The following is a 60,475-nucleotide window of genomic DNA, read 5'->3' as shown; positions in this document are numbered from 1 at the left end:
ATTGCCAAATCCTATTGCTAGGTTGCATTTTTTTTTCTGGAATGGTGAATTTTCTTTAGAATTTTATGGTCCCTTATTTGCTTAAGCTAAATCTTGAGAACATTTATTTGTTTGCATATGAACTTTTTGTTGTATATTTTATTAATATTTCAAAAGATTTAAAGTGAATTTAAATTAAAAATATTTATCTATTTATGATTGGCATCCCGTTTATGTTTACAATTAAAATATTGATTACATGGTTAATATGTTACCATTCAATATTTCCCTCTCTGTTCTTATATAAGTTTTCTTTGTGCCAAACGTTACCTTCCCTCTCATAATGTACATGGTAAAAGGTTTTCAATTCCCGTGAAAAACATACCGCCAGTCTACCAGCACCTTTCATAAGTTCTAAACCATATAGTTACATATTCCCTTAAGAGTGTTAATTAATTTTTATCGTATTTTTATTGAATTTTCGGATTTTTATTTAATTCAGGGTTTTATGAGTTTTTATTGTGATTTGCTAGACTTTGGTAGTTTTTATCTATCTTTAATTAGTACCGTTTTAAATTTTAGATTTGATTAAGATTTAAGTTGTTTATTTCTTGATTTTAGCTTGAATCTTTTATTTTATTTTGAGAGTATTAATTAATTTTTATGGTGTCTTTATTGAATTTTAGGTCTTTATTTAATTTATGATTTTATAAGTTTTTATTGTAATTTGCTAGATTTTGAGAGTTTTATATATCTTTAATTAGTACCTTTTTAAATTTTAGATTTGATTAGGATTTAGGTACTTTAATTCTTGATTTTTTCTTAATTTGTCATATTTTTATTTATTGTGAATTCCAGGAAAATGGAGCTGATCTAGTGCTGAGGGACCACAGAGCTACCATGGACACGCAGAGATTTGATGGTTGCTAGGTGAATTTGGCAGAGTTTCTCATTAACTGCGGACTAGAGCTCATAGGTTACTGCATATAAGGTTTGATGTACATTTATGGAGGGTGAAAGGATATTACTCCGGCAAATCAACCATTATTAATGTGAATGCAATCATTATTAATTTTAAAATATTATTTTTAATTATAGAGATTTTTTTATGTATATGTAACGTGAGATTTTGTTTTATATAAAAACTTTCATTGTAAAATCTTCTTTTTAACTTTAGAGATTTCTTTATGTATATGTAACGTGAGATTTTGTAAAACCCCAAGGATTTCTCTATACAATTAACTTCTTTATTTCTCTGATAAATGAGTATCCATTTAGTAAGATGATTTGCATCTAAAGCTACTCTGAAATCTAAAAGTTATTGCTGTTTGTATTTGGGTTTAATTTTCAATTTATATGTTTTAATTTTAAATTACAATAATGCTACCTACGTGAGATTTTGTTTTATATAAAATGTATCATTATATTTTTTTTAAACAATCATTATATTCTAAACTAATTGATTGATATTATGTCAAATTTCAAATAAAATCAAATGAGATACCAACCGAATGCATTCAGTTACTCCCTCCGTCCCCTATTATAAGTCACTTTTACCTAATTCTCTAGGATTAAGAAAAGTGGTTAGAATTAGTTAGTTACAATAAATTTGTATCTTTTTTCCTAAACTGACCACATTTAAAAGTATATCAATTCAATGAATCTCATCTACCTCTCTCTCCATATTAATGTTCCACTATCTTGAAAACCCCCTTCCACCAATAAAAAATAAGTTTTGGAAGTTTTTTGAGTAGATATAAATTAAAGTGACCTCGATAATAAAGAAAAATATTGGAAAGTAGGAAAATTCTTTAAATGCTACAAGGGTAAACATGGAGAGAAAAAATTAATGTTGCATAGATATTGTAAAGTGACTTATATTTTGGGACAAAAAAAAACTCACAAAAAGTGACTTATAATAGGGGACAGAGGGAGTATAAATGACGAGGAGAAATTTCTGTACCTAAAATTCATTTCCAAAACAAATCTATCTTGGCTAATTTGAAAATTTTAAATCTATATTGATTTATGAAATTTATAAGATTTTGTTTCTCTGATAAATGAGAATCCATTGAGTAAGATGATTTGCATCTAAGTCTGCTCTGAAACCTAAAAGCGGTTGTTGTTTGTATTTGCGTATAATTTTCAATTGTATGTTTTAATTTTAAAGTATTATAATGCTATCTACGTGAGATTTTGTTTTATATAAAAAGTATCATTATACTTTTTTTATACAATCATTATATTCTAAACTAATTAATTGATATTATTTTAATAGAATAAATTTAATATAATTAACTTTAGTATTATTTTCAAAATTTAAAGAGTGTATATTTATATAAGTATATAACTATAATAATTTAATAGTAAGAAAAGTACGAGGAATACAAAATATTAATACATATGGACTATAAAATTATGACCTGAATTTATTAGTGCTAACAAATTAGAGTTACGAGATCTCACGGGGAGAAACATTTTACATGAAAATGAAAATTTGTACGAGTTAAAAAAAAAATTCATTTTCTATAACTTAAGTGTATTTTTAATAATTTAAAAAATAATTATATATTTATGTATTGTTATATATCTAAAACACAAAAACATTACCCTTTATGCAACACGAGTATACATCTTCACAAACAAAATTCAGTTATACCTCACATATGCAAAAATTAAAGTTTTTGGTTTATTAACTTCTGTGTTTTTCAAAATTTGTGCTCTTTAAATATCTACATCTTTATTATGATTATTCTTATATTCTTAACATCTTAAATATTTATAATTTAAAATATGAATCGATATATCAAATACAATAGACATATTCCCCGTGCAACGCGCGGGTAAAAAAGCACTAGTTCCACTTATTCTAAGAATGCATGAGAGAGCAGAATGCATGAGGAGCTGACACCTCAGCATTTGGCTATTTGAACCTTTGCTCTTTTAATAGTACTAGTATATGACCCGTGCCTTGCACGGGGGATTTAAAATTATATGTTAGTTTTATTGTGTTTATTAAGAGATTGTGAAAGTTTATTCTGTAATTATTTTGTAAATTTTATGTATTTTATCACACATGTGTTTATTTCGTCTTGGTTGCAGTGAATAATCTTAATATGTTAATTAAAATCTACAAAAATATTGTTTTTAAAAAAAATCAATCTTGACAAAGTTGATGTCGTAAAGTACGATGTTTTAGGGCCAATTTGTCGACGGTGTAATGTTAAGTTCTTTTGTAAACTATAGAATATGTGTTAGGTAGATTGAATAAATGAAGCAAGATGAGTAATTATAGACATTCATTTAAAATAATGAACCCTTCAAAAAGTGCCATGCCATACTAAATTAGTTAATATTCAAAGGCTAGAAAAACCAAAAAATAATTAGATAAAATGTGCAAACAACTTTCTGAATTTTTTTCCAAACGCAAGTTCAAAACTCTATAATGTTCACAACAAAGATAAATAATTATAATGACATGAAATATTTATAAAAAAAATCAATACTGCAACCATTATCTAAACTGCCATGATTTAGCAATAGAAGAATATAATTTAACCTTGGAATTGAACTTTGAAATTAAACTTGGGTCTTTGATAATTTTCAGAACGTTAAATGCTGAACCAAATGCCCTCCCGAATTTGTCATTCCCGTCAACCTTGGACATGATTTTTTTGTGAACTAAATCACATATTTATCTAGGAGGGTGTGTCATGCAGTCGTTCTAGATCAAGTGAAAACAAACGAAAAAAATCAGTATCTAATTAATTTATTGATAAATTGAAATGAAGTTGTATATACATGGATATGTTCACTTTTTTCATTTTTTCCAGTATTTCGTTGATTTTTTGATTGAACAGAGCATAACCATCACGATTAAGATCAGTGATGTAAAAAACATAAATGAAAAACAAATTGAATATAAAACAAATTAATTAAGATACAAAGTTAGTTGAAGTTTATCGGGTGGTAGGATTGATGTGCATGTTACCGTTTGAATAAAAAAAAGAGTGTTCTGTCAGAGTATGCAGCTCTGTGACATTTAGTCATTTACAGTCATGATAGAACCATTCATCAGCACTAACAATTTCCTTAATCGTTTCAAACACAATAAATATAGTACGTTGTAAACAATAAATAGATGGATTAAAACATTTTTAAGTAAAAAATAAAATATTTATTAAAAATGATAATAACATATTGATTTGCACTCCACTAAAATTTTAATGTTTGTGTGTGGTAAAAGTTTGGGAAATTCATCATCTTCAGCAATATTAAGATGATCAATTACCACATTCATTATTTCACAAACAGATAATAAGATATGAGAAAATAGGAGATGCACTGACAGTGTAAACTTGTTTTACACATGCACCCAATTGATTTCCGCCACATCAACAATTTATTAATTTACTAATTAAAATTAAAAAGATTTGTAACTACTTAGTCTTATGTGACATAATGTGATTGGACGTCAGTGTAAAACTATCCATTAATCTCATAAGATATAAATATCTTCTTTTTTCAAATAGATATAAATACATTCTTATTAATTACTCGATTTGAAATATAATTATTTATTTTTAATTACGGTAAATTCATTCTTATTGCATAAATTTTTAGGTAATTTCAAAATTATGAAATAAATTCATATTCTCATACTTCAAAATTAATATTATTTAAAAGTGGCTTCCAGGATGAAAGATAGAGATAGGTTTTTCATATATAAAAGAGTTAAATTACCTGCTATAGCAGGTGGTAGTGACCTGTTGAGAAAAAAAAAAAGGAATGTTACAAAAATGCCCTCCTCCCCTCCGCCCTCTCCTCCCATGCTCGTCTCTCTCAACCCTTGTTCCTCCACCACCTCTCTCTTCCCCCACATGCCTTCCCCTTCCCCCACCTACGCTCCCACTCACCTCCTCTCGTCCTCGATCTTTTTCTCCTCTGCATTTACCTTGCCACGTCCAAATAATGATGTCTTTTAATTTTTGTTACAGGGAAACCAACGAAATGAGAAAGGACTAATCAGTAGAAATAATTTAAACAGAGAAGAATTCAAAATAGTGGCTAAAACCATGATATTATGATGCCACATAACAATTGCACATTTCATTTTTGTAATATTAAGCATTTTATTTATCACTTTCTTTCTACTTAAATACATGATAATTTTTAATTAATTCAAAATTATGATATGAATTTAGAAATTAAGATTTGATAGTTAATTTTATCTAAAAATACATTTTTAAATATATCAAATATTTTAGAAAATATGATGTATATCTAAAAAAGAAAGTTTATGAATAAATTAAGTAAAAAAGAACAAATTAGCTTAATTTTAAATTTGAAAATTATAATGCTTATTTAAGAACCATAATCTAAAATAAAATAAATTAAAACTAATTAAAGAATAGAACAATCAATAATAGAGTTAATTGAAATTTTGAGTTTTTGACTGAATATTAACGTATAATTAAATTTTCATAATTCAATTAAATTTACTTCCTTTTAAAGTTTCTATATTTATTATTTTAAAATATTTCTAAATCTTTGAAATGTTGATTAATTTTGATTAGTAATTTATGTAAATATGTAATGTGTTGACTAATTTTTCAACAAATAGGAACACAATTTCAGTCATAAGTTGATTTTAGAATACGAAATTAAGTGAATGAAATTGATTTCAGTCATAAGTTGATTTTATATATCATATATTTTAAAATTTAATGTTTTTTTAAAATATTTGATATTTTATTTATTTGAAAAAAGATTCAAAATTAAAATAATTTTCAAATTTGAATTCTCATTTAGTAATGTATATCTTTTCCATTTTTATAAAGCCATGATAATCAGGACAAAAACAAACGGAATTTTATGTTTATTTACTTCGTAAATACGGTTCAAAAAAAAAACTTCGTAAATACACATTTTAAAACAAATTTCAAATTGTCGCTGCCATTTAATTCATAAAATATTTAAACCAAAATAATTATAATCAATTTATGCTTTAAATTCATTATACCCTTTAAAATTATTAAAAAAAAATATTAAAAATTTTATTTTCCTACCAATAATTTTATATTAAATCTAAGCGAAAAAAATAATCTAATTTACGAAAAATTTAAAACTTAAAATTAATTATTCTTTCATTTAAGTAAATTACATACATATTGATATTTAAAGATATTGAAATTATCATATAAATATCACCTAATATGCATATTAAAAAAGACATATTTTCCTTCAGGAACGATAATTTCTATTTAATGCATAAAATAGTCAAATAGTATTAATTCCCATCAAATTGTGCATTAAAGTGCATTATGCCGTAATTCATTTTGAAATTATTTAAATTAAAACCAAATGCTAACATTCAAAATTTAATTTAATGATTTGAATAATTTATCATCAATATAATAGTAATTACGGATTTGACTTGGCATCCTATTTTAAATAAGTTGATGGGATAATCATAAATTATTTAAAATTTAAACCAAATCTCAACATTCAAAAAGATTTAGTTTTTAGTTAATAGTATTATGTTTATTTTAAATAAGAGTTTGTTTTTTTTTTTTAAATATTTCGGTTTATGTAAATCTTGCAAATTTTAATAAATTTATTTATTTCTTATTTAAAAAAAATTATTTCTTTCTTTCTTTCTATGCAATCACTTTAATTTTCCTATTAGAATTTTTTTTAGGCCCAAATAAATGATCATCTATTAGTCATTATTGAAATTTCAAATAAACTAAATTTTACTCTTCATCTATCTTATTTTAAATTCAATATACAAAAGGTTCAAATCTAATAATCTTATAAATAATATAAGTTTAAAAATTAGATAACAAATGGTGAGAAATTTGATATAACTAATTTGTATTTGATAATTCAGCTGAAAATAGACAATTGAATTACTAAATTTGCAAAACGATTACAAATCCCATATATTGCTAGACATTTTTTTGTAAACCATAGTCTCCGTTTTGTTTCTCACCTTTCCTCCTGCACCCATAACTAATAATTTGAGTTCATTTCTTAACCTTACACTTGAGAGAGCTACATAAAATTGGCCATGTGTGAAGACCGGACGAAAAAGGTATAAGCCAATACAGGGAAGATGTGAGGAAGGATGTTAGTTTGACATGTGGAATTCCACTTATTCTAAGAATGCATGAGAGAGCAGAATGCATGAGGAGCTGACACCTCAGCATTTGGCTCTTTGAACCTTTGCTCTTTTAATAGTATTATTGATTAAATAATCCTGAAAAATTATATATTTAAAAAAAAACTAGTACAAAAGGAAGTAAAAATTATAATAAAACTATTTCAATAATTACAACATAGAATAATACAAATGATATTTCATTTTGTTATCAATATGTTAAGAACGTTTTCATATTCTATTTTCATAGTTTTCCGATGAATCAAAAAAATATTCTATTTTCATAGCTTGGAGATTTGTTGGTAGTGTGAACTTTGCAATATTGAGCTATCCTCTGATTCACAGTTAGCTTTGGAGTTTTTGATGGATGATCATATGTGTTTCATCGCTATGCTTTAATTATTACTCGGATTAAGAGGTTGATTAGGCGTGATTGAGTTGTGTCTTGCTCTCATTTGCTTCATGAAGGGAATGCGACAACAGACTTTTTGGCCAAACTTGGGGTTGTCTCCTCCTTCTCTTCGTTGGTTTGGTATAGACAGTGTTGTAAAACTCGGCTCGAACCGGCCGGTTCGACCGGTTGAGCCGGGAACCGGACCCTAGGCCGGTTCGAGCCGAGCATCGGATCGGCTAAGCAATCAACCCGTAGCGAACCGGAAAAAACCGGCCGGTTCAGTCAAAAAACCGGTGACTCGGTCCTTACGGTTGGACCGGTTCGCTATTTAAAAAAAAAAAAAAACAGAAAACTCAAAACGTAAAACAGAGCAAACGGTGCGTTGGGGGCAGATCGTGGCTTTGGAGGGAATTTGTGGCCGGTTGGGGGCTTTGGATGGGGTTTGTGGCAGTTGAGAGGATGAAGAAGAAGACACGAGAGGCATAAGAAGGTTAGAGAGATAGGAACGTGACAGAGGAAGAAGAGAGGAAGAAGGGAGAGATGAGACTTAAACCTGGGAATTGAATCACAATTGATCTGGTTGCAGCAAAGAAAGATGAGAAGGTTTAGAAGAGAAAGAGAGTTGGACATGGAGAAAGAGAAAAGAAAAGAAAGGTGCGGCTACTGGCTAGTTCTAAAGTGAAGTGTGGAAAAGTAAATTAGGGTTTAGTAATTTGGACTTTACTATACAGGGCCCAAAAGTAAAACTATCCATTTTTAATGTTTTGAAAATGGGCTTAACATTGACTTTGACTAGCATTGTAAAGTTTCCATGTTTTCTTTCTTTTCTTTTTCATAAATTTCAATTTCTTACTTGACCTTAAAACAATGCAAAGATGTGTAACCAAACTATGTATGTCATGGTAGGATTTTTTAAAAAAAATGTATGTCATGGTAGTGTTTTTAAATTTGGATTATAAAGTAATGAAATAATGATAGTTACTAGTCTAGTATTAATATTATTTTTAATTTTTTTAGTGTAAACCGAGTCAAACGGTTCAACCAGTGACCCAGTGGTTGAACCATTGACTCATTGACCCAGTGCCTCGACCGAGTCGATTACCGGTCCGAGTCTGATAACACTGGGTATAGACATCCGGAGTGTCTTGCTCCTGTGTTGCTACTAGCTGACCGCTTGGGAACTGCTTTCCAAAGGCAGCAATAGTTTTTTAGCCTTTTATTTATTTTAGCTCTTTGTAAAAAAAAAATCTTTTGTGTTTATATATTTTTTTTCAATCTTTATAATCATGAAAGTCCAACTATTGTGTTTGTGGGAGTCGGACATTGGCCAATAAAGCCTGTACGTAATCCGTACCCTGACTACACAGGTTCTTTGTAATTTGTATCACTGTATGGAATAGTGGAATTACCCATTTGCAGATCAGGAATGTGGTGGTGATGGTGATCAGACATTTTTGTTAGTTCCAAGGAACCTTCAAGTTCAACCAACCAGAGGCATTTGCAGAGGCAGATAAAAAATGATGAGTTACCACACAATGTCACAATCTCACTTTTTCACTTGGGAAGAAGAAGAAGAAGAAGAAGAAGCCATTGTTCTCTGACCAGGATTCACTTCCCTCCCCTCTCTCTATCACTGACCCCAAAGTTCTTCTATTCATGTCATCATGGCTCCTAAGTTTCCTCTGGAGAACCCAACAACCCACTTTTTCAAGATCATAACCCTTCATGATCATGAAGGAAAGCTAGTAAGCACACATGCATTTCTTCATTCAGTTCTTTCTTCAAATAACTCTTGTTCATAATAACATTGGTTCTGCATGCTGATGCTGGTTCGTGCCTTCATGTACTATGATAATATTTAACTAGCCTTATTGCTCATGCCATGTTTAGTTGCGTATAGCCGTTTACCTTTCCTTATTAGATCTATGTTTAACTGTATACAATAGATGAATATTGCCTTAATTGATGCAAAATACCATCTTTCTTAGCTCAATTATGCATACATATTTGGTGTTATTGACAGATGATCCCAAGAGCATTTGTGGAGAAATATGGAGAAGGCTTGCCGAAAACTGTATTTGTTAAGCCTCCAAATGGTGCAGAGTGGAAATTAGATTTGGTTAAAAGTGATGGTGAAATATGGTTTCAAAAGGGGTGGAAAGAGTTTGCAGAACATCATTCTCTAGCTCATGGCCATCTTCTGCTTTTCAGATACGGAGGAACTTCCCATTTTCAGCTACGCATCTTTGCTATGAATGCCTTGGAGATAAACTATCCTGTGAAAACAGTAGAATGTAAAAGGGCCTCTGATGCTAAAGGAAAGAAACCGGCAAATAATGAAAATTCAGAAGATTACAAAGAAGGTCGAAAAAGAAAAGCTAACTTGTCATTAGAAGTTCTTCAACCATGTAAAATGGAAACTGGTGGATGTGTTAAAGCTGGAAGTGCCTTCAAATTCCGAAAGACAGCATCGCCCCATACTGACAAAATGTGTAAAGGTGTAACATTTTATCAGTGCCTCATAAACTTATTAGCTTCTGTTCTCCTTAATTTGCTTATTTCATTTTAAATCTTTCCATGGCACGCATCTGAAGTAACCATGTGGAAATGACATACATTAGTAGGTTTCAAATCTTTTAGCAGCCTGAATGATGACCTTGAAATCTGTGGCTTACGATGATCTAATTTTTCAGGAAAACAAGTGATTACTGCTAAGCAAGTTACAGCTCTTGAAAGAGCAAGCTCTTTCAAAATTTGTAATCCGTCCTTCCTGATTTTCATGCATCCCTCATATATCCGTGGTTACATGGTAAGCCGAGAAGAAAAAATTGACTTGTAAAACACAAGATGAACAATAAATTGAAGTGCTTGTTGTTTATCTTGTTAGAGAGATGGTTACATAATTAAGAAATGAATTTTTTTATAAGAGAATTATTATATCTAATATGTTGATTAATTTAAAAGTCGTACTATTTTAACAAAGTTTTTTATTTCTTATTTTTAACCAATATTTTTAGGGGTACTCCTTAACCTTTGTCTTTTCCTTTCTTTGGCAGAATTTACCACCTGAGTTTTGTCTGAGACACTTAGATTTGAGCAAACCGCAGGGAGTTTTCAATCTTCTGTTAAATGGGAGAGTTTGGACTGCAGGATACGTAATATGGAAAACCAAAATTGCACTTTCAAGTAGATGGAGGGCATTTGTAACAGACAATAAGTTGAAAGTTGGTGATGTTTGCACCTTTGAGCTCATTGCTAAGACTAATAACACCTTCCAGGTTCACATCTTTAGAGAGTCAGACAATGCAAGTTGCTCAACATCTCAAGGTAGTACGTGTAATCAAGAAACATTAAAAAGTTACATGTTAATAGTGCCATTCTCTTTCCTGAACATTTAAAAAGTATGAAGCTACTTATAAGTTAATTCTCTTGATATGTTGTAAAACTTATCCACAGACAGAAGAAATATTGTTCCTATGGGTGAGCAAAACCCTGTCACACTAACTCTCTAGCCCAACCACCCTATCACACAATAAAGTGTAGGGAAAAAGTGTGTCTTGTTGATAATCAGACATCTAATTAAGGAGTTGATGTTTTTAAAGTTTCAGATCTCAGAGCAGGGCAGAAGAGAGAAGCTAACTTGTTATCAGAGTCTCTTCGCCCATGTAAAGTGGGAAGGAGTAGATGTGCTAGAGTTGGAAATTCCTTGAAGTTGCAAAAGGGGGCATCGTCCAGTACTGACAAAAAGTGCCTAGGTACTAAATTTTAATGTGTTTTTAGGAATGTTTAGAATTTATTCTAGAATTGATTATGAAGTGGAAATCAAGTCTGCGGAATTTTCTTTGGGAGTAATTTACGAGTTCCAGAGTAGATTCTCATGAAAAAGAAACTGATCCGATCATGTAAGAGCTTCACAAGTTCAACATTATTAGCTTCTGTTCTCCTCAATTTACTAATTTCATTTTAAATCTTTCCATGACATGCATCTGAAGCAACTATGTGGAAATTCTTTTAGCAGCCTGCAAGTTGATGATGAAATGTGTGGCTTACGAAGATCTAATTTTTCAGGAAAAGAAGGGATTACAGCCAAACAAGTTACTGCTCTTGACAGAGCAAGATCTTTCAAAATTTGCAATCCATCAGTCCTGATTTTCATGTATCCGTCATATATTATCCATGGTCAGCTGGTAAGCAGAGAACAAGGATTTGGCTTGCGAAACACAAGTTGAAAAACCAATTAAGTGCTTTTCTTTTGCGCCTTTGTAACAGAGATTGTTATTCCATGATAAAGATAAGAAAATACTTATTCAAAATTTGTTATATCTAATGAACTGATCAAGTTAAAAGTTGTATTTTTAAGATATGTTCTTTTTTCCTATGTTTTAACCATTTTAGGGGTACTCCTTAACATTTGTCTTTTCCTTTCTTTGGCAGAATTTACCATCTAATTTTTGTCTGAGACACTTAGATTTGAGAAAACCAAGGGGATTCATCAATCTTGAAATGTTAAATGGGACAGTTTCGACTGTAAAGTACCTAATCAAGAAAAGCAATACACAAAAGAAAATTGTACTTGGACGTGGATGGAAAGCATTTGTAAAGGACAATAACTTGAAAGTTGGTGATGTTTGCTCCTTTGAGCTCATTGCCAAGACTTGTAACACCTTCCAGGTTCACATCTTTAGAGAGTCAGACAATGCAAATTGTCCAACATCTCAAGGTAGTGCGTGTAACCAAGAAACATGTGAAAACTTAACATGTAAATTGTGCTATTCTCTTTCCTTAACATGTAAAAAGTATGAAGCTACTTATAAGTTAATTCTCTTGATATGCTGTGAAACTTCTTCTATGACAGAAGAAGTATTGTTCCTATGGGTGAACAAAACCCTGTCCCACTAACTCTCTAGCCCATCCACCTATCACACAATAGAGAGTAGGGAAAAAGTGGGTCTTGTTTGATAATCAGACATCTAATTAAGGAGTTGATGTTTATAAAGTTTCAGATATCAGAGGAGGGATAAAGAGAAAAGCTAACTTGTCATCAGAGTCTCTTCAACCATGTAAAGTGGGAAGGAGTAGATGTGCTAAAGTTGGAAATTCCTTGAAATTGAAAAAGGGGGCATCGTTCAGTACAGACAAAAGGTGCCAAGGTACTAAATTTTAATGTGTTTTTCAGTATGTGTAGAATTTTTTATAGAGTTGATTATGAAGTGGAAATCAAGTCTGCGGAATTTTTCTGGGAGTAATTTATGAGTTCCAGTGTTGATTCTCATGAAAAAGAAACTGATCCGAACATGCTAAGAGCTTCACAAGTTCAACATAGCTTCTGTTCACAATTTACTAATTTCATTTTAAATCTTTCCATGACATGCATCTGAAGTAACTTTGTGGAATTGACAGAAGTTAGGGGTTTCAAATTTTTAGCAGCCTGAGAGTTGATAATGATATCAGTGGCTTACGGAGATCTAATTTTGCAGGAAAACAAGTGATTGCTGCCAAACAAGTTACAGCTCTTGACAGAGCAAGCTCTTTCAAAACTTGTAATCCATCCTTCCTGATTTTCATGCGTCCTACATATGTTACCCGTGGTGAGATGGTAAGCTGAGAAGAAAGATTTGGCTTGTAAAACACAAATTGAAGTGCATTTCTTTAGTGCCTTGTTACAAAGATGGTTACATGATCAAGATTTGAAACTGTTCACTAAGAATTTATTATATCTGACATATTGGTTTATTTGAAAGTTGTACTTTTTAATAAATTTTTTATTTATTACAATATTTTTAGGGCTACTCCTTAACCTTTGTCTTTTCCTTCCTTTGGCAGAATTTACCAGCTAGATTTTGTCTGCAACACTTAGATTTGAGCAAACCGAAGGGAGATATCAATCTTGGAGTGGTAAATGGGAGAGTTTGGACTGTAAAGTACCTAATCAGGAAATCCAAAAGAAGAGTGAAAATTGTACTACCCTCAAGGGGATGGAGGGTATTTGTAAAGGACAATAACTTGAAAGTTGGTGATGTTTGCACTTTTGAGCTCATTGTTAGCACTAATAACACGTTCCTAGTTCACATCTTTAGAGAGTCAGACAATGCAAATAGTCCAACATCTCAAGGTAGGTTTAATGCTGAATTTCATTTATTTTCTAACAATTCCTCTCTTGCATCAATATATATATATTTATATGTTCTTCTATCTTGTGCAGAATCTGTTAAAGTAGAGGAGCTTGTTAAGGACTAAGGAAATCACTACCACCAAAGAATTTGTCAAGTGCATGTTTTTGGTTTTGGCACACTAAGTACCCAATGAAAAATTGAACAAACTAGTAAGTGTAACTAAGAAACATGTGATAAGTATAGAGCCCGTTTGTTTTGTGTTATCGTTACATTAACTTGGGTTTTCGATATATGGAGTTATGTTTTCATACCAAGTAACCATGATATTATTTTAACCTTTTCTAATCCTGCTATTTGATTGTGTCAAAGAATGTGTCCACAAAAAGTAATCTCTTGATCTTCATAAATGTTACAACTTAGAACCTACCTGATCCTAGGATTAGGAGACATTCCCTTCTAGTACCATGGCACCTTCGTGTTGTCATACATCTCACACCAATGCCCAGCCAAGCTTCTTGTACCATTTCTGCGTGAATGATAAAGGCAACACTGAAAACAGCACCTACAAGGCCAATCTCAACACCCTCTTGTCATCTCTGGCTTCCAACACACAAATTGATTCTGGCTTCTACAATTTCTCTAAGGGCCAAGACTCTGACAAAGTTGACGCAATTGGGATGTGCAGAGGAGATGTTAAGCCAGAAACATGCCGCAGTTGGCTCAATGATTCCAGAGTCCTTCTCACACAGCGTTTCCCAAACCAGAAAGAAGCTATTGGGGTATGACAATTGCATGCTTCGGTACTCAAACCTTTCGATTTTTCTTTCACCGAACCTCAACCTGCGTACTATTTGCGGACACAGAATTATGCAAGTGATGCGGATCAGTTCAATCTATTAAGTACTTGGGGACTTGGGGGACAGTTTGAGAAGTGAAGCTGCATCTGGTGATTCTCTTAAGAAGTATATGTTGCAGGAAGTGCAGCAGGGCCAAGCTTTCAAACTATATTTGCTCTTCTGCAATGCACTCCTGATTTGTCAGAGCAAGAGTGCAATGATTGCTTGGTGAGGGGCTATCTCAGATATCTCAAGTTGTTGTGCTGGTAAAACAAGTTAATAACTGCAAATTTTGTGTACCAGTGACGTTTGTTAATTGCCGAATTTTTTTTAGTGGCAGTTTTTAAACCGCTGCAATTGCTTTTTTAATAAGCCAACCACTGCAAAATGAATTTTGAGGGAGTAAAGAACATGTTTAACCCAAAATTATATTATAAAGTTTTAAATTATTCTTTAAATAATCAGCTTAAAAAGAGGATAACATTATAATTATGTATCATACCCATTTTAGTTTCCCATACTTTTCCTCTCATTCTCCCATCATGTTTTTCTCTCAACCCAAACAACTTCAAAGTCACATTGTTTTCTTTTTATATTCTTTCCTCTCATTTTTCACTAAATAATATTTTGTGGACATACGATTTTCACCTCCCCCTTGGGTAATGAAGAGAAAAGAAAGAAAAGAGTGATATGATATGTAATGTGATACGAAATGCAAAAAAATAGCTAGAAATAAGAAGAAAAGTGTGTGAAGAAGTCTGAACTGTAAATAAATCATTACTCCATTCTTTCGACCTCCATACCATATCTTTGAACTATTTGAACGACCCTGGATTGATAGATTGGACGCGTCGTGCTTAGCAGCAATTGTTGTTAGTTCCAAGGAGCCTTCAACCAACCAGACGCATTGCAGAGCAGGAAATTAAAATTCAGAGTTTGAAATGATGAGTTACCACACAATCTCAATCTCCATGTTACCAAACAATCTCAAACTCCAAGTTAATAATCTGCTCATTTTCACTTAGGAAGCCATAAACTTGTTGCCATTGTTCTCTGAGAGAACTCACTTTCCTTCCTTCTCCACCAACCTCGTGCCAAGAAGATGCCAACCCACTTTTACAAGATCGTAACACAGTCTTCATGAAGGAAAGCTGGTAAGCACGCATGCATTCATGCATTTTTTATTCAAGCTTTGAAGATGATGCGAGCGTACAAACCTTTAGAGCCAAATTCTGTTCTTTGAATCTTTGTAAACATGGTCCTGTGATCACCATTTCTTTCAGCTTTCTGATTTATTTTCTCTGTTTTTTTAAGAACATTAATGTTGTGTGGATATTTAGCTTGTACCACGAACATTGGACTGCAGGAATGGAGTGTAAATTTGGCATTTTTAGAATGAAGTAAGAGCTATCTAACAGATTTTATTTGTGTCTATGGATTCTCTATTACCATGCCTCCTCAAACAAAAGGGCTAAACCACTTGCATGAACAGATACATAGTCAAAAATAATACCTGAATAATACCTGAGGAGAATGTGTCATTTAAGTGTTGGGGTGAGACTCTTAGTAGTTTTTAATTTCATTTTTTTTCAAGATTTTTTTAGGAGATTAGTGCACACTTTTTCAATCACTTTTCTGCTAAAAGTTTCAACTCTTTAATGTGTGAAGTTGCTTTCATTTTGAGTTCATCATGATTTCTTTGAGAATTGATTTATTAGATTCATTGTGAAAAAGGAGTTACCCATTTGAGATTACCTTGAGAGATTTTGGGCCGAATGCTCGAATGGTTATATCTTGCCATTTCTGATTGATTTGTCGCATGCTTTGAAGTGATAAAGTAATTATTCTCTTGTATTAAGCTACATGCCTAAAAAAAGCTGACCTTGCAATGTTTGATCTTTGTTTTAGCCCCTTGAACATAATATTCTCATTCTATTGTGATTTAGCTGATTACAAAGTCTAATGTGAAAAACCATGATGATATCATACTTTAAGGGATTTAAGAGTTTTGAAATTGTTTCAGGAATGAGATTTCAACAAGTTTGAGGGTGAATTGTCTGAATACATGGTCAAAGTTGTCCTGAAAAGAAAAAAATTACCTTCATTGTGAACTTTGTACATGTTGAGAAAAAAATCAGAAAAAGAAATAAAAAATTCACAAAGTGAAGAAAGAAGGCGATGGTTGTGAAAATGAAATCTTGGGATTGTAGTGTTTAACTTGTGCTTGACTTTGAATTATTCTACATTGCTCTTTTTTTCCTAAGGTTTTAACTCGAAATATCTCTCATGAATCCTTCCTTGACTTTGACCACATTACAACCTTGAAAAGTCAGTTTTATTCAAGTTGATCTATGTTCTTTCACTGTGTGCTTTGAATATATTTTTGGTTCATGATCGATTGAATTCAAAATTATGATCAGTTTTACATTTTTTTTCGAAAGGAAAAAGATATATATATATATATATATATATATATATATATATATATATATCCGCGGGAATGAGACCAAAGTCATGCCACAATAGTGGGGAAATGATGATTAGTACATCAAAAAGTTAACCATCGCACAATGCTAAACAACCCCAAAACCAAAAGAACAAAAGTTAGAAAAGCCCCACTCAAGCGTCTAAATATATCAAAAACACCATATAAAAAGAAATACCCAAGACAAGCCAAAACACCAAACAATTAACACTACCACATCTCAAGAGACCTAATACTAGCGGCTATGCCTTGGAGGGCCACATCTTCATAACAATCATACACCATACCAAACCGAAGCCTTGTGGCCAGAGCCGCTCTCACTTTCGTCATAACTTCTGGAGGACCCTTAGATCCCTATGCATAAAAAACCACCAAAGAAGTATCTCGAGAGCCCAAAACTGCCTCCCCAGAGCTAGAAGAAGGTAGGATCTCAAGTCCCGCTTCCAAAGCCAAACCCTCCCCTTTCTTGGGACCGCCACGAGGAAGAGGAATTTTCGCTATAGGGCAGCGACCTGTAAAAATCCCCTCCCCATGATCAATGGTAGAGTCACGTATAGAATCCCCATCAAGGATCTTTTTTGGTTGTCCTCGTCGTCTAGGAAGCCCAAGGGGTTCTTCCAAAGCACAACAAGGGACCTGATCGATCACAACACAAGGCACCGACTCAGGAAACCTTACACCAACGACATAGGAGGAAGAACCTAGGCCAGCATAAGAAGAAGAATCGGGGAGAATCCATGCCACCGAAAGATTGGCACTTTCACATACTAAGTCCCACAAAGAGGGGACCTCCAACTTCCAAGAAACGTCAAGACCACCACAGAGGATATCAACCTTGGTGAGACACCACTGATCGGAGCTCACCATGACAACACACAAACTCACTTGAAGTGAGATCAACATGAACCAGTGGTTGACAACATCGCTTCACTCTGATATTAGCCAAATCAGCACCAATATAAGTTGTATCTAAACTTGGCTTCCTAAACCAAAACACAGGGAACATAGCCTCATTTGGAAGCCTAACGATCTCCAACCCAACACTCTTCGCCTCTAAGAAACGCCAATCGAAGGCAAGCTCACAGAACAACATCGAATCCAGAAACCTAACAACCTCCTCACAACACCTCCAAGACTCTGGGAACAAGAAATCTTCAGCAGGGGATCGAACAAGCTCACACCACACTTCGACCTTACCCTTAACGATATCCCGCCACAAGCAAATTTTACATGTTTATCTAAGCGAGCTGAGATCATTAAGATGATTTTTTATAGGATTGATGAGAAGATGAAGCGATTGTGGTTTTGTATTCCATAGAACAAAATCTCTAACACCAATTGATTGTTATCTTTGAGGATTTGGGGAAGAAGATTGGTCTTGTACTTCAAATGAGCGATTTATCTTTCCTAACTTGGAAAAATCAAGTTTTAAACTATTTTCTAGTAGAGAACCTGATCTTCCAACTCACGAATCAAATACTTTAATAGAAAGTAAATTATTCTTTTGTAACCAAGGATGGTTTGCTTTACTTGAATGATTAACACGAATGATTAACACATGAGGTTTGAAGTTTTCTTATCTTATTAATAAATTTATTTATTATTCTGCTTATTATTTTGGAAACAAACAATAAACCAAGGGACTGCCTGATTGAGGATGAGGAGCGCCACACCCCTCCCCTTTATGGTTTATGTGCTTCTTTATTTTAATTGATTATCCACTAGGTCTTTATGATAATGATCACCATGCCTTGAAACCTTGTACGACACTCAATTGCAAATTTACGTTGATATGCACCCGCAAGAGTGTGTTCGTCAATCTGAGATATTTATTGTTTGCTCTATCGTAGAGGGGAGAAAGTTCACCATGGGAGATGATGGATCTAAAGCATAAATGTTGATAGGGATGATTTTATAACTTGTTATATGAAACACCATAATTAATTAGTGTATGAGTGTCATTCTTAGTATATGTTGTGGATACTGGTTTTTGTTCGGACTCGATATAAGTAAAAAAGAAGAAAATACAAAAAGTAATTCAATTTCTAATTAAATACAAAAAATTACAAAAATATGAAAAATGTACAACATTGAAAGTTCAAATGTTTTGATTAGTTTTTTTTTTTTAATTTGGCTAATTTTATTTTATTTTGTGTGGATTAAACTTTGGTGGATTACCCATTATGTAAGTGATGAACGGAAGATGAGCCCAAACCCAAAGGAAAAGAGAAGCTAATCCAGCCAAAAAAAAGAATTAAAAATAATAAAAAAAAGATTAGGGTTTGGGAGGTCCTATAAGTAGCCAAGCATTGATGATAAATGAAGGTGCGAAAAACACTAGAAATGGGGGGTTTGAATAGAGTTTTTGAATAAATGATATACTTTTGTATCTTTTCGAAAACTCAAAGATAAGAACTAGGTGCTGAAGGATAAGAAGTAAAGCACGCAAGTATTTTATCCTGGTTCACTTGAGATAAAAGCTCAAGCTAATCCAGTCCACCTGTGAAGGTAATTTCTTCCTTCTTCTGATGAAGGCAATTCACTAAAATCAATGAGTGTTACAACTGCACTTTGCTACATGCTAAGTGACTAACAATACACTGATTTTCTCACTAGTATCCTCTTAAGAAGCTGATCTACCGATCCTCTTAAGACTAGCTAAACACTGAATCAACCTTGATTCAGTCCTCTTAAGATCCGACCAACCTTGGTCTCTTAATGAACTTTACAATGTAGTGTAAAAGGTTTCGGGTTTACAATAAGTGCTTCTAAAAAGCTAATAGTAAACTCAGATGTTTAAGAACAGTGAAGAAATAATGCTAAGAGATTGGTTCGTATGAGTTGAATAATTTCAGCAAGGTTTCTTAGCCTCTTTCTTCTTTCTTCAGCCTTTATATACTCCAAGACTTGTGATGTAGCCGTTGCTAGGGTTTTATCCGTTGGAGTGGCAATCTTGTAAAATCAGACTGCAAGGCTGCACGAGGTAGGTGGTGGACAGACTGAGACTTGTACGATGTTGTACTATGATAGTGACCTGTCCTTTCACCAGTTGACTTGAGATCTGAAGGCTTCAGATGAACATTGGTGAAGCTTCTGATCCTCGTCAGATTGAAGCTTGGATTCTTCTGACCTTGCAACTTCTGCTTCTGAACAAGTTCCTCAGAACTTCTGAACGTTAGAGCTAGAATAGCTTGGGTCTTCAGAACCAACTTCTTGCAGGTCTTCAGAACTTGAGTCTTCTGCTTCTGGACCGTTCCACTGGAACATCTGGTCTTCAGAACTTCTGACTCTGGTTCTTCAGAACCTCTTGAGAGCTTGTATCTTCAGAACTTCTGAAGGATTTGCCACTGTTCTGAACGAACATGGTACGCTTTAGAGCTCTCTTTTTAGTATCCCTTGGTTCTTCTTCTTCTGAATAAGTAGGCTTGGATCAGATTCAGAACCTGTTTGTCACAACTAAAAAAGACAAACGTTAGGGTACCACAATTGTTCATCATCACAAACCTTAATTGTAATCATCAAAATATAGAGATGCAACCACTGATCAAAACTTGATCTTACAATAAAGTTAGAGGCAGTCAATGAGGAGCCAACCCTAATTCACAAAAGCTCAACCTTCTCTCCCTCTCCAGCTGAAACCTTATTCTCCCATCAACACAAAACCTAGTCGCCTCCCTCTTTCTTTATCGTCCTGAATAACGACATCGCCATCTTCTCTTTGTCGATCTGAAGCCTCCAACCACCAAATCGAAGCTTCATTTCCCTCACTCTCCTAACCTTTCATTCGGCCACAACACTAAACTGAAAACAAACGATGGTGATGCGATGATTGATGCTCAAAGCCTCGGTGGTGCGGTGGTGATTTGGGGGTACAATGGTTGTGTAGATGAGGGTGAAGATGTTCGATTCCAGAACTGAGACAATCCAAAAATCAGATATCAATTGTAAGTTCATCACCATGGTTCTTTCTCTTTTCCTGCATTTTGTTGTGTTATGATCCTCATGCATCTTTCTTTGTCTCACCTGGGAATGTTTCTAGTTATTGATGTATCTGTTAAATGTTGATGTTATCTTATGATTATGATCTTGGATATATGAAACTTTCTATTTGGAACTTCACATGGTGAAGATTGTGTGGTATATGTGATTTGCGTCAATCTTTGTTTTTTAGTGTTTTTGGGACCATTTTTTTCCAGTGGTGTTGTTTCATTGAATCTTATTTCGTCTGCACGTTTGATGTCACTGAATAAGGGAGGTTTTGCTGCCATGTTTCTCTCAAACACGTTATTTTTATTGGTTTTGCTTTCATTATTGTTGTTTTCATTGATAGAAATTATCTAGTTTAAATTTGGTACAAATTAATTTAATTTTCTATGAATATTATTTGGATGACATCTTTAACAAAAATAAAAAACACATGTCGATTGTTTGCAGGGTAATTTTGTTTTCTTCCCCCAACAATGAAAAATCCCCGTGATGATCAAATTCTCCCTTTGGAACTCCTTATAGAAATCTTTTCATGGCTACCCGTGAAGACCCTCATGCAATTCGCGTGCGTTTCCAAGTCATTGAAATCACTGATTTTTGATGATCCATCATTCGCGAAACTGCACCTTAATAGATCTCCCAAAAGCACGCACATTCTCCTCAACACAGAAGATGACCCCTACAAATTTGAAAATGAGGACAGTTGGGTTGTTCCATGCTCTGTGCGTTGCTTGATGGAGGATCCGTCGTCCGTGATCGATGTTGAAGGGTGCTACCATTTGAAGGGAAATCATTTGGTAATTGACTCATGTAATGGGTTGGTTTGTTTGGGCAACTTTTATGATGTTGGCCCAATTGAAGATTTTTGGGTTCAACTTTGGAACCCGGCCACACACCTTATGTCTAAGAAGTCACCAACCTTTCATCTAAGCATGCGAACTTCTGTGGATGCTCCGCAGGGTAAGGTGAATTTGGGGTTCGGCTATGATAGTTCACATGATACTTACAAGGTGAGTAATTTTTTTAATTCCTACCATTTTCAAGATAATTACTTGAGAATTCATAATAGTATATGATATCTTAATTTGAAATTAACTTGTTTCTTTAGAGATATCTGAAATACAATCAATGTTTTAAATTGTTGTGGCTAAATTGATATTTCATATTATGAAAAATTGATGATATAAATGATCATATCTACAGTAATTACACTGATGATGACCTTTAAATGGTCAAGGTCTTATGTTCGAAAATAGTGTCCATGGTTGAATTCCATGATGGGACGAAAAATGAGACATCATTTGAAAACTTAAGATTTAGCTAGAAAATACGACTTTGATTAACTTACTCAAGCAATCAGATTTACTATCCCTAACATCAAGGAGAATTTTACAAATTAAGTTAGTCTTTATTGTGAAAATCATGTATTTTTTGGGTCAAGTCAATCCCTTCTTTAAATTACCTTAAAGTCTAATTAGATCATGAACAATGGAGATCAATTTAAAGAACAAATTATTCAATTTAATTTGACTAATCTAACGAAAAATGAAAGACTGCATAATTTTCGTAATTCATCTCAAAAGTATGATCCCTTTGGGTTAATTTTAGTTTTCACTCTTTGCTAGGTAGTGGTGGTGCATTGGGATTGTACAGAGCAGAAAATGATGACAAGGGTTTCTTGCATGAAAAATATTTGCTGCAAAAATATTTTGTGTGACCCTTGTTCCCCTCTTATGCTATACCCAATCATGGGACAATTTGTGGGTGGTTGTGTTAACTGGATAGCTCTTAAAAATATGAATGGTCCCGAATATGAATGGGACAATGTTACTCGCGAGCAGCTGGCTATTGTTTCTTTTGACATGAGTAAGGAGAAATATACATATCGGCCACTTCCTGAGGGTGTTACTAAGGTGCCTCACTTTGAGCCAAGTCTCGAGGTTCTAGAAAATCACATGTATCTTTCTCATGATCATAATATGACTCATTTTGTTATGTGGAAAATGAGAGAGTATGGAGTTCAAGAGTCTTGGACTCGGTGGTTGAGTATCAGGTATGAGCATATTCGATGTGATAATTTGTTTTTTAAGCCCGTGCCAATGTTCTTGTCTGAAGATGGTGACATCCTTTTGCTCGTAAAAACTGAGGATTTGGAGTTTATCAAGTATAACATAAGAGATAATAATGCAGAGTATATTCCAAATCTCAATCATGAATTTTGGTTACAGGCTTTTGGTTATGTTCAGAGTATGGTTTCTCCTTGTCAAGACAAAGAAGATGGATAAGAATGAGGGAGAAAAAGAGCTCTTGGATGCCAATTCCAAAATCCCCTAGATTTTCTTTCAATTTTTATTCGTACCTTATTGACATTATAAAGTCTCTTAAATTTTATGAACCTTTAAAGTATCTTGTTTGCTGCAATGGTGTGAATGTTATATTTGTGTTGAAATAGATGTTGTCGTAATACTTAGAAATTATAATATTTCAATTCGTAGTTTTAAATGTTTTTGCGTGGACTGAAGTAGATAGTGTAGTTGTTGAGGTAGAACTGAATAAGAAGTTATTGCAAATAAGCTACTTCTAATTATTCAAAAAGTTGTTGTAACTAGGATCTTAGATGCATATAATTTTAATTGTATGAATTCGTCTTTAATAGAGGAACCTTTTTCTGAAACCGTTTCTTAAACCTCCAGACCTAGATTTTCATGTTGGGTATACTAATGAGTTAATAACTCAGGTTTCCCATATGTTTCCAAAGACAATTCATCCAAGCAACCAAATTTCCTTGTTTTGATAAGAGAATTGGTTTTTGTTTTCTAAAATTCCTTTGCTAAGAAAGATATTCAACCAAAGCCACTAGGTTTCTAGACTATCAATGTTATTCCTCAAAAAATATTATAAGTTATCCCTTAATTGTAGACCTCCATCAGAACAAGATATAGAGGTTTTAGAGATCATTTTGAGGCTACAAGCCTATTCTAAAAACCTTCTGGTGTTTCCTTTTTCTTTCTCTTATATCTCACATTTTCATTTTAATTTTGTGCGTGCTTCACATTGAGGATAATGTGTGATTTAAGTGTGCATAAAGAATTTTAATTTAGAAAGATAAAATGCATTACTTTTAGGATCTTTTTCATGCTTTTTAGGTGAATTGTTCACACTTTTTCATTGAGTATTAGCAATCATAAGTTTTGATTAGAATTAAACCTTTAAGCTAAATAATTTATTGGATGTAGTTCTTGCTTTTTGAGGTTATCAAGGTTTCTTTGAGAATTGATTCATTAGATTACTTGTGGTATATGCATACCTTGTTAATTTTTGGTCCTTATGCTTGAATGAATATATCTTGTCATTCTCTTTCTTCTTTTATGATTTCACTCATGCTTATATGTTATGAAGAACCTGACTTGATTTTGTTCGAAATGTTTTGTTTATTCTCATGCATTGATATGATAAAAGCATTATTTTCTTTTCGTAAGCTACTAGTATAAATTGCTAACCTTACACCACTTGAATTTTGTTTTAACCCGTTTAAGTCTATTATTTCAATCCAATTTTCATAGATCACATTACAAGCTTAAAAACCAAAACCATGATATTACCCTACCTTATGGAATATAAGAGCTTTAGAATTATCTTACGTTTGAGCTTTTAACAAGTGTTCTGATGTATGGTATGATTGCATTGTTTGTGTTGTATGTTTTGATGAATTCTTTCTTTTGTGATATAAAGTCTAATATTTTGGTATAAGTGGAAACTAAAAAAAAGGCTTAAATATGTTCTGGGTCTCTAACATATAGAGTCAAATCCAAACATAGCTCTAGAAAAAAGTTTCATCATGTATTGCCTTTCACAAAAAAAATTAAATTCAAATAGAGACATGTGACGTCATGGTGCGTACTTGGTTAGTCTATATGGACTTTTCACATCATTTTTAGTCCTTATAAAATTTATTTACATACTGTTTGGTTCAAAGGAGGGGAGGGGAGGGGAGGGGAGGGGAGGGATTTTAATGGAGGGGAGGGGAGGGGAGGGGAAGGGAGGGGAGGGATTTTAATACTTATTACGTTTGGTTCATAGGAGGGGAGGGGAGGGAAAATAACTTATTTTTATTTGGTTCATTAGGGGAGTGGAGTGATTTTATAATTAAAATTACTTTTATACCCTTTTATATATTTACTTGAATTAAACAACACAATATAACAACCTTCTTCATCAACAATTATTCTGCATAATTTTAAACCTTCACCACAACAAAATATTCTGCATAATTTTTCAGGATCTGCACTTCCAACAAAATATTCAAGTCGGAGCAAAAGCAAAATACAAATAAGAAAGAAAACTGGAAAAATCCCTGAAACAGTGCCTCAAAAATTAATACACAAGTTATAAAGACTAGAGAACACTTCCAGGGAAAGAGCAAAATAGTCAAGACCACTAGTAACATTCAAGACCCTTCTCCAGTAGCACTATAAACAAAATCCTTCATGCCACCCACCCACAACAGAAGCCTCGAAACAAGCAAGGATTGAATTAGCTGGCAAAAGCAAACCAATCCTGTACTGCAATATATATGCACAACATATAGTAGCACTAATGGCAGCTTTTCTGGAAGTGGCTGAATAAATTTGGTTTAGACCAGCTTTGTTGCCGTTAGTGAGAAAATGGAGTATGAGTTCATGAGAAAGATTAGTCAAGTACAAGTTCATTCAGTTTTTGTTTTGTCTTATTAAATTAAGTATAGAGATTTGGCACTGATTGATCTAAGCTGCTTCATTTTCCAAAGTCAATTACTTTGTTAGCTGCATAACATTTTGATGCATTCTGCAATTCCACTAAGACACGGTTTCTTTCTTTCTACTTCCCAAATCTTATGGTGCCTAATTAGTATGTATTATTTGGGGCAAGAACATTTGGGGCAATTGGAAATGGAATTGCAGATGATACAGTGTCGTACAAACAATGACAGCATGAATAAACATCACCATGATGAACCAAACAATATATACATGTTGAACCAAACAATATAACATTGATAGCATGAATAAACATAACAGAAAGAGGGCTACTAACACATACCTGATTGATTCAATTGGTGACAAAGAAAGGGCTGCAGTTGGGGTGCGAATGCAGGGGCCGGCGCAGCCGAGAAGAGGCGGCGGCGGAGTGGGGGGCACCGGCGGAGAGAGACCAGAGAAGGGGCCAGAGGTGGTTGGTATGAAGAAGCTGACCTATACGTGAAATGAAGAAGGGGATATACACATGAAACCCTATAGGATAAATTGGAATTTTTTAATTTGTGCAGGGTTATTTTTGTCTGAAATTTATTTCCCCTCCAAATTCCCCCACTTTTGGGGGGAACAAAAAGTTGAGGTTGGAGGGAATTTGCTCCCCCCCATTTCCCTCCCCTCCCCTCCTAAAATTTGAACCAAACAAAATCAGATTTTTAAAATCCCTCCCCTCCCCTCCATTATCCTCCAACCAAACATTCTGTTAATCACTTTTGTCCTTCCGCTCCCCTTCTTTCTCCTCCTTCCCATCTAACCTCCACAACCACCATTAAGCCTCCACAACCACCACCCAACCCCTACCTCTCCTTTCCTCAAGACCCATTTCCACAATCTTCCCTACCACTGTCAAACCTCTCCTCCCCACCTTCGCCCTTCAATCACCATCTCCATTTTTTCCAAACAACCACGCCACCGAAGCTTCCAACAAGAAAAACCCCTAAAATAAAAGGATCTTCCCCTCCCACATATCTCCTTTTTTGGTGCCCTATTTCACCAACATACACATCACGGTTCTGTGTTTACTCCTAAAATTAAGATATGTGTGCTCCTTGATTCTTCTCTTTCCCAAAATTTTGAAGGGAATCATACGGCTGATTACCGGTAGTAGAATAATAATTCCTCATATAAGATGGACTTGCGAAACCATGTTTCAAAGTTCATACAAGCAAACACCCAAGAGGGAATAAGAATTACCTCTTGAAGAGGTGAGAAACAAAGCAATAGTAGATTTGTCTCTATAGAAGTCCATGCGCTCAACGTGCTAGCGGAGGCAAGAATCTAAGAGAAAAGTGTCTTATTAGAGTTTGAACATGTCATGCTCTATTTGTAAGCCCTCAACGGATGCGTTCCCAAGGTGGCTAACCCTAATTCTCTTAATGTCTAATCGGCTCATCCAGTGAATATGGTCTGGTTCATCTCTTAAAAACCAACAATCTCCCACTTTCACATGAGCTTGAACCTTTGAGTTGGAACAGTCTAGCCTAAAATTACTATATAAGATTCGGAACTGGGCTCTGTATTAAGAAGCTAAATTTAAGATCTGATTTTATTATATTAGTCTATTATTATTTAAATAATATTAAGTATTATTTTTTGTGAATTATTTGTGATATGTACTACAATTATCGCTACAGACACCTTAGTGAGGTAAAGTGTTTGACGCAGGTGACGGGTGACGTTAGACCTTAGTAATATCTAAGCGACGACATACGCCGTATTTTGAGCGTTTTGACAGTAATATTGATAGTATAATGTTGCAGTGATTTTTAGGTTTTTCACCAATGTGACAAGCCACCCGTTGGTTCGAGTCTTATAAATCAAAAAATTCTACGTAAAAGTTATCCCATCATGATGTAGATGTTACCAACTAGAAATATGTTTTATACATTGGTTCAACATTCACAAATTTGAAAGTGGGGCGTGGCAGGTGTGCACTTTCAGTTTGTACACTCGGCATAAACAGACAACAGAAGTAGAAGCACCGAACTGAAAGAGGTTATGGCAATCGCCAGCCATCGCCACCAAATAGCCACCATCACTCGGCGCTTGTGTTGCTCCTACTCCTCCACCTCCTCCGCCGCTAAACCCCCTCTCCTCTACACCACAGACACACCCGACACCGAAACCACAACCATCCAGCTCCTCTCATGGGGCAAGGGCGCCTCAGGTCAACTCGGCGGCGGCGTCGAAGAAGTTCGCCTCTACCCTTCTCCGGTGGCCAACCTGGTCATCCCCAAGTCCTCGTTCGCCCTCTCCCGAACCCCAGGGAGGCTCCACCATGAGAGTACCAACAAGGAGGTGGTGGAATTGGGCATCTCGTGTGGGCTTTTCCACTCTTCCCTGGTCGTCGATGGTGCCCTTTGGGTTTGGGGCAAAGGCGACGGCGGAAGATTGGGATTGGGCCATGAGCATCCATTGTTCGTTCCTACCTTGAACCCTCACCTGGACGACGTTCGCTCTGTTGCCCTCGGTGGCCTCCATTCCGTTGCGCTTGTTTCCCCCGGCGAGGTTTTCACTTGGTCAGAATCACTTCAACTCTCTTCCTCTAATTCAAGCAAATTTTGATTCGATTTTGACATGCAATTGTGGGGTGGAAATGATCTGCATTTGTGTATTCATGCTTTCTCTGCTCTGAATAACATTGATTTTTATGGATGAACATGAAGTTTGCAGGGGTTATGGTGGTTTCGGCGCGCTTGGACACGCTGTATATCATAGAGAGCTGTTGCCTAGGTTGGTAGAAGGCTGCTGGGAGGGAACTATAAAACACATTGCTACAAGTGGAACACATACTGCTGCACTCACAGAGTCAGGTTCTTTTGATGTTCAGAACTTCGTTTCATTCTTGTTTTATTTATACAAGTTTGGATTGATTAGTTGTAAGATAATAGGTTTTAGAATTTGAAACCTTTGTCATCACTTCCGTTGTGTTATGTCATATGTCAAATTTTTGTTTTTTTTGTTTTTGGAAAAATGTATTTATTGATAATTGTTAGCATCTGAAATAGACATAAGAGCGAGTGATACTTTGTACAAGGATGAAGAAGAAAAGTAGAAAACTGCTTGAAGAGTTTATGTTCATTGTCAACACAGTTGAGTTAGGGTTAGTTGGGAGTTAATGATGTTAGTCAGGAGTTGGTTATGTTAATTTTCAAGACAATTAGGGTTAATTAGGAAATGGAGTTCGAAGTAGGAGTCCTTATGGTTGGTTAATCCTAGTACTCTATTTTGTTGGTTAATCCTATTATCCTATCAAGACGAGGAAGCAGAAATTGATTTACAACCGGTGATATCCCAGATGCAAAGAAAAGATTCTGGAGTAAGGAAACCAGAAATTGATTTATACCTTTTAGATTCTACTTGAATTAATTATGCATATCTCCTTATGCTTTTGTTAGAAAGGTTTTGTGTCCTAAAGATATTGGCATGCGTTGAAAGAAACTTGTGGTCCCAACTCCCAGTTATAAGGTAGCTTGGGAGAATGTTTAATCCTCAAGGATATACATTCATTTTTCTAGACTAGTGTACAAGCTTTTATGACGAATTTGAGTTTCTGCATCATAATGTTCTGTATTATTTAATATGAACTATATGTCGTGTGAAAGGGTACACACTTTGAAACTGATGGCAGGTTTCTGTTGGATGTAGGCGAGCTCTATATCTGGGGTCGAGATGAAGGAGATGGTCGATTGGGCCTTGGTCCGGGTCGAGGCCCAGATCATGCAGGTGGACTTAGTATCCCTTGCAAAGTAAAAGAATTACCTTGTCCTATTGCTGCTGTTTCCTGTGGGGGATTTTTCACAATGGCATTAACAGAGGATGGACAACTGTGGAACTGGGGAGGTAATTGTCTTATTCTTTATATGATCTTTTTCTCACTAAATTTTCTCAAGAAGCCTAGTCCAGTCCATATATCCACTGCTTTTAGTTTTGGAAAATTGACTAAATTGTCATTTTCTCAGCAAATTCTAACTATGAACTTGGGAGAGGTGATAAGATAGGTGGTTGGAAACCAAGACCAGTACCCAGCCTTGAGAATGTTCGAATAATTCAAATAGCAAGTGGAGGATATCACTCCCTTGCATTAACCGGTAAATTTATGTGGCATTAAGCTAGCAGTTCATTTCATTTTTATTGCTGATGGATTATATCATTTTAACTATTTTAATCTTGACTTATATTAGATAATGGAAAAGTGCTTTCATGGGGCCACGGTGGACAAGGTCAGTTGGGTCATGGATCTATCCAGAATCAGAAGATACCAATGGTGATCGAGGCTTTAGCTACTGAGCATATTATATATATTTCTTGCGGGGGCTCCTTTTCAGCAGCTGTGACAGGTTTGATTCACCTCACCTGGCATATCCTACTATATACAGAATTTGGACTTCAAATACATAAATGACTTTTATCCTTACGAGTCTTCGGGAATCTATCCTACTGGAGCATATTCATATGATGCTCCAAAATTGCATGTCATTTTAGGCAACAGGTTGTTCCCAGGTTCAATTATTTTAGGTGTCACTGTTGTTGGACGAAAGAAATCATAAGCAAGAGAAATAGAGAGAAGTTTCTGAATTTTATTTCTGATTTGTTAACTGTACAATTGAGCTTACAATAGTATTTATAGAATGCTCTAGCTTCTCATAGAAGCTGATATGTACCTAGTCAACAGCTGGCAACAGTTACTAAACAGAAAACTGTTAAGAACAAACTAACAAACCAAGCCTGACTATCACTAACATTCCCCCATTAAACTGTGAGTAGTTGAGACTTGTAAACTACTCGAAGTTTATCTCTTAGCTCTGAGAATCTCTGCTTGGAAAGAGCTTTAATAAGTATGTCAGCTACTTGCTCATGACTTGGAACATGGGAGACAGCAAGAGTCTTAGCCTAGACCTTCTCCCGAACAAAAAATATATCCAAATTCCATTTGTTTAGATATCTCAACACTCCCCCTCAAGCTAAAGGAAGTAAATCCTCTTTTTGCCAATAACTCTATATCACTAACACTGGATAATGTTTGAATTTGTCTACTTTAAAAGTCTTGCTAGTTTCTAGTCAATATAGTTGTATGTCCAGCGACAATTATGCTGAATAGGTAATTTCTGCTGCAATTGCTCATCCAGAGTGTGGAACAGAGCCTACTAGTTGCCTAAGGCCAGTGGCATAACATTCTAATTTTTACCTCCTCATGAAGCACCACAGTAGCCACTTCTACATTTTTTGCCCAAAGTTGGTCTGGCAGTTGCACTGATGCAGAACTTCTTGTTTCTGTCTCCCCTAAATTAAAGAACCCACTGTCGATCTGGCCAGAACCCAAAGTTATGTTGCCAGTTTCGATAGATAACTGGTAGGTTTCTTCTGTGTGTGAGCAGTCAACTTTTACTTTGTGTTGTTTTCCTGTCTTCTAGCTTCTTCTGTTCACTTTTGCTTGTCTTTCTTCTATCCATCTCTGCCCAAAGTTCGTCTCAACCTTATCATGATCCGGTGATATCACCTGGCACGGGTTAGGAACTTCATTAAGATTTTGAAGCCAGATTGGTTGTGTTTATTAAGTTCAGCTTCATCCTGTAATGCTGCTAGTCTGGAACGTGAAATTAATTTCAAAATTTGGATTTATTATTTTCATTGATTTGAGATGGATCTCAAAATGAGAATGGGTCTGAGTCTGATAAAATGTCAACCTGAGATTATGATTTTTACTTCTCTGGTAAATTTTGGACAGAAAGTTTTCTCAGTATTTAGATAGTTATTTATTTTTTCAAATTGGTGTTGAGCAAATTTATAAAAGCTTTTTTTGTTGCTCTGAACAGATAAAGGAAAGTTGTACATGTGGGGAAATGCCAGTGATTCTCAATTAGGAGTTCCTGGGCTACCAGCGATACAATCATCCCCTATTGAAGTCAACTTTTTAATGGAAGATGATGGATTGGGACCTCACAAGGTTTTATCAGTTGCAACTGGTGCGTCACATGCCATGTGTTTAGCTTTGAGGGAAAGTTGTTGATTATTTCAGATGACATGGAGTTTTGTTCCTTGACATCACTTGGATATTTGATGTTGAACAAGGTAAATTTCTTAGTTGAAATTTGAAATGCAGAAACTTTTGTTGTCTATAATTTAATGTGGAATAGAATGTCACGTAATGAATATATGGTGATTACAGATGATTGTTTCAATGGATTCAGATATCATTATCAGTGCTGCTGGCAGTTTCTTTCTTCTCCTGAGTCTGAAGTCTGAACTTTTGAAGCATTGAAAAGGTTTATGATAGCATCATCTTTCCCCACACATTGTGCTCAATTGCCAACGTTCTAGTTTGAAGATTATTGTCATCAGGAAACTATCTCAGCTCAATTTGGTTGACAATTTAATATTTTTAGGATTTGACTTAAAGTGAGAGAATCACTCTGGAAGATAAAGTAAGTCATCACAAGTTCACAGCCATTAATTGTCATTCAACTTGTCTTCAAAGCCAACCCCAACCCATCCTTTTTTTTGTTTTTGTTTTCTTCCTTTTCTTTTTTTGAAATCAAGCTGAACTTCAATTAAGAAATAACAGAAACACGTCGGAAGAAAGGGTCCCTTCAATACTCGAGGGAGCTTCCTCAATCTAGACAAAACTCAAACCAGAAAGAGCATACTTAGCCATAAAATCTGCAGCTAAGTTGTCATCGAACAAACATCAAACAAAACAAAAGAGTCAAAAACGGAAGATAGGGTAGTAAAATCATGTAAAACAGACGCTAAGTACGGTAAATGACCGTGATGGCTTTTCCACGTGTTGTAGACGAGCAAGCTATCCGTCTCGAAAATAACCTCCTGAAAACCCAGCTGTAAAGCAAGATGGATAGCTGAAGGTAAAGTCGTCCCCTTCGCCAACGCTACACACATAGAACCGGGCACATTATCTATGACAAGAGAACTCTAATCCGCAGCTGAAACATGCAGTTCTAAGACAACAACCTAGACTGGCGCAGGAAGCCTCAACGTTTGGTCGATGGACAACATACCCATATATTATGCCTGATCCATAAGGCCTAAAGCATAAATAGTACTTGATCAATAACCCAAACATCCTTTAACGAAAAAAAAAAAGGATCCCAACTAACCTTGCAAAGACAAACCATCGGCCATAACAATGACAATCATAGAAAGTTGGGATGTAAACCAAATATTCTTCACCTGAGAACAAGACAGAAGCGTATGCACAATTGTTTTATTCTCCTCACCACATAGCACGCATAGTTGATCTATATCGATCTATATATATAAAACACATTGGCATGATCTCCACGCCACTTCTTAGAGTACCACAAATTCTTCCAAAAACCAGCTACTACAACATACCCCGAAGAGGATGGAGTAGCCACACCAACCTTATTTTTATTTTCTTTATACAATATGATATTTTTGGAATCTTGAATCCTAAGGGATGCAATTATAACCTAAGATATATCTTCTCACATGCAACTTTACAAAATTCTTAATTTTTCTTTAGTAGTAATTGTTAAGTTAGCATCACCATGGCACATTACTTCTCTTTAGCTCTTAGTAGTAACTATTAAATGTGATTGAGTTAAAAAAAAAAAAACTATTAAATGTGATTTATTTTATTTTTATTTTAAAAATAAAAATAGGAATTGGAAGTTGGAACGCGTAGTATCGAGCCCCAAGCTCCATCGTTCTGATCGATCCCCGCCGTCGCCGTCGCAGTCGTACCATTGACCTCCCTCCGGCGTCGCACTTTACCCAAACGGCGGTGCACCACCCAACTTACCGGTTACCCACTTCATAGTTCCTGGGTAGCTGGGTGAGCAATGGCGATGGAGATGGCTGGAAGAAGATCACTTGCCTTCGCTCGTTCCACTTCAACCCCATTCCTCAATCTCAAACAAAATCCAAACCTGCTCCACATTCTCGCTTCTCCTCGCCATTTCTCCCTATCTTCTCCTTCTTCTTCATCAGGTGAAGTGAATTACATCATGATCATTCCACACATTTCTTGATGCAATGCTCATTTCATGTTTTTTTTTCAAGATCAGAGGATGATTGTGGCCATTTCCATGGAAAATTTCACAAATGGCATAATGGGGGTGGTGCTTTCCATGAATCAGCTTGCATTGACTCCTCAGCTTTTGTAGATGTTGGTGCTGTAGTTCATTCAGAATCTGTTGTTGGTCCAGATGTTCGCATTGGCTCTGGTACTGTTGTTGGGCCTTCTGTGAATATTGGTCACTCAACAAGGATAGGGTACTGTTTCTTTTTTTCACTGCAAAACTTTTTGTTCCTTCATTATCAGTGCTTGAAAAGGGTATGCCATTTTGTTTGTAAATTCTCTGCTTAGATGCTTCTCTTAGCCATTAATTATTAGTAGCAGATTTTGATGCATTTTTAGCTATTACTTGATTGAAGACATGTTATTTTAGAAGATAGAAGGTCACTGTAAAAATACCAATATGATGCTTTTATAGGTATGTAGTATAAACTACTTTCATTATTGTGAGACTGGTATATGTTATTTTATTTTTAAATTATAATTCAAATTGGAGGTATGCTCTATCTCTTTATTACTTGTACATAAGTCCAGGGTTTAAAATTTGTGGTTGCGTGATTGCGGACAAATGCCGGTTGATTTGGCTGCAATTGTGGTAGCGATGCAATTGCAATTGCGGACCGCAACTTGAAATCCTAACAGAACATATGCGTGTTTATGTCTAAGGACTCATGTATATGGATTTTTATGTTAGACTTATTTTGGATGCAATAGAATTTGTAATTGTGCTGATGTGGTTTTGATGCTTCTATACTTTTGCAGGTTCAATGTCTCACTTAGTAATTGCTGTATAGGTGATTCATGTGTAATTCACAACGGAGTTTCCATTGGTCAAGATGGTAAGTCTGAATTTCTAAGCTTGCTTGTTTTTTATAATCAAGTACACTAAGAGTTCTGGTATGGACCTTGCTATGTAGCCTGAAACAATTATAATAATATCTGTGTTTGAGACATGGTTAACCTTTTGCAGTACACTGAATAGCTGATATGTCTAGTGTCTACATCTAAATAAACTAATTTGACACCAGAAATGTATTTTTATGATCAATTCTTTGTGATAATATTAAATGTATTTGACATGCAGGATTTGGATTTTATGTGGATAGTGATGGTAATATGATAAAGAAGCCTCAGGTTGGTAATGTTTAATTTTAATTTGATTTTAAACTCTTTATGTTGACAAGTGTTTTTTTTTTGTTAAACTATATCATTCCATATTTACCTATCACTTTACTAAGTTCTTACTAATAATAATATGTACTTCGTTCTTAAATCTGTCAGCTGTTGAATGTAGTAATACGAAACCATGTGGAAATTGGTGCAAATACATGCATTGATAGGGGCAGGTTAGTGATTTGATGACTTTTATCTTTTTTCTCTTTAGCTTAATCCCATGTTAAAGTGTGTTCTACTTTGATTTCTACTTAGATTGTTAACTTAATTACTATTTTTACTTGGCTATGCAGTTGGAGAGATACAGTTATTGGGGACAATTCAAAGATAGATAATTTAGTTCAGGTTAACATTTAGCATTTTCTTGATAAAATCAAAAAAGGCTTTGTCTTTTGTTCTGATTGGTTCTGCAGATTGGTCATAATGTAGTCATTGGGAACAATTGCATGCTTTGTGGGCAAGTTGGGATCGCAGGTTCTGCAACGTATGTTACCTTCATTCATTTTGCTCATGTAGTGAATTTTAGGGTGACGTCTGGTCAAACCCTTATTTAAACTGAATTTCTTGTTGAGAGGCCTTTGAATTTCTCAAGAGTTATAAGTTATAACTTTGTCTGGTGTGTTCAGCATAGGGGATTATGTGACTATGGGAGGAAGGGTAGCTGTCCGAGATCATGTATCCATTGTATCAAAGGTATGTATTTGTTTCCCTCATTGCCTTGGTGCATTTAGAAAGACTAGTAAATAGTGAATGTTTAAGCAGACTTTCAGTTTATGTTGTGAGACAAATAATACTCTCAGCTAGAATATTTTGGGCTTTGGGGGAAGTTGTGCAAAGTTAAGGATTTGAGAAACAATTTGAAGGCATACATGCTGGTGAATCTGAAGTTTTAGATCCCTTAATGTATGCTGTTCTCTTATCGGAGTAGTAGTCTGCAAATAATTTGCAGCTTCATGATGTCAGTATAATAGAGTTTGAGAAGAGAGAAGAATGAAGTGAATTTGAAAAACTGAAATTCTGAGTTTTACTAATTTGTTATGCGTAAACTACATTTACAGTTTAAGATCCTCTTAAACTTTGGGCTATGCCTCATTCTACCTCAGAAAACCAACTTAGAATACTTCGCTACCCTTTATAATGTTTTATTTGGTCATATTTGTAGTCAATGTGGGATCAACAGATCTTAACATCTACCTGATTCTTTTCAACAAAATCAGTTTATTTCAGCCGTACTCTAGTAGTAGCTTTAACAGATTTATTGCTACTACTAAAACTTAACAAATAGCAGCCAACTATAATACCCCAATGCAACATGGAAATGCAACATGGAAATCCTGGCTGGCTGGACTAAATATTGATCAATCAAACATAAATTTGGTTTCTGTTATACTGTTTTTACTTTTCTAGAATTTTGGAGTCTGGGAATGAGAAGATATCTGATGGCAAAGCATTTGCAGGTTCGGCTTGCTGCAGCAAGTTGTGTAACCAAGGACATCAAAGAACCTGGGGAATATGGTGGCTTTCCAGCTGTGATGATCTAGCCCTTATGCTTTATTCATTTTAGTGCATGTTTGGACACACAGTAGTAAACCACAGTGAAGTCAAAATCATGGTGGATAGAAGCAAAAGCTAAGCAGTGTGATTTTGGCTCACCGTGGTTTTCTACCGTGATCAAAACATGCCCTTAATGCATTTGCATAGGAGTTTGACATACATATTTACACTCTTAAACTACCTCCTTTTCTGGTTTGCAGGCTTCAATTTACAAATGGCGCAGAGAAGTTGCCAGCAGAAGAAGGAATATTTAAAGGTTGTGTTTGGATGAAGGATTTCATAATCCTAAGGAAATTAAATTGCATCAAAATTCAATTTTATAATTTTCTAAACTTACTTGTTTTGTTTTATTTTTAGAATTAAAATCTGAAATTGTCCATGCTTCCATTGTTACGAATTATGTGATAAGTCATTTTTTCATACAGTTGGTGAGATCGTGAACTTACTGCAAGTTCCAAATAAGCTTTCAGTAATTCAACTATTCCCAAATCCATAATCATGATGTAAGATGTAACTTTGGTCAGACATTTCGCCAAACACTTATGAGACGCAAGGAAATTATCACAACCCAAGCGAATCTTGATGATAAAACCCTACCTCATCAAGATGGTTTGGTCAAGTTCATCTCTGGTTGGCATAGAGAGAGGGGAAAGGGTGAGTAGTTTAAAGAGATTTATCTAAAATGGATACTGGATATCTAATCTAATACAGATACTAGACAATTGGCTGTGTTTTTATTTCCAGTGCTATTGCACGGGACTTAAACAAATTCATTTTAAAACTTTAATTAAAATGAGGGTTAAAATGTTTTTAGTCCAATAAAATACGGGTGAACTTTTATTGTCCTTCCAAAATAAAATTCTTGGCTTTTAGTCTCCAACACCAATGAAATATGTGAAGTTAGTCCTTGCCAAAGTCACAAAGCATCACTCTAATCAAAATCATTTCAATAAATCCCATGAGTGGTAGATCATCATGTTAATTACTCGAAAGAGAATCACCAGGTGGTTGAGATACTTGAAAATTGCAGGTTGATGTGAACGATAAAACCTTGAACTAAACACGACCCAAATTTCACAATGAAGAGAAGACTCGGTGAGAGCTTTACATCGTGCTATTTGTTCGGATTGGTGGTGTTTGTTGTGGCACCGAAAGTTGACAAAGCTAAGTATTATGGAGGAGATGAGGCTTTGGGTTCCCACTCTCACAAACGTGTGGAGGAGGTCGTGGAGAAGATGAGGTCGTGGGATGAGAATTTTATGGAGGAAATGAGGCTTAGGGTTCCCAATCTCACGAATTCAAACGGAGGAAGACGTCAAGCAACTAAGGGCCAACGATTTCAGGGACGCGTTCAACGACGAAGAGAACGAAGATAGCGACACGTGGCTTTCGAGTAGAAGATGATATTGGAAGGACACGTGGAAAAAATTCTTGGATAAAGCACACAAGGAGACACGACAACACACAAACTCACTTGAATTAGCCACTTATTAGAGGAAGAAAAGCCCCTAAAAAGGAGAAGTGAGGTTGACACGAACCAGTGGTTGACAACACCGCTTCACTCTGATATTAGCCAAATCAGCACCAATATGAGCTGAATCCAAACTTGGCTTCCCAAACCAAAAATCAGGGAACAAAGCCTCATTTGGAAGCCTAACGATCTCCAACCCAACACTCTCCGCCTCTAAGAAACGCCAATTGGAGGCAAGCTCACAGAACAACATCGAATACGAAATCCTAACAACCTCCAGGACTCTGGGAACAATAAATCTTCAGCAGGGGATCGAACAAGCTCACACCGCTCTCCAACCTTACCCCTAACGATATCCCGCCACGAGCAGTTTTACATGTTTATCTAAGCGAGTTGAAATCATTAAAATGATTCTTTATAGGATTGATGAGAAGATGAAGCGATTGTGGGTTTTGTATTCCATTGAACAAAAATCTCTAACACCGATTGATTGTTATCTTTGAGGATTTGGGGAAGAAGATTGGTCTTGTACTTCAAACGAGCGATTTCTCTTACCTAACTAGGAAAAATCAAGTTTTAAACATTTGTTTAGTAGAGAACCTGATCTTCCAAATCATAAGTCAAAGACTTTAATAGAAAGTAAATTATTCTTTTGTAACCAAGGATTGTTTGCTTCACTTGAATGATTAACACTTGAGGATTGAAGTTTTCTTATCTTATTAATAAATCTCTTTATTATTCGGCTTATTATTTTGGAAACAAACAATAAACCCCACACCCCTCCCCTTTATGGCGTATGTGCTTCTATATTTTAATTGATAATACACCAGGTCCTTATGAGAATGATCATCATGTATTGAAACCTTGTACGACACTCAATTGCAAATTTACTTTGACATGCACCTGCAAGAGTGTGCTCGTCAATATGAGATATTTATTGTTTGCTCTATCGTAGAGTGGAAAAAGTTCACCATGGGAGATGGTGGATCTAAAGCATAAATGTTGATAGGGATGATTTTATAACTTGTTATATGAAACATCATAGTTAATTAGTGTATGAGTGTCATTCTTAGTATATATTGTGGATACTGGTTTTTGTTCGGACTCGATCACTTATATAAGTAAAAAAAAGAAGAAAATACAAAAAGTCATTCACTTTCTAATTAAATCCAAAAAATTACAAAAATATGAAAATTGTAACATTGAAAATTCAAATGTCTTGATTAGTTTTTTTTTTTTTAATTTCGCCGATTTTATTTTCTTTTTTGCGGATTAAACTTTGGTGGATTACTCATTATGTAAGTGATGAAGGGAAGATAGGCCCAAACCCAAAGGAAAATAGAAGCTAATCCAGCCACAAAAAAGAATTAAAAATAATAAAAAGAAAATAAAAAAAAGATTAGGGTTTGGGAGGTCCTTTAAGTAGCCAAGCATTGATGATAAAGTTAGAGGCAACCAATGAGGAGCCAACCCTAATTCACAAAAGCTCAACCTTTTCTCCTTCTCAACCTGAAACCTTATTCTCCAATCAACACAAAACCTAGCCGCCACCCTCTTTCTTTCTCGTCCTGAATAACGCCACCGCCATCTTCTCTTTGCCGATCTGAAGCCTCCAACCACCAAATTGAATATTCCTTTCCCTCACTCTTCTAACCTTTCATTCGACCACAACACTAAACTGGAAAATAAATGATGGTGATGCGATGATCGATGCTCAAAGCCTCAGTGGTGCGGTGGTGATTTGGGGCTACAATGGTTGTGTAGATGATGGTGAGGATGTTCGATTCCAGAACTGAGATAATCCCAAAATCAGATATCAATTGTAATTTCATTACCATGGTTCTTTCTCTTTTCCTACATTTTGTTGTGCTTTGATCCTCATGCATCTTTCTTTGTCTCACCTGGGAATGTCTCTAGTTATTGATGTATCTGTTAAATGTTGATGTTGTCTTATGATTATGATCTTGGATATATGCAATATTCTATTTGGAACTTCACATGGTGAAGATTGTGTGGTATATGTGATTTGAGTCAATCTTTGCTTTTTAGTGTTTTTGGGACCATTTTTTTTCCAGTGGGATTGTTTCATTGAATCTTATTTAGTTTGCACGTTTGAAGAAGGAAAATAATGAAGAATCTTGATATCTAAATCAAATAGGAAGACAAACTGATGTCATTGAATAAGGGAGGTTTTGCTGCCTTGTTTCTCTCAAACACGTTATTTTTATTGGTTTTGCTTTCATTATTGATGCCTTCATTGATTGAAATTATCTAGTTGAAATTTGGTACAAATTAATTTAATTTTCTATGAATATTACTTGGATGATATCTTTAACAAAAATACAAAAACACATGTCGATTGTTTGCAGGTTAATTTTGTTTTCTTCCCCTAACGATGAAAAACCCTCGTGATGATCAAATTCTCCCTTTGGATCTCCTTATGGAAATCTTGTCATGGCTACCCGTGAAGACCCTCATGCAATATGCGTGCGTTTCGAAGTCATTGAAATCACTGATCATCGATGATCCATCATTCGCGAAACTGCACCTTAATAGATCTCCCAAAAACACGCACATTCTCCTCAACACAGAATATGACCCCTACGAATTGGAAAATGAGGACAGTTGGGTTGTTCCATGCTCTGTGCGTTGCTTGATGGAGGATCCGTCGTCCGTGATCGATGTTGAAGGGTGCTACCATTTGAAGGGAAATCATTTGGTTATTGGCTACTGTAATGGGTTGGTTTGTTTGGGCAACTTTTGTGATGTTGGCCCAATTGAAGATTTTTGGGTTCAACTTTGGAACCCGGCCACACACCTTATGTCTAAGAAGTTACCAACCTTTCATCTAAGCATGCGAACTTCTGTGGATGCTCCGCGGGGTAAGGTGAATTTGGGGTTCGGCTATGATAGTTCACATGATACTTACAAGGTGAGTAATTTTTTTTTAATTCCTACCCTTTCAACATAATTACTTGAGAATTCATAATAGTATATGATATCTTAATTTGAAATTAACTTGTTTTTGTAGAGATATCTGAAATACAATCAATGTTTTAAATTGTTGTGGCTAAATCGATATTTCATATTCTGAAAAATTGATGATATATATGACCATATCTACAATAATTACACTGATGATGACCTTTAAATGGTCATGGTCTTATGTTCTAAAATAGTGTCCATGGTTGAATTTCATGATGAGACGAAAAATGAGACATCATTTGAAAACTTAAGATTTAGCCAGAAAACCTCCACATTGTAGACCAAAATTTAAAATGAAAATGCGATTTTAATTAACTTACTCAAGCAATCAGATTTACTATCCCTAACATCAAGGAGAATTTTACAAGTTAAGTTAGTCTTTATTGTGAAAATGATGTATTTTTTGGGTCAAGTCAATCCCTACTTTAAATTACCTTAAAGTCTAATTAGATCATGAACCATGGAGATCAATTTAAAGAACAAGTTATTCAATTTAATTTGACTAATCTAACGAAAAATAAAAGACTGCATAATTTTCATAATTCATCTCAAAAGTATGATCCTTTTGGGTTAATTTTATTTTTTACTCTTTGCTAGGTAGTGGTGGTGCATTGGGATTGTACAGAGCAGAAAATGATGACAAGGGTTTATTGCATGAAAAATATTTGCTGCAAAAATATTTTGTGTGACCCTTGTTCCCCTCTTATGCTCTACCCAATCATGGGAAAATTTGTGGGTGGTTGTGTTAACTGGATAGCTCTTAAAAATATGAATGGTCCCGAATATGAATGGGGCAATGTTACTCGCGAGCAGCTGGCTATTGTTTCTTTTGACATGAGTAAGGAAAAGTATACATATCGGCCACTTCCTGAGGGTGTTACTAAGGTGCCTTACTTTGAGCCAAGTCTCGAGGTTCTAGAAAATCACATGTATCTTTCTCATGATCATAATCTGACTCATTTTGTTATGTGGAAAATGAGAGAGTATGGAGTTCAAGAGTCTTGAACTCGGTGGCTGAGTGTCAGTTATGAGCATCTTCGATGTGATAGTTTGCTTACCTTGCCAATGTTCTTGTCTGAAGATGGTGACATCCTTTTGCTCGCAAATACTGAGGATTTGGAGTTTATCAAGTATAACATAAAAGATGATAATGTAGAGTATATTCCAAATGCCAATTATGAATTTTGGTTACAGGCTTTTGGTTATGTTCAGAGTCTGGTTTCTCCTTGTTAAGACAAAGAAGATTGATAAGAACGACGGAGAAAAAGAGCTCTTGGATGCCAATTCCAAAATTCCCTAGATTTTCTTTCAATATTTGATTCGTACCTTATTGATATTATAAATTCTCTTAAATTTTATGAATCTTTAAAGTATCTTGCATGTTGCAATGTTAGTGAATGTTATATTTGTGTTGAAATAGATGTTGTCATAATACTTTAGAAATTATAATATTTCAATTCGTAGTTTTAATTTTTTTTTTTGCGTGGAATGAAGTAGATAATGTAGCTGTTAGGGTAGAACTGAATAAGAAGTTATTGCAAATAAGATATTTTTAATTATTCAGAAAGTTGTTGTAACTAGGATCTTAGATGCATATAATTTTTATTGCATAAATTCGTCCTTAATAGAGGAACCTTTTGGTGAAACCATTTCTTAAGCCTCTGACCTAGATTTCCACGTTGGGTATACTAATGAGTTAATAACTCTTATGGTTTTAGGTTTCCCATATGTTTTCAAAGACAATTCATCCAAGCAACCAAATTTCGTTGTTTTGATAAGACATTTGGTTTTTGTTTTGTCATTCCTTTATTAAGAAAGATATTCAACCGAAGCCACTAGGCTTCTAGACTATCAATGTTTTTACTCAATACTATAAGTTATCGTTTAATTGTAGACCTCCATCAGAACAGGATATAGAGGTTTTCGAGATCATTTAGAGGCTACAAGCCTATTCTAAAAACCTTGTAGTGTTTCCTTTCTGTTTCTCTTATATCTCACATTTTCATTTTATTTTTGTGTGTGCTTGTGTTGAGTAATTCGCAAGTGTACCAAATTTGTCCGGTTTTAATTATGGAACCACAGGGATTGTGAGTGAATAAATCCAGTTTATGTCTTGATTTTGAAGGTTTGATTTATTGTGCCAAACATATATCGAAGTAGTAATAAGGGAAAATGAAAATACAATTTAGAAATGAAAGATGCTTTGGGTTCTTGCTCAACCAGTCAATTTAAGTACACCATGCTATGCACATGAACTGAGTTTATTCGACTCATAATTCTTTTAATGTCTAATCGACTCATTTGCTACCATTGTTACGAATTATGTGATAAGGAATTGTTTCGTACAGTTGGTGAGATCGTGAACTTTCTTCAAGTTCCAAATAAGCTTTCAATAATTCAACTATTCCCAAATCCATAATCATGATTGAAGATGTAACTTTGGTCAGACATTTCGTCAAACACTTATGAGACACAAGGAAATTATCACAACCCAAGCGAATCTTGATGATAAAATCCTACCTCATCAAGATGGTTTGGTCAAGCTCATCTCTGGTTGGCAGGGTGAGTAGTTTAAAGAGATTTATCTAAAATGGATACTGGATATCTAATCTAATACTATTGCACGGGACTTAAACAAATTCATTTTAAAACTTTAATTAAAATGAGGGTTAAAATGTTTTTAGTCCAATAAAATACGGGTGAACTTTTACTGTCCTTCCAAAATAAAATTCATGGTTTTTAGTCTCCAACACCAATGAAATATGTGAAGTTAGTCCTTACCATTTCTTTTATGGGGGTTGGGGGTTATGTATTACCGGTAGCGGTGGCAAAGCAAACATAAGCAATTGAAATTTAATAGATGAGGACTATGGAGTTCGGCGAGGAAAAGTCACAAAACATCACTCCAATCAAAATCATTTCAATAAATCCCATGAGTAGTAGATCATCATGTTAATTAATCGAAACAGAATCACCAGGTGGTTGGGATACTTGAAACTGCATGTTTGATGTGAACGATAAAACCCTAAACCAAACACGACCCACATTTCACAATGAAGAGAAGACTTAGTGAGAGCTTTACCTTGTGTGATTTGTTCGGATTGGTGGTTTTTGTTGTGGCACACATTTTGATGAAACCCAAAACGGGACGAGAGAGAGAGAGAGAGAGAGAGAGAGAGAGAGAGAGAGAGAGAGAGAGAGAGAGAGAGAGAGAGAGAGAGAGAGAGAGAGAGAGTCACAAACCTGATTATCATGGAGGAGATAGGCTTAGGATTCCCAATCTCACGAATTTAAATGGAGGAAGATGAAACAACTAAGGGCCAACGATTTCAGGGACGCGTTCAACAGCGAAGAGAAAGGAGGGATTGAGGGTTAGCTCAAGTGGTAAGAGCTAGGGACATAAGGGTTGGGTGGCATGAAGGGTGAAGGGTTAGGGGTTTGAACCTTGAGGTATGACTAATTTACTAACATTACTAACAACTAACATTTGTCTTTAAAAAAAACATGGTTTTCGAGGAGGAGTTGATATTGGAAGGACACGTGAAAAAAATGCTTGAAGAATCAAATCTGGTAGCAAAATGCAGCTAGAATTGACACATCAGTAAGTGACTCTTATAGCCCTTGTTATTTAATATTGATTAAAATCCTCTTCATGAGGCAATACTAGATTTATGTGGCAATCCTCTTCATGAGGCCTGATAGTATAAGGCTTGATTGTATTAGGCGTGATAGGATAAGACCTGATAATATTTTAATATTATACATCGTTTGGTCATACACTGTATAATTTGGTGGCAACTAGGGGTGTACAAGGGACGGGTTGGGACGAGTTTTGGTTAACCCTAACCCGGCCCTAAATATTGATCGGGCCAATTCATAGACCCTAATCCGTCCCTAGACCCGAAGCAACCCGACATTATGCGGGTCCAATTTAGAACGAGTCTATGAAGGACGGGACCGGGTTGGCCCGAGGGACAATAAGTTTAAGACTATTTGACACTAATGTTAAAATTTAAAGATAATAACATACTAAAAGAGTTATAAGTTGGGACTATTTTTTGGAAGAAATAACTTGAAAGGATCAAATTCTTTCATAATCTATTGCACTTGAGGTTTACATTTTGTTTGATCATTTCTTCACCTGTCTCACATATGCATAATACACACATATGATTTTCTCTTGTTAGAACATGAAAGTGTGTATAGTTTGACAAAAGTTTATTTAATTCACAAGGTAGATGTTAGACATTTTAATCTCATCTACATGGTAAGATAAATTTGAGCACCATGTATCACATTTTAATCATTATAACAAATTAAAATTTTATAAAATATATATGTGGGACGGGCCGAGTAACCCGAGTGTCAACTCGAACCCGACCCTACCCGAAGTCGGGTAACTCAAAGATCAACCCGAACCCGGTCTCTTTTAATGATCGGGCCGGGTTCATCCCGGCGAACCCGGCCCTAAAGGCTTGGGCCGGGACGGGTTGGCGGGTAGGGCCGGGTCTTGTACACCCCTAGTGGCAACACAGGTGGTGTGATAGATGGTGGCAGTGGTGGTGGGTGGGGGTGGCAGCGGTAGTGGTGGAGGGTGGTGGTGGTGGTGGTGGAGGGTGGTTGTTGTGGCAGCAACAATGGTGGTGGTGGCGGTGGTGGTGGCGGCAGTGACGGTGGTGGTGTTGGTAGTGGTGGAGGCGGTGGTGGTGGATGGTGGTTGTGGTGGTGGTTGATTAAATATATTGAAGTAGTTTATACATTGGACTCTTATCATGCATTTTCCATCCTCTATAGAAAGTAGATTAAATAATTCATCATTTTGATGTATGAGAGGAGATTGATGTACAATACAATGTGAGCACCAAACAATGGATAAACTCATAATGTATTGAATAAGCTTATACTATCATGTCTAAACGAGCCCTTAGAATTCTTAAATTTTAAAAATAGTAAACACTTAGGAAAAAAACTAAAAATAACAAAAATTGAGGAACTGAGAATGAGATTAATATTAATAAAGGGGTTTAGCAGTTTAGGTCCTCCCTGTCAGCAAAACAGTGTCTCTGTGGACAGGAGTGTTGAAGATTTCGAGTTCCATTTCCATGTCTCACTCTCACTCTCACTCTCACGTTGGCTACTTGGTTCCACTGAACCACAATTTAGACGAAGAACCCTCGCTTCCCAAGCTACCCATCTCAGGCGGCGCTAACCTCATCGGACGGAACAACATTGCCGTCTCGGACAAGAGGCTCAGCCGCAACCACCTCACTCTAACCGCTTCTCCCGGCGGCGGCGCCGCTAGTTTACTTGTCGAGGGGACCAATCCGATCGTCGTCAATTCCGGGAACAAGAGAAGGAAGCTCAACTCTCTTGAATCAGCCACCGTTTCTGATGGCGATGTCATCGAGCTCATTCCTGGTCACCATCTTTTCAAATACCAAGTGTTGCCTCGTCGTGGTGGTGGTGGTCGCAACAACAATCAACCTCATCATGTGCGTGATTGATTGATATTTGATTGTTACTGTGTTTATCTATGTTTGCGTGAATTGAATTGCTTTTTTTTGTGATTTGTGTGAAATGTGCAGGATGATGAGGTTGAGAGAGGAAGAAATGCAGTAGTGGCACAAAATGCGGGGCGTTCTCGGTTGTGTGAAGAAGAGGCGATTCGTGATTTTCGCGTTCCTGAGGACGAATTGCCTTGTACCTTTCGACTTTTGCGTGTGAAAGGGTTACCAGCTTGGGCAAATACTTGTTCTGTTTCAATAGGTGATGTTATTCAGGTAGGAAATGCTAGTTATATGATATGGAATGTTGCATTTTCATGGATTGAATTTGAATGTTTAAGCATGATGCAGTGCTTCAAGAGAATGCTTGACTGTTTTAATTATTGGCTAAAAGATACTTGTTGATTGATGTATTTCAATGCTTATTACTGGTAGGGGGATATTCAAATTGCTATCCTTTCAAACTACATGGTTGACATTGACTGGTTAATTCCTGGTGAGTATTTTGCATTTTTTTTGGTTCCAGGTTTCACATGTAACTTTTATTAGAGGAGTTAGATTGTACACTTTCTGTTAATGACATTTACTGGGTAGTTAGTTTGTTACATAATTGTAATTAGTAGGTAAAGTTAGTTACATAGTACTGAGTAGTGTGTGTATATATGTATTTTTTTTTTGATAGGCAAATGTTAGTTGTTAGTAATGTTAGTAAATTAGTTGGTTTGAACCCTGGCCTCTTCACCCTAAATTCCCCCAACTCTTTTGTCCCCTAGCTCTTACCGCTTGAGCTAACCCTCGAGGACTACTGAGTAGTATATAACTCTACCATTTACTGTAATACATGTTGTACAATTCACTTTTCTGAATAGAATATTTATTTCAAGTTTATTACCTTTCTCTTCATTTTTTTATACCCTAAGTTTCATAGCTTGCATTCTGACATTTGTTTTGTCATTGACACTGCTCTGAGATGCTACACAAAATATTCAGAAGTTACTGTTTCTTTGTTCTATATTGGAATTTTTTGAGAAAGTTGGGTTGTTAATTCTTTTCTCAGCCCTCCTACTGGTATATAATGTATAACACAATAGAAACAGCCAGTTCCACGTCTCTCCAGGTCACGAATGTTGTACCAGTATAGCACATGCTTTGTCTTATCACTTATGCTTTTTATAGGGAAAATTATACTATTGTACTGTACATATTTTAACATATCCAAAAGGGGATAGTGATCAATCTATCCACGATGCATTACTACTGGCAGGTCTAGTGCTATAAATCTGTGAATTTTGATTGAAGTTCTTTCATTTCTTATCACCTTCAACTGAGTTTTTCTCCTATTTTTTCTTGGTGTAGCATGTCCTGCACTTTCAAAAGTTCCCCATGTGCTTGTTATTCATGGAGAGAGTGATGAGAGGGTGAATTACTTGAAGGTTTGTCCTAGATCTACTTTATTTGGCTAGCTTCTTTGCTTGATTAAAGTTGTAAGACAGGTTAAATGAATATTAACTCGCTACTTCTATGACTGGTAGAGAAGCAAACCTGCAAACTGGACTCTGCACAAACCGCCACTGCCGATTTCATTTGGAACACACCATTCAAAGGCCATGCTTCTTGTATATCCTCGAGGAGTAAGAATCATTGTGCATACAGCAAACTTAATTCATGTAGATTGGAACAACAAAAGCCAAGGTCTGTGGATGCAAGATTTTCCATGGAAAGATCAAAATAGTCTAAGCAAGGGATCTGGATTTGAAAATGATCTGGTTGAATATCTCAGCATGTTGAAGGTATATACATTGTCCTTTTATATGTCAACAACTAAACAAAAATCTTAAGAAAAAAATGGGGCTTCAACCACATCGATGTGACAAACAATTGGACTAAATATATTTTATTTGAGTCAAACCCATTTGGAAAGAATCTGCTGTCATTTCTAGTTTTACTTTTGAAAAAGCTTTTACTTCGATTAAATCAATTGTGGTATTTCTTCCTTGTAGGCACTTGTTAAAACCTTTCAACTTAGTTTAGGTGAACGTGTTTCCTGAGTACTTACATTACATGGCTTGTGAAAATTAATTAATTGACCACAGAATTTGACTTTAATCTTGTTGATTGATGAGTGTTTTCATTAGTTTTTCTATTATGACTACCCATACTATGCCCATCGTGATTTTTTTGGTGGTTCAGTGGCCAGAATTCTCGGTTAAGCTTCCATCTCATGGAAACTTCAGTATATGTCCATCTTTTTTCAAGAAGTTTGATTATAGTGATGCAATGGTATGTTTTCCATTCCCTGCTCTTATATTACTTCCTTTGTTATCAAAAGGCTATTACTTATTAGTTAAATGTTATGTTGCAAAATTTGTTATATTTTTAGCTACTTAGAATATATGATTCTGTTTGCATTATATTCAGGTTAGATTAATTGCATCTGTACCTGGATATCATTCTGGTACTGGTTTGAAAAAGTGGGGACATATGAAGTTGCGTTCACTGCTCCAAGATTGTACATTTGATGAAGAGTTTAAGAAATCACCCCTTGTTTATCAGGTGCTTATATATATATATATATATATATATATATATATATTCATTACATTATCTTCCTACTTATGGTAGTAAAGTTCTGACTAAAATGTATCTTAAGTGTCAGATTTTTAGAAGGTGCAATATTAATATTCAGTTTGTTGATATCCTAAACCTGTAACTGCTGCAGTTCTCCTCCCTTGGTTCTTTAGATGAAAAATGGATGACTGAGCTGGGATCATCATTGTCAGCTGGTCTCTCTGAAGATAAAACACCCCTTGGTATGGGGGAGCCTCAAATAATATGGCCTAGAGTAGAAGATGTCAGATGCTCATTAGAGGTAAAGTATATAGGTTTTGTGGACTATTGTTTTATTTTGTGAGAAAAAAACAATTAAGTAAAGGTTTGCATTTCATGGTCAATTTAAAAGAAAATTACTTTGTTGACTATAGTCAATTATTTATTGACTTATTATATGCCTATTTTATTGCATCTGGTTAAAAACCTATTGAATTTTGTGATGCACTCTTAATAATTTTCTCTAGTATTAATGAAAATAAATCTAAATCATGTATGTCAGATTCACTAATGAGCTTCGGCAGCATACCTAAGTATCCAGATCTAGGCTGCACTGTAATATATTGAATCCCCAGATTTTACCCACTTAATTTCCAAAGAGCTAGGCATGGACCCATTTACCTTGTTCCTATTTATATAAGTCAAACTTTGGAATTTTTTAATTATAAGTTTGGTTTTCTAGTTGCAAAAAATAAAGAGTAGAAAGCTCAACATTTATAATAATTGGAAGCTACATTACAATATAGGAAATTAGCAATATTTTGTAAATGTTTATTATATAAAATCGGTAAAAATATATGTGTATAATGTGGGACAGGTAGCATAAGACCTAGACCCGCTAAACTATACCCATAGCTGGGCCCTGGTTGGTAATAGTCATCAGGTACCTATTGCATCTGGGTTCAATGTTCATCCTTATTTCACTTCATCAAGGGCTTTTGGTGCTAACTTGATAAATGATACCAACGTTTCTTGCCTGTAAAAACAATTGAATGGTTTGAACGATTATTTGAAGTTTTTTTCCAGTTACCATATCCTTGATTTCTGTCTTACATAAATATAGATGTGGATCTTTCTGAGACAAAGTTTATGCCTTTTGTTTGTTTTGTAGGGCTATGCAGCTGGAAGTGCAATTCCAAGTCCTTTGAAGAATGTGGAGAAAGCATTTTTGAGGAAGTATTGGGCGAAATGGAAAGCAGAGCACACTGGTCGTGAGTATGTTTTATCACTCAATTGAAATTATAATAGGACTTATTAATATTGCTTTTTACATGAATGCTTGATGGGTCATTGACCAATGTTTATGGAAGGAGAGGAAAGAAACATAAAGATAGCTAACAGCATAAAAAGCTCACTATGGTATGAGGGGAAGGATCTGCGGGAGAGGGTTATTGCTTAATTAGAGGAAGAATAGGAGGCCATTGACTTGGGAAACAGGTTAGAAGTGTTTTGGTGTCACTTTCATGAAAGGACTAAACTTACCAAAGTTGATTGTCATTTCATTAGAGAAAAAATCGCCAGATATCATTAAAACTTCTTTTATGAGCCCTAAGGATCAACTAGCTGATATGCTTACCAAATCTTTATGGGATCCTATAATTGCATTCGTATGATGGATGCGTATGATGGATGCTCCAACTAATAATCATTAGGCTTAATCCAGTTTTTGGTCCCCAACCTTTGTCATAAATATGGCTTTAGTCCCTCGTCGGAGTAAAGGTGGGGATTGGTCCCCAGTTTTTTGCAAAATCATTGGTTTTGGTCCTTCCGGCCGATTGGGTCAACGCCGGAGCTCCGGCAGCTGATGTGCCCTTGCCACGTCAATTAGTGAGGTCCAGATGGCTTTTTTTTTCTTTTTCATTTTAAAAAAAACCTAATGAATTTAAAAAAAATAAAATTGAAAAAAATAAAAAATCTTAAACAGAAACCCAATTTTATCTTCATCTTCAACATTTCTCAGATCAAGAAGCCCCACCCCAGATCATTCTCAGATCATTCTTCATCTGCAACTGAAACTCAACCTTCACCCCCACCCCCAAACCGCAACTCCACCCCAACCCCTCACCTGCAACCAAAACCCCAACCCCCCACTCCTCATCTCCACCCTCTGTGGCAGATCAAGAAGCTGATCTTCGAACCTTCGATATGGTGGCTTGGTGATGCAAGCTTTGATCGAAGGAGAGATGAAGGTCGTGGTGGCTTGGTGCGGTGAGGGTTTGTCAAACGCGCACCACCGCCACGTTTGTGCTCTGAAATCGCGCCGCCACCATCATCTTCATGGAGGCCAGCCACCGTAGTGTCCAGATCTGGGTTGGGGCTTTAGGGATGGGGTTTCGATTGGATCTGGGTTGGGGCTTTGAGGATGCCATAGCCATGGTCTTTTGATAGTGAATAAAAGGTTGGATTTGTGGGAATGGGTTGTTAAAAGTTGCGATTTTGAGGAAGAATCAGTGGCTGTTGCTACTGGTCTTGTGGAATTTGATCACATTTACTCTTGGAGACATGCTTACATCTACGCACATCACTGTCTCTTCTTCTTCCTTCCTTCTAAAGTTCTCATCTTTTTTGAGTTTCATTATTTGGGTCTTCATCAATTTGCATAATCGTAGCAGTTTCTGGGATTCTTTTTCATTTTCATTTTTTTTAAAATCATGGGTATTCAGGTTTGGTTCATTAACTTTGAGGCCAAGTGCGTATTGGTAAATCATTTTGTTGTTGTATTGGAAAATCTTCACGTGGTTAGATTTATTCAGTGTAGTCCAACTGCTGTAATTTGCATCCAACTTCTTCAGTGTGCTGAAGCAACACAATTATTATTGAATCAACCTTCTGCATAGAAAAACAATTGCTTTTCTTTTTTATGTTGACCTAATTTCTAAATCAATTTAAAAAATGTATTAGTAAAATATTTATATTTAAAAAAATTAATGTTTTAATTTTTTTAAATGAAAATGAAAAAGAAAATCCAGCGAGGCTCATTAATTGACGTGGCAAGGGCCACATCAGTTGGCGGAGCTCCGGCATTGACCCAATCGGCCGGAAGGACCAAAACCAATCATTTTGCCAAAAATTGGGGATCAATCCCCACCTTTACTCCGGCGAGGGACTAAAGCTATATTTATGACAAAGGTTGGGGACCAAAAACTGGATTAAGCCTAATCATTATATTAGAAAAACAGCTGTCATTTTCAATTTGGGTGGGATTTGTTTAGAGGTAGTGAAGTAGTCATGAAAAAGTGTGTGGGGACATTTTTGGGATGCGGAATTAATTGAGAGGAGGGAGAGACACCTGGAGATTAAGGAGAAGATAACATATGTTGTATATCCCTCATCTCTGCCTCAGTAGTCAGTATCCATTTGCTCATCTCTGCCTCAGTAAAGATAGGTTTTCCACATTTTCTCCGATCTAGTTCTGTTGCACATCTACTTGGAAACATTGAATATGTCTCACAAGATCTTATGTTTTGGAGATTATTCCAAACTTGTCTAACCAATTTTACTTTCTGTGCTGTTTCAGCCGTGCAATGCCCCACATAAAAACTTTCACTCGCTACAACGGTCAGAATCTTGCGTAAGAGCTTCGTTAGACCTTTTCTTCTATGATCTTCAATTTCCGATTTTGTTGATTTTTTTGGTTATTCAATGTACCAAGTCATACTATAGATAGTTAACAATGAAAACACCATCTTCCGAAATAGTTGGTTCTTGTTAACTTCAGCAAATCTGAGCAAAGCTGCCTGGGGAGCTCTTCAGAAGAATAATACTCAGTTAATGGTTCGGTCATATGAGGTACATTATGCTTGTCAGACTTGTTATTATTGGCAGTTCAGACTCAAGAATTGATCATCTTCATTGTTTTTATAGTTTGTCTACTGAGATACAAGAATTTGAAGATGCGAAAAAAGAGCGATTTCTCTAGTTATTGTTCCTTATACTTAGGGTATTGCAGTCAAATGCATATTATTCTGTTTTCACTTTTCAGAGGTTGCACTAAACAACATTTTCTGCATATTTCCTTGCAGTTGGGAGTGCTCTTTCTACCATCATTATTGAAACGACGCGGAACTGGATTTTCTTGTACTAGTAATGTTACACTATCCGAGGTAGCTGATATCCATGCTCTTCGGTGTGATTTATGCTTGACATGGTTAAAATTGAATTGGTTAGGGGGAAGGGATCTTCTGGTCACCTCCCTGACCATGAGAAATGGAAAAGGAGAAAGACACCCATGCTAACAAAACTAAGTATTACAGGATAAATGTCCAGCACACGAAACTTCTGAAATGAAGAAAACAAAACTGGTAACCTTAACTGGGTTGACAATGGAGACTACACCTTCATCATCTGAAGTTATCATCCCATTGCCAGTGCCCTACGAGCTCCCTCCCAAGCCTTACTCTTCCGAAGGTCATTTCGTGCTACTCGCCTATTTTAAGTGTGCTGTTACGTTTTGAGTCTGTTTGGGTACAGGCTTATTGGATTTTATTGGAGTATATCTACTAAAAAAAGCACTGAATAAACTCCAATATGTGCTCCTTTATTTGCATCCAAGCAGGTTCCTTACATGTCTTCTAATTATCATTTCCCTCTGCAGATGTGCCTTGGTCTTGGGACAGGCGGTATACCAAGAAAGATGTCTATGGTCAAGTTTGGCCTCGGATGTAATCATATCAAGATAGATGACATTCTTAGTGTACATATTGATTGGTCCTCTCCCCTTGTACTAATTCAATTTTAGAACATGAATTGACTTTAAGAACATTGCACCGATTTTTCGACCCAGAGATTCCAAGTGCATGTTTGTGTTTTACATGAGACGAACGAATTTCATTTTTCATTCCACACATTTTTTTTGGCCAAAAATCATGGTAAATGATCTATTTTGCCGCCCATTTTTCATTCCACATGTTGCCAATGTGCTCCAAAAATGGCAAACCTTTTAAGCATGTTTGGTGAGCACACACCACCTCATGCTCTATGAAGACGCCCATTCCCAAGAGTACCGTGCTCTCTATGGAAGCAATGCTTACTTTAGGGAGATATGCTTGTAGTAGATTTGTAAGTTTTTAAGCAGGTACTCGGTCTAAGCTTTGGAAATGGGTATTGATTCATTTACATCCATTTTCTTTTACCATCTCATTTCTACTTACTTTGGGCCACCGTTTTTTAAAACTGTTCTGATTTTAAAAATTGAAAATTTAAAAACCTGTTTGTTTTCAAAAACAGTTCTTAATATCAGTTTTTTTAAAAACTAAAAGTGCAAACTGAGGTAAATGTGTGGGACCAAAACTGTAATTTATAAAGTTTAGGGACCATTTTCACACAAAGAGTATAAGTGGGGGATCAAAAGTGCAGTTAAGTCTTTATTATATCTCTTATTTCTCTCTTTTATTGATATCTCTGAGCGTTGGTGTAATAAAGGTTTGAATAAACTTTTTTCTTTATCACCTTGCTATTGAGTCTTCAAGTATAACTAGTCTTACATTTCCTGTATTTGGGTTGTCTTGGAGCTGTGAATAGAGCTTACTCTTTCAGCCAGACTTTTCAACCTGGTTAATAAACACAATCTTCATAAATGCATAAGCCAATGAGAGCTCTCCAATGAGAACATCGCAACAACTCGAAACTCATGCCCACTCCGATCATGCATGTGAAGGCTTGCTGCTGGTGTTTTAACCCAAAACCTCTAATACCCTTATCAAATTATATCAGATCAAAATCTCGGTGAATTTTTTGTTTGATATCACTTTTCTAAACACAATCCTTATAAGATGACATTTCACGTCTATATGCTTTCATCTAGAATGATGAGGTTTCCAGAAAAGATATACAGTACCAAAATAAACATCATTTCATATTACTCAAACTTTGTACATCTGTATAAAAATTACACGGACATCTTATGTTACCTTCCCCAGCCTTCACTAGTCACTTTAGCTGTGGTCGCTATCATTCTGTATTCATTGTTAGGGGTATTGAAGAACTCTTTTTGTGTTACTTGCCTTGATTCATCAAGCAGAATACTCAAGGTTACCTCTGCCCTTGTAACATGTTTAAGTTAAACCGAAAATCCCTCAAGGCCCAAAAAAAATGCTACATTGAACCTCTTGCTTCTGCCTAGAGGGGAGGTTCACCTAGCAAAATACAGTTACACCATATTCATTCATACACTCAAGTTAAGAACCGTGACTTTCTGTTCTAGGAATATTTATGCTTTCTGACTCAGCTCTCCTAACATTTTCAACAATGAGCTGAATTTTTGTGGACAGTTCCTCTGTTTGGTCCTCAACTTTGTTTATGAAGCTGAGTAGCTTTTCTCGGTAGGCAGCACACAGTTGATCTTGGCGCTCTAACTCCATAGAAAGTTCTGCAATTTTCTCATCTTTATCACCCTACAAGTAGAGGAGAAATTATCTTCAGAATCGGTAGAGATCCATAGATCTAGCAGAATTGGAATAGAAATTGAAAACTAAATATTAAAAAAAAATTGTGAAAGTCATGAATGATTCCTCCTCACAAGTAATAGTTCTACAGAGACCAAGAACAAATATACTCCCTCCGTTCCTATTTATCTGTCCAGGAAGAGAAGGTTCACACAAATTAAGGAAAACAATTAATTGTGTTGATTTTTATAAAAATACTATTTGTTTTCCTATATCACCCTTTAGAATGTATTTTATCTTTCTTCATTTATTGTTTATGTAAGGGCATTTCTTGGAAAAACATCAATTAATGCTCTCTTGAAACTCTAAGTGGACAGATATATAGGAACACAATTTTTTCTTCAAAGTGGACAGTTAATCAGGAACGGAGGGAGTAAAACACTAACTGCATGTAGAAAAAATGATCTTTCAACTCAATAAAAACTAAAGGAACAAAGATCATTATAAAACTATCTAAACTTCCATATGCTACTTCCAGTTTAATTTAATTAGTTTAAATTTAATTGAGAACAGCCAATGGAACAACCATTTATCTCTCAGAACCAGATTCTAGGCAAAGTCGTAACTACTCATTTCTTACGTGCCAAATGAACAACAAAAACTAACTTGGAACACCTGAAAACTAGCACAAAAAGTGAAGAGGAAGTAAGCATGCAAATATATGCATCAACACATCATTATTCAAGTCATCCAAGGTATGTACCAGAAAAAAAAACCCGAAGAATGCAAAAGATATCAGAACGTCAGCTACAAAGAATCATGTGCCTAGGTAGTATTAATGTTCAATCCTAATCAAAAGTTGTACGTCCATATTCCACCGACCCACCACCAAGTATCCTGGGTAATGATACTTAAGATGAATGAAGCTGCACTCAACAACCTGAATCATGAACAGGAAGAAAAGCCAGAATGGCAGAACCAATACAAAAGCATGTCATCTAAAAAATACTTTACTCCAGCAAGTAATAACAAATTGGTGACAGCATACAAACTCGAATAGCAGAAATGTGAATGCGAGAATGCCAACCTCATTGCTCATGTAGATTTCACATAAATAAACAGCTAACAGTCAAGAACAAATGCAACCTAAATCAAACACCTAATCAGCAGTGTAGTCAAATAGCGGATATCACAGCGCTATAGCGCAGTGCTCTCCCTCGCTCACCGCTATCTGCTATTTTCCGATGAGGGTTTGACATAGGGGATTGTTGGCTTTCTGCTATTATCAGTGATCTGTGATTAACAACACTGCTAATCAGTTGGTCAAAGAGGCCGAGTCAAGCATCAATCCAAATTAAAAGCTTAAACCATTATGTCAAAGCACATCATTCCTAAGATTAATACATTTCACCACCCATAAGTGGAAGCACATAAAGGGAGGGGGGGGGGGGACTTACGACCTAACTAAAGCTTTACGACGGGAGTATTTGAATGTCCACCACAAATGTTTGTGTACAAAATATGAGGGTGCACCACAGGGTTTAAGGTGGGGAAACTAAGTGTAATTTTCTCCTTTTCTAGTAAATTTTCTACAGCCACCAAAATACAAAATTCAATCGTATGTTACTACTTACTAGAGCCAGAGCCATTGGCACCCTTAAAAATAGAACATGGGTCAATCTGTTACTCTTTAACTGACATTCAAGCTTGATTTCAACTGAAAGCCCTCAGAAAGAAACATGGCAACTTAAATTTGAAATAAAAAGAAAATTTTGGTCATTAGAAAAATAACAATGGTTATTGAAATAAAATTTCCCTTCCAATGGCATAAACTACATCAACTTTTGGAAGAGCAAGCTACCATAATGCAATTCCCTAAAGTTGAACATTAATAGAAAATTTCACAAAACGCCACGCCAATTATTTAAATATAAAATCAGCAGCATTTCTGAGCAAAAGAAATTAGGTAAAAAGAACTCCCAATAGCTGTTTTTCTTCTTTGTCTAATTTACTAGTTTCAGATGCACATTAATATTTCTAGACATCCAAAAACATTTTCCAAGACTTGAGTTACACAAAATCCAAATAAACAGAATCATACAATCTAGCAAAAGCATAATGTGATGTCGCAGGTTATGGAAGATATTAACAAAACATATCAAAATGATGATATCCAGCAATTTAAGTTCACCACAGTTAAATCACCGGTCGTATGCATACAGATACATTCACAGACACTTGCAAAGCAGGTGCATGAAAAGAATCACCGCCTACAGAGAGGATGCAACAAGTTTATACCTAGGAGGCAATGTAGATCTACTTAAACAAGTGGAAAGTTATAATAAACACGTCACAATTATTTAAACAAATAAAAAACTCACCACTGTACTAAACCCATTGGTTGTAGGAATTAGAGGATGGTTGTGATCCTTTACAAATCTTGTAACAACCCATTTTCCAGATTTTTCTAACTTCACCAAAACTGTTGCCTTGCAACCTTGACGGGCACTAGGTCTTGGCTTTTTCTCTGGCCCCAATGTTCCCTTGTTGTGTGATGAGAATCCTTGTTTGTTACATCCAAGTCGACGGGCAAGAGTTTTCCCATCAACTCCAGAACGCCGACGTTGCATAATGCGTACAACAAATCCTACCCGTTTGGCGTATTCAACATAAAATTTCCTGGCATCTTCTTCACAATCAAATTCCATGCCAACATATGGCTCTTGAACGTCAACTCCAACACTTGTACTCTCTTCAAGACAGCTATGTTCTGCTTCATTTCCCCTGTCCAGATCCACTACCATAAATCCATTACAATCTGCCCATTTTTGTCATTAAGATAAACACTTGCAAATAGTCATAGTCATTGATACATAAAAATTCAGTGTTTTTAAATTTGCATATCCCTATGCAATCCACGGAACACATCCAACAAGTTCAGAGAAGAAAAGAAAATAGTCTGCAGTGTTATTGAGTTCGGAAAACCTAAAACTGAAGTATGTCCATTCTCCAGGCCATTGAGAAATATATTATCAGCTGGAGTATAGAAACAGAACCTTGATTCATAGCTTGCTTTTAAAGACCAACAAGAAAAAAGGACGAAGGGAGATACAGTAAAATGAATTATTTCAAAGCAATTGAGTAAAATTCATATATGATACTATTACTAGTATATTGTGCAGATAATAAAAGTAATAGATAAATGGTTCATCCAAACCCAACTAAAGACAATGGAACTTTTTATAAACAACTAAAGAGTTGCACACCCTAAATCATACTATAACCAAACCCAACTTAATCATTGAAATTGCTTGGATAGGCAAACACTCATCCTTCAAAATCTGTCATATTGCACCTTGTAAACTAATCTTACCACAAATTTCTAAATCCCCAAATCCCATAGTCATTATGTTCAAGTGTGGGCCTCAACATCTGAAGCCAGCCACAAATCTCTCATACATCATCATTATTCATATTCTTAGATTATAAGACATACATACAGCATACCTTATGTTTTTAACAAATATAATCAGGAAGACAATAGGAAACAGTAATCTTTTTGAACAAAACTCACACTTATATGGATTGATCTGAGTAATTTGTTGTTTTGCGTTTTGCAGAAAGAAACAAGAAAAGGAAAACTTACTGTTCTGTAGCGGGTGTGTGTCGTCACGTTTTTGTCGATAGTTAGAAGTTGAAGGAGTCCAAGTATCGTGTAAGAATGAAATGAGATTTTGGGTATTCTTCAGTTTTACTGTTCCGGTGGGGGCAAACCCTTGTCACCTTGTCATAAGAATAACCAACTAGTGTGGATCAATGTTTGGTATGAAAATGATGTGAGTAGAAAATTAGATGATTTTTTATTTATTTGGTTGAAAAGAAAATTAAGGGAAAAGAAAAAATTAGCTTTGTTAGTCATGCAATTTTGACATCATTTCCCCTTCCTGCCAAACCGCCTTCTATCATAAAAAAAATAAATTAAATACATTAAACTATTTTAATATTTATTTTTAATTCTATTTATTTTCTTTATCCAGTTTTTAATTTAAAAAAAATTAAACCATAATTTTATTTATTAATGAACTTAAAAGAGAAGTAGTATGTACACATTACACAAGCCGCCAAAAGGCAAACCAGAGCGGCCAAAAACCCATAAAACCCACCCTAACGAAACACCCAACCAAGGAAACCAAAAAATCACTATTAAATATCACCACCCCTAAAAAATCATAAAACCCACCATTTAATTTGAACGAAATTCTCGAAAATGTTTGCTACCCTGAAAATTTCTTGGCTTTCCTGAATGATAAGGAAAAAAAGAAAATCGGGTCAAAAGAAAGTGTCATTTTGAGTTTTATCGACAATTTGCTTGTGTGGGCGGAGATCCAGTATTTTCTAAATCCTTATGTAGGGAATTACAAAAAAAAAATTCAACAAATGGGTGACAAAACTCTCCCTATTAAATATTTAACACCAAATTCACAAAGACTCAAAATCCGAAACATTTCTTAAGTTAGAACAATCCTGTATTAATTAATCTATGCCCTTTAATGCAATTGCTTGTCAATATTGCAATTAAGACTTGAATGTTGCAATTGAGACATGAATGCGTAAGATTAAGTGTTGTTGGATGAGTAGCGTGTTCATATAAGTCGTGAGCAAAACTCATGCGATTGTGTCTTGTTTATGCGTATGTATTTTAAAGGGTATTTATTAGCAACGAAATTAGGTTGTGTCAAGTTGTAATTCATTCTCAATCCAGCTGTAACGGCTGCTGAGATCCTCACATAAAATCTGACTTGTCATAAACTCCAAAATTATAGAAGCCTTACTGCTGCAAATAACAAAATAATTAATATAGAAAAACTTGCCTGCCTCAATTTTCTTTAAAAAATGCTTCTGCATTAAAACTTCAATTTTGTCTTGAATCTACTAGTGCATGTTTGTTTACATGGTAGAAAATTATGGTTAGCCAAAATCATAACGAATTGAA

The 60,475-nt window shown here is 35.4% G+C and overlaps 7 protein-coding genes and 1 pseudogene across 19 annotated transcripts; 7 read left to right on the top strand and 1 right to left on the bottom strand.

The window, feature by feature from the left end:
* Positions 1 to 8,856: 8,856 nt before the first annotated feature.
* On the top strand, positions 8,857 to 13,966 carry LOC130729444 (B3 domain-containing protein Os03g0619800-like). Of its 3 annotated transcripts, none has more exons than XM_057581219.1 (11): positions 8,857 to 9,280; positions 9,559 to 10,033; positions 10,229 to 10,344; positions 10,592 to 10,862; positions 11,144 to 11,290; positions 11,604 to 11,722; positions 11,970 to 12,255; positions 12,533 to 12,685; positions 13,013 to 13,131; positions 13,359 to 13,647; positions 13,738 to 13,966. In XM_057581219.1, exons 1-11 carry the CDS (start codon positions 9,200 to 9,202, stop codon positions 13,770 to 13,772), a joined length of 2,091 nt encoding a protein of 696 aa, XP_057437202.1. In that variant the 5' UTR covers positions 8,857 to 9,199; the 3' UTR covers positions 13,773 to 13,966. The 3 variants fall into 3 exon arrangements, with proteins under 3 accessions (XP_057437202.1, XP_057437201.1, XP_057437200.1); XM_057581218.1 differs by having other exon boundaries at positions 11,138 to 11,290; positions 12,539 to 12,685; XM_057581217.1 differs by having other exon boundaries at positions 11,138 to 11,290; positions 13,738 to 13,965.
* A 127-nt stretch (positions 13,967 to 14,093) lies between these two features.
* On the top strand, positions 14,094 to 14,765 carry LOC130729445 (cysteine-rich receptor-like protein kinase 26; annotated as a pseudogene).
* A 6,664-nt stretch (positions 14,766 to 21,429) lies between these two features.
* LOC130719874 (F-box/kelch-repeat protein At3g23880-like) lies at positions 21,430 to 23,241 on the top strand. Its single transcript, XM_057570474.1, has 2 exons — positions 21,430 to 21,966; positions 22,582 to 23,241. The coding sequence occupies exons 1-2, from the start codon at positions 21,430 to 21,432 to the stop codon at positions 23,239 to 23,241; spliced, it is 1,197 nt and encodes a 398-aa protein (XP_057426457.1).
* A 4,408-nt stretch (positions 23,242 to 27,649) lies between these two features.
* LOC130729441 (RCC1 domain-containing protein RUG3, mitochondrial) lies at positions 27,650 to 32,223 on the top strand. Of its 4 annotated transcripts, none has more exons than XM_057581213.1 (7): positions 27,650 to 28,265; positions 28,420 to 28,554; positions 29,378 to 29,589; positions 29,709 to 29,837; positions 29,931 to 30,086; positions 31,563 to 31,818; positions 31,938 to 32,223. In XM_057581213.1, exons 1-6 carry the CDS (start codon positions 27,745 to 27,747, stop codon positions 31,754 to 31,756), a joined length of 1,347 nt encoding a protein of 448 aa, XP_057437196.1. In that variant the 5' UTR covers positions 27,650 to 27,744; the 3' UTR covers positions 31,757 to 31,818; positions 31,938 to 32,223. The 4 variants fall into 4 exon arrangements, with proteins under 4 accessions (XP_057437196.1, XP_057437195.1, XP_057437197.1 ...); XM_057581212.1 differs by having other exon boundaries at positions 31,916 to 32,223; XM_057581215.1 differs by having other exon boundaries at positions 27,651 to 28,265; positions 28,420 to 28,559; positions 29,395 to 29,589; positions 31,916 to 32,223.
* A 1,024-nt stretch (positions 32,224 to 33,247) lies between these two features.
* On the top strand, positions 33,248 to 36,952 carry LOC130729443 (probable UDP-3-O-acylglucosamine N-acyltransferase 2, mitochondrial). The gene is made up of 10 exons (XM_057581216.1): positions 33,248 to 33,717; positions 33,795 to 34,002; positions 34,568 to 34,644; positions 34,890 to 34,939; positions 35,087 to 35,151; positions 35,272 to 35,323; positions 35,392 to 35,462; positions 35,605 to 35,671; positions 36,436 to 36,507; positions 36,733 to 36,952. Exons 1-10 carry the CDS (start codon positions 33,570 to 33,572, stop codon positions 36,784 to 36,786), a joined length of 864 nt encoding a protein of 287 aa, XP_057437199.1. The 5' UTR covers positions 33,248 to 33,569; the 3' UTR covers positions 36,787 to 36,952.
* Positions 36,953 to 40,398: 3,446 nt separating this feature from the next.
* On the top strand, positions 40,399 to 41,993 carry LOC130719868 (F-box/kelch-repeat protein At3g23880-like). Its single transcript, XM_057570469.1, has 2 exons — positions 40,399 to 40,935; positions 41,586 to 41,993. Exons 1-2 carry the CDS (start codon positions 40,399 to 40,401, stop codon positions 41,991 to 41,993), a joined length of 945 nt encoding a protein of 314 aa, XP_057426452.1.
* Positions 41,994 to 46,021: 4,028 nt separating this feature from the next.
* LOC130729440 (tyrosyl-DNA phosphodiesterase 1) lies at positions 46,022 to 53,941 on the top strand. Its single transcript, XM_057581211.1, has 14 exons — positions 46,022 to 46,480; positions 46,574 to 46,768; positions 46,928 to 46,988; positions 47,849 to 47,925; positions 48,025 to 48,282; positions 48,683 to 48,772; positions 48,911 to 49,045; positions 49,212 to 49,361; positions 50,211 to 50,314; positions 52,617 to 52,670; positions 52,798 to 52,888; positions 53,122 to 53,202; positions 53,353 to 53,506; positions 53,694 to 53,941. Exons 1-14 carry the CDS (start codon positions 46,091 to 46,093, stop codon positions 53,762 to 53,764), a joined length of 1,911 nt encoding a protein of 636 aa, XP_057437194.1. The 5' UTR covers positions 46,022 to 46,090; the 3' UTR covers positions 53,765 to 53,941.
* A 986-nt stretch (positions 53,942 to 54,927) lies between these two features.
* Positions 54,928 to 59,296, bottom strand: LOC130729438 (protein FAR1-RELATED SEQUENCE 5-like). 8 transcript variants are annotated; one of them, XR_009015982.1, is made up of 4 exons: positions 58,856 to 59,122; positions 57,864 to 58,266; positions 56,246 to 56,422; positions 55,355 to 55,491 (listed from the first exon to the last, which is right to left on the bottom strand). XR_009015982.1 is itself a non-coding variant. In XM_057581204.1 (3 exons), coding segments are annotated over exons 1-3 (633 nt in total). In that variant the 5' UTR covers positions 59,130 to 59,296; the 3' UTR covers positions 54,928 to 55,275. The 8 variants fall into 8 exon arrangements, 7 of the variants coding, with proteins under 7 accessions (XP_057437187.1, XP_057437188.1, XP_057437186.1 ...); XM_057581204.1 differs by lacking the exons at positions 56,246 to 56,422; positions 58,856 to 59,122 and adding an exon at positions 59,129 to 59,296 and having other exon boundaries at positions 54,928 to 55,491; positions 57,864 to 58,279; XM_057581205.1 differs by lacking the exons at positions 56,246 to 56,422; positions 58,856 to 59,122 and adding an exon at positions 59,129 to 59,291 and having other exon boundaries at positions 54,928 to 55,491.
* Positions 59,297 to 60,475: the final 1,179 nt, after the last annotated feature.

This window comes from Lotus japonicus, chromosome 1, assembly GCF_012489685.1.
Source record: "Lotus japonicus ecotype B-129 chromosome 1, LjGifu_v1.2".
NCBI lineage: Eukaryota > Viridiplantae > Streptophyta > Magnoliopsida > Fabales > Fabaceae > Lotus > Lotus japonicus.
This window is presented reverse-complemented; position numbering and strand designations above follow the sequence as displayed.

Coding starts and splice junctions, on each gene's coding strand:
- LOC130729444 (XM_057581217.1), top strand. CDS start 9,200: ATGGCTCCTAAGTTTCCTCTGGAGAACCCAACAACCCACTTTTTCAAG. Junction 11,291..11,603: donor TACTGACAAAAAGTGCCTAG/GTACTAAATTTT, acceptor CTAATTTTTCAG/GAAAAGAAGGGATTACAGCC. Junction 11,723..11,969: donor ATATTATCCATGGTCAGCTG/GTAAGCAGAGAA, acceptor TTTCTTTGGCAG/AATTTACCATCTAATTTTTG.
- LOC130719874 (XM_057570474.1), top strand. CDS start 21,430: ATGAAAAATCCCCGTGATGATCAAATTCTCCCTTTGGAACTCCTTATA. Junction 21,967..22,581: donor GTTCACATGATACTTACAAG/GTGAGTAATTTT, acceptor ACTCTTTGCTAG/GTAGTGGTGGTGCATTGGGA.
- LOC130729441 (XM_057581213.1), top strand. CDS start 27,745: ATGGCAATCGCCAGCCATCGCCACCAAATAGCCACCATCACTCGGCGC. Junction 28,266..28,419: donor CCCGGCGAGGTTTTCACTTG/GTCAGAATCACT, acceptor TGAAGTTTGCAG/GGGTTATGGTGGTTTCGGCG. Junction 28,555..29,377: donor CATACTGCTGCACTCACAGA/GTCAGGTTCTTT, acceptor AACTGATGGCAG/GTTTCTGTTGGATGTAGGCG.
- LOC130729443 (XM_057581216.1), top strand. CDS start 33,570: ATGGCGATGGAGATGGCTGGAAGAAGATCACTTGCCTTCGCTCGTTCC. Junction 35,463..35,604: donor GGGATCGCAGGTTCTGCAAC/GTATGTTACCTT, acceptor TGGTGTGTTCAG/CATAGGGGATTATGTGACTA. Junction 35,672..36,435: donor ATGTATCCATTGTATCAAAG/GTATGTATTTGT, acceptor AAGCATTTGCAG/GTTCGGCTTGCTGCAGCAAG.
- LOC130719868 (XM_057570469.1), top strand. CDS start 40,399: ATGAAAAACCCTCGTGATGATCAAATTCTCCCTTTGGATCTCCTTATG. Junction 40,936..41,585: donor GTTCACATGATACTTACAAG/GTGAGTAATTTT, acceptor ACTCTTTGCTAG/GTAGTGGTGGTGCATTGGGA.
- LOC130729440 (XM_057581211.1), top strand. CDS start 46,091: ATGTCTCACTCTCACTCTCACTCTCACGTTGGCTACTTGGTTCCACTG. Junction 46,481..46,573: donor ACAACAATCAACCTCATCAT/GTGCGTGATTGA, acceptor TGAAATGTGCAG/GATGATGAGGTTGAGAGAGG. Junction 50,315..52,616: donor GCAGAGCACACTGGTCGTGA/GTATGTTTTATC, acceptor GTGCTGTTTCAG/CCGTGCAATGCCCCACATAA.
- LOC130729438 (XM_057581202.1), bottom strand. CDS start 58,914: ATGTTGAGGCCCACACTTGAACATAATGACTATGGGATTTGGGGATTT. Junction 58,267..58,855: donor TGGGGATTTAGAAATTTGTG/GTAAGATTAGTT, acceptor GGATCTGGACAG/GGGAAATGAAGCAGAACATA. Junction 55,492..57,863: donor CCAATGGGTTTAGTACAGTG/GTGAGTTTTTTA, acceptor CTCTACTTGTAG/GGTGATAAAGATGAGAAAAT.